Source organism: Vipera berus (assembly GCF_964194415.1).
Source record: "Vipera berus genome assembly, chromosome: 1".
Classification (NCBI taxonomy): domain Eukaryota; kingdom Metazoa; phylum Chordata; class Lepidosauria; order Squamata; family Viperidae; genus Vipera; species Vipera berus.
This window is the reverse complement of record NC_138202.1, coordinates 92,079,898-92,151,986: the sequence shown is the minus strand read 5'-3', so window position 1 is coordinate 92,151,986 and position 72,089 is coordinate 92,079,898. Positions and strand designations below refer to the sequence as shown.

Below are 72,089 nucleotides of genomic sequence, written 5' to 3'. Positions count from 1 at the left end.
GGAGAGGCATCACAAGCCAGACATAAGGGTAGCTGTTCGTTGAACAGTGCCACCGTAGCGTTGCTGGTCAGTAAGTTTTTTAGAAGTTTAAAGCTTTTTTCGTGCTGAGGTGACCAAATCCAGGGTTTGCCTTTGTCTAATAGCCTGTGGAGGGGTTCAGCGATGGAGGCTTTGTGAGGCAGGAAGGTATGGTAGAAATTAACTAAACCAAGAAAGGCTTGCAGTTCCTGTTTATTTTTGGGGGTGGGTGCTGTTTTGATGGCTTTTATTTTTGATTCAGTGGGTTGAATCCCCTTTGCGTCAATTTTAAACCCTAGGAACTCCGTTGAGGGCACCCCTATGGAGCATTTGTCTCTTCGTAATTTGAGGCCAGCCTTCCTGAACCTAAGGAGCACCTTTGTTAGTTTGTCCGCTAAGTCGCTTTCTGATTCCCCTGCAATTAGGATGTCGTCGAAATATGGGCAGACCCCAGGGATCCCTTTTAGTGTTTTTTCCATGATTTCTTGGAAGATCCCTGGGGCTGCAGAGATGCCGAATTGAAGGCAGTTAATTTTAAATGCTCCCTTGTGCGTGACAATTGTCTGTGCTAAGGCGGTGTCAGGGGTGACAGGCAGCTGTAAATACGCCTGCGCCAAGTCTAACTTAGCGAAAATGGCGCCTGACTTAATGGCCGCGAGGATGTCTTTGACAGCCGGGACCGGGTAGGCATGGGCATTTAATGCGCGGCTTAGGGTCGCCTTATAATCAGCACATAATCTGATTTGGCCATTGGGCTTAATTGGGGTCACTATGGGTGTTTCCCATTCGGCCCCTTCCACTGGTTCCAAGACCCCTAAGTTAATTAGCCGATCTAGTTCATTTTCTATTTTTTCTCTCAAGGCGAAGGGAACTCTTCTAGCCTTGATTCTGACAGGCATTACATTCGGGTTCAGTTTTAATGATACTGGGGGTCCTGTGTATTTTCCTAGTGAGCTGTCAAAAACGTCCGCGAATTGAAGGCAGACGGATTCTAAGTTTGACAGCTGAGTGGCGTTGATGCCTGTCAGCGCTATCCCTAGTGCCTCGAACCAGTCCAGCCCTAGCAGGCTGGTCCTGTTTTCCTGGGTAACTAGTATAGTAAGGGGTCCCTTAAATTGCTTAAACTCCGTTGGGACAGAGGCCTTCCCCCGGAGTTTAATGGGCGTTTTTTGAAAATCCGCTAGGCAGAGTTTAGTGGGTTGTAGGGCAGGCCGTTTTCGGCTGCGGTTACAAATGTCCCTGTAAGTTTGCCAAGAAATGAGAGAGACGGAGGACCCAGAGTCCACTTCCATCTCACAGGGAATTCCGTGAATTAGGACGTCCACCTTGACTTTGGGCTTAAGGGTCCTGTGGACCGTGCGCTCCCTCACTTTTCCCTTCACATTTTGTACTAGGGGTTTGGATTTATGCCTGTCCCTGGGTGTGGGTTGGTTCGTACCTGCAGACGTCACCTCCAATTCATGTAGATTTTCTCGACTCCGGCTACAGCACACGGCTTTGAGGTGACCTGTTTTTCCGCATCCATGGCACTTGGCACTGCGGAACCGGCACGATGCTCTCGGGTGGCTTCCGCCGCAGCTGGCACATTTAGCCCTGTTCGGCTGGTAGCTGGTGCTCTTGTGGTTGTTGGAAGGGCCCCCTCGGTTGTTGCGTTGCAGCCTGAGTCTCTCGAATCGCCGCTGCACGGCATCGATGTCCATGGAGATGTCGTCATCTTCTGGACCGCTGAAAGCGCCGTCCTCCTGGTGCACAGACCCACTGGGCCCGCTATCAGGGGAACGTTGGTTGTCACCGTGGCTGTCTTCGTAGGCGATGACTTCCATCGCCACTTCAGCCAGCGTCAGAGCGGGTTTGGCGATCAGCTTCCTCCTCAGCTGCTCATCTTTAAGCCCTATGACAATTTAGTCCCGGATTCAGTCCTCTAAATCGGGGAACCGACATCGCCGCGCGGCGTGTCTGACCCGGGTTATAAAGTCATTAGCGGGCTCGTCAGGAAGCTGTACTCGTCGGGCGAAATTTACCCTCCAGAAAAGCTCTGACTTCGTGGGCATGAAGTGTTTACTCAGCCCCTCGGTGAGTTCAGCGTAGGAGATTGTTGCGATGGGTTCTGGACTGAAGAGCCCCACAGCGGTGTCGTAGACGGCGGGCCCGCTGAGCCAGAGGAGGGCGGCTGCCTTCGCCCAGTCGTCCGTTATCTTCTTCACCACCAGTTACCCTTCTACCTGGCCTAGATGAGATTCCCAGCATTCTGGGTGGCTAGTGTTGAACTCGCGAATGTGGCCATGGTTCGTCATGCTGTCTGTCTTGGTCGCGGGTGCTGCTGCTTGCATTGTGTGGAAGCTAGGCTTCCAAGTGACTTCAGCAAGTGACTAGCTCAGGCTAAGGGAAAAAATCTCTTCTCCCCTTAGGCGGTGACTTCAGCTATGCAAGCAGGCATCCCATCCTCGTCGCCAGTGCTTTAAAGAGAGCAGGCGAGACAGCAAAGTTAAGTAAACTTAACTTTATTAAGAACCAGGCAAGGGACAGAAGAACAACGCTCCTATTTATACTAGCAGCTGTAACGTATTGTCCAATCAGGGCTGAGCCGGTTTCCCGCGCTGTCTGCTTCGCCAATCCGAGCCGGCTGATTTTGACAGCTCGGAGCTGTCATCGGTAGCGCGTGCTGTTGCCAGGTGATTCTGACAGCCGAGAGCTGTCAGACGGTGTGCGCCTGCGTAGTTCTGTCCGGCAGCTTTTGACAGCTGTCAAAAGCTGCCGCGGCTTTTACCTCAGCCCTGTACTCTATTATTATTATGTTAACGTTAATAACATGTAAATACATAACACTCTCCATGCACACTTTTCTCCCTCCTTCTCTATCCTGGCCAATTTTATTTTAACTGAATTTTAAATTTAAATGTTAAATTTAAGATCACTACTTATTATTTTAATGTTTTATAATGCATTTTAACTGAATGATTGTGAACTGCCTGGAATCACCTCTGACAAAATGGGTGGCACATAAGTTTAATAATGTAAGGGTCAGCAGCTGCCCAAAGAATTTGAGGTTCGAAGAAGGCACATCAGGAGACTCAAGCGGAGGCTTCCAAACAGAACTTTATTTGGCCCAGTGAAGTTGTTGGGTGGAACACTGTCTGAAACACTGGCAGCTGCATTCAGAAGTGCCACATAGTGGTCAGTTAGGTACTTCTATTTATATGCAGGTAACAATCAATCACAAGGTGACACTTGTTGGCACACAGAATATCAACCAATCATCTTTCATTACTTTCCCGCTCTTTCCCCTGTCTCTGGGTCTGTGTATGTGATCTTCCTGCCTTCACAAAATGGTGTCCCTAATGCAAGTACAGTGTACAGAAGCAAAATGGCGGTCATAACAAGAATACCCTATTGTACAATCCCGCTAATAGTAAATAAATAAAATCCCGAATATAGACGTTTAATATACTTGTACTGTAAGCGCCGCATTGCTTATACAGAACATCACTTTCAACAATTTTTGTTTTGTTTGACCTCCCTCAGTAATATTTTTTCTCTCTGTGGACAACAGAGCAAAGATTAAAGTCAGATGATAACAGATAAAGGATTTTCCTCTATTGTTTCAAGTTATTTATGAGGGTTTCTATTGCCCTAAATTAGTTTACTGAAATCTGATAATGAAGAAAAGAAGGGGGGAGGGAATAAAGGCACATACTTGAAAGACCAAAGCCAATTCAGCATCAGTAGTTAAGTCCTGTTGTCTTCTACCTCTGTTCTCTGACTCCAAATAAATTCAGCAGTAACTCAGCTTTAAGGCAAATATCCAAAATGGTTTGTTTATGTTGCCCTGTATCCATGTTATGTTCCATTGGAAAGTAGAAACAACTTATCCTTTGAATCTAGCTAGTCTTTCTTGTAAGATTCAGTTTGGATAATGTTATTGTCAGACCTGTTCAGCCAGTTCATATTTCACTGCCTGCTGAACAATGAAATGATATATTCTAAGAACTGTGCATTCCTATTTGATAACCATGAAGTATTTCCATTGTGGGCCTAAAGCTGCAACAAAAATTCACATCACATCAAGCTGCAAAATTTGCAATATTTGGTTGCTTTTACAAATAAATGTTCTTATTAGTATTATTTAAAAAATAATTTTATGAAAAGTAGACAGACATGCTTGCCAATGGAAAGAAAGAAATCCCAGAACAACAGCTTCATTAGAAATAACCCAAATGCTATGAACGTTTTGAGTTCTGTAGACATCTTCATCAGGAAATGTGGTAATTAAGATACATGAAAAGAATGAATCAGAGCATTTAAAAAGATTAGGTCAGATGTTATGCACAGGAGGCCTATAGTTAAGAGTCTGCAAACACAGATTGCAAATATTGTTACCCACTGTGGGTCTAGGATCATGGTCGATTCCATAGTACCTGGAGGTTATTTTCCCTTTGGGGTAATGTTCTTTAACACTTTAGTTTAAGATATCCCATTATTTATAAATTGGAACATGGTGGCTTGTATAGTTAGGAAGTTGGGTTGGAGGTTAGCAAGCAGCGTTTGAGGCGGGGTGAGCTCCCATCCTTTGCTCCAGCTCCTGCCAGGGACATGAAAGGAGCCCTCAGCTGGGCATCCCCTGGGCAACAGTGAAGTCACCTGCTACTCCTTTCAACCTAGAAATGCCTGGGTATTTCTGACACAAGTGTGATTTATAAATTAGTCTGAGAAAATCCTAGTATTATGCAATTTGTATTATCTGTGCTAGATGGGCTCGTTATTTGACTTTGCTCCTTTTCCCATTTGTACCAAACGAAGACATAACTATGTCTTGGCAACATCTTATTCTCCTTATGATACAGCCTTTCTTAATCCCAATTTAGAAGTGAAACAGGCTTAAGTCAGACTTATGGTAATAAAGTAGTATTCTGTTATGGACTATACAAATAACCTTGAGAAACAGGATGAACAACCACAACCAAGTCAATGTTCCGATAAAAGAAATTTGAATCCAAGGCAGAAATGTGATTTGAAAAAAGGGTTTTGGGCTTGACTCTCCCTATTTCTCCTTCCCTGGGAAAAGATGGTGAGGCACATTGAGATTTCCAAGATCCTGTTACTGTAACCTTATAATAAAAGTAGTATTAGCATTCGTAACTTTGGTTTCCTAGTTTGGTCTACCTTGAAGGGCTAACACATTCTCCCCCCCCCCCAATCTGCAGATAGTCTCAATCAATTCAACTCAATCATTATTTCACAAATAAGTCAGATATAACTAAAATGACTGCAATAGAAGCACCAGAGGCAGCAGAACAAAGGAGACAGTGATAAGTGGGTAATTGTGATGGAATGTGGTGAGGAGGTGGATTCCCGGAGCTGGGGTGGGGGTGTGCATTTGAGACGAGTAAGAGGCAACTCAGCCTACATATTGTTTGTGAGAGACAGAGTATGAAGACAGCCCCTCCTTACTAGTTCACAGATTAGATTGTAGATGCTGATAGTAGAGTGCTCAGTCTGACAAGATTTTGTCTATGGGTGTGTAACAATAAACAACTCAGTTTGGAAAAATTACATGTTATTCTTGGTTTGGGGCCTGACAGTAATACTTCAACTCAGCAGTGGAGAAAGATTCTTCACATAAGATATCTACTTCTGTCCCCATGTTTTGCAGTCAGTTCAGACACTTTTTATAAGCCATGTCATCATCCTTTGGGCTACCGTCTTTGTTGCCATCTTATGGAAGCATGTCAGCTATGGCAGCCTCAGCCTTAGGAAAAAGTTTGGTGGTTCCCACCATTTTAACCTTCCCAAAGGACCTGGCTTTTCTTCCAAATGCCATAGGGATAGGGTGAGATTGGCAGGATAAACCTTTTGTGAGCTGCATGGGAAAGTTCGGCTGTGATGCCAGATGTTTTTCTGTTTTAATGTTGTTCTTTTATTGAAGACAGATATTGCTTTATTTTTGAGTTGAGAGCCACCTAAAGTTTTATTCAAGATGCATAACAATGTAAATGTTACAAATACATACATAGATACATACATGCATGCATACATAAATACTTTCTAGAAACATACAGTAAGAAAGGCAGCTTGTGGTTGGTAGAATTACATTTGGCTTTCAGTTTGAGCCACAGCCATTCCTCAATCTAAAGAGAAGTGTTGCTCTTACAAGTCTTCCAGGTTTTTCCATTGCTGGTGATGTGATTGCCCAATGCAAGAAGAGAGAATTTTGGGAAAGGAATGCTGTGGTGTACGGAAGCTCAATTTAGCAATTCTCTCAGCTATGAATGGCACAGTTTTATTTGTATATTTAATCTGGAAGCCTTATATTAGAGGATTAATTAATTTTTAGAAGCATTTTATCATCTTATGGGCTTTACAGTTCAAATACAGTCTTGAGGATTTAAAGATTGCAGTGGTAATGCTACAGATACAGTAGGTCCACAGAAAAAGAACCATGTACTAACTTCACAGAACTTATTTCTCCTTAAGAATGCTTAAATATGTTCCTGAATTATTTGGCACAATTATCAGATCTTACAAATATTGTGACAATAATATACAGCGAATACTCAAAAAGATGAAAGAGACAAATGTGTTGATCCTAAGCATAACACTTTGAAATATATCTTACTGTTGCTTAATATTCTGTGTGGGTGACTTAGAGGGTGGGTTACCCTGTTTGATCACAGTTTACACTAGCTGTTGCTGCCAAATGAAATATTTTGCACGCATGTTTTTAGAGCTAATATCTATTTAGTTATACTTTATTTTTACAATAATAATAGCAATTGAAACAGTATGTTGGTATGGGAAAATGAGAAAGAGAGATACCGAGAGAGAGAGAGAGAGAGAGAGAGAGAGAGAGAGAGAGAGAGAGAGAGAGAGAGAGAGAGAGAGAGAGAGAGAGAGAGAGAGAGAGAGAGAGAGAGGGAGGGAGGGAGAGAGAATAAACACATTTTCACTTGTTTTTTTGGTATTGCATGCTTTGGTTCTGAAACTAAATCAACTTCTAAAAATAAGGTAAAAGAAGCTATAATTAGGCTGTGCAGTGCTGTAATTGACATGGTTGCTTTAATAGGTTAAGAGATGCTGTAGTTACATTCCCATGTGTTCTAAAGCAATTTTTTATAATAAATCTAAAATACCCCTAGTAATAACTTACTTGAAGCCTATTTTGGCTTATTTTTGCTTTTCCCATCCTTGGAATCAACTTCCAGAATTCTTAGAATGGCCACACTGCCTGCAGATTTCTGTTGAGATCCATATGTCCAGAGTATACTCAGGGTGTCTTGGATACCTTGGACAAGATATAGGAGGGAATTATTGATTTCAACCTGTTTTAGAATAGTAACATGCACCTTGAATTGGCAATGAGACAACATGGTTGGATTGCTTCTTAAAAGATATTGATTAATCAGATGTTGTGGTCAGGATTTAAAAAGCATTGAAGGAAAATGTCTGCTTGATGGAGAATTCCAAGTGAATTACAGCTAAGGATTTGGTTTTATGGCTGGAGTGTAGAGATGTGAAACTAAGACTGCCATTCTGAGGGAATCTTGTGGGAAAAGATCTGCGGCTGTACTGGGGACCCACTATGCTTACTAGTAGGCAGCAGTGTCCAACATGAAAGGAGATCTAGACATTAAATCATGATAAAATCTGAACGCAACAGAAATGGGTGAAAGCTGGAGAAGACTACTTAATATATCTGCCTTGCTGATGTAACATTTGGCAAGGGAAAAGTTTAGGTAAATCTTGCCTGAAGAAAAAGCCATTAAAAATTATTTTCTGGCAAGATTTGTGATAATGGGAGTGCTAATCACGTATATACAAATTAACAGAAGATAACTGATTCTAATCTATTTATTTGCCACCTATCTGGCTGTGGGGCTACTCTAGGGAGCTTACAACAATAAAAAGAAATGAAGAAAGTATAAACCAAAAAGAGGTAAGATAATAGAATAAAAGAACACTGTGAGAATACATCAATATGATAACCAAAAAGATGGACAGGTGAAGAGTAGAGAACAAGGAAGGGAGGTGGAATCTGTCATCAATCCAGCATCCACATCCAGTATGGAACTCCCCCATTTGGTTCCCAGGCCAGCCAGTAGAGGCAGGTCTTCAGGCTCTTGCTAAAGGATAGGAAAAAGGAGATAGATCTTACCCTGGAGGAAGATGTTCCAAAGGGCGGGTGCTGGAGCAGAGGAAGTTCTTCTTTTGGACTTCCAGTTTGCACAACAGCAAACGGGATGCAGGAAGGCAGAGCTCTGCCTTCTGCACCAGATTTCACCCTGCTGGGGGTCCTAAAGTTACCCTAAAGAGGCGATGAAGAAGGAGGGGTGCCTTGTTGATCATGGAGAGATGGCGGTCTCTCTGTTTGAGCCAAGGAAAGCCCTCTAAACCATCAGGAGAAAGACAGCCAGCAATTAGCTGCTGACAACCAAAGAACAAAAGCGTTAATTAGCACACTGTAAACAGCATGTTTGGACTGGGTGAGAATATTGATCCTATCTTTACCATTTTACAACTGAATTTCCTGGGAAAGGCTCCCAAGAAACTTAAAACCTCTGGATGTGAATGGAAGCGGCATTTTAAATTTTTCATAGGGGACAGAAATACACAATACTGAAGTGAAAGTAATACAAAACTACAGTTTTGATAAATCTGAGAACTAAGATAAATTGTTAAGATTTTCTCTTTGGAAAAAAAATATTGAAATGAAATATAAGAAATCAACTCTTTGTTTTAAGAGTGGAAAATGAACTTTGAATGACATCTAGTGGTGGATTTGAGTACAGCACTATAACTAGCTCCTTCGCTGCTTGGTGAATTTCAGCTTAAGGGAGAACAGCTGGCAATAAAGGAAAATATGTTGGCATATTTATCATCCTGACCTTCTTGGACTATAAATACCTACTGGGCTTGGACTTTTAATCTCAAGAGCTACTGTGAGAGAAAGAAAAATTTGACTTTTGAATATGTCTGGCTGCAGGTAGGTTGAACATTCTGAACACTTGGAACATTGTGGATTACAACCTTGCCTGACTGATAATTTTCAGAATACTTGAGACAAAGGATTACTATAAAATATTGCTATTAAGACTGGATTATAAAGTTTATATATAAAGACCAGAAAACTAGAGAAAACTTTGTTCCACTCTTACTGAGACTGGTGATACTAGAGGATTTCTAGGAAATGCCTCAAGAAAAAACAAATACTTATCAGAAGGAAATACTTTCTATCCTACAGCAAATTCATCAAACAATTGTTACACACAAAGATGACATAAAAAGAAATCATAATGAGACTAAAAATAACCTAAATGATATAAAGGACCAAATCTCCAAATTGAAGCTACAACTGGAAAGCTCCCAGACAATGACTACAAATTATGAACAAATAAACCAGAAACCAGAGGGTGAAGCAGAAGAAATAGACCTAGAGATGGAGGAGATATGAGAAGGGAAATATGGACTACCGTACACAAATAAAATACTCCAGGACCTACCTATAACAATTAAAATACAAAAGACCCTTTAATCCTTTCTCCAAAATACACCTGATGACAAGGAAGAAGATTCTAGAAAATGGAACATAGAGTGGGAAGGGGAAATGTCTAGGGAATGTAGATGGGTGGAGTCCCCCCCCTAAATACTCTACCTAAATTGTCTTTCTCATGCCAAGCAGCTTTCACAAAAATAGAAAGAAGGTTCTTGAGTGATTTAATTGCCCTGATCTCGAAAGCTGCTTGGCAAAGAAAGAAAGCGAGAGTTAGACTTAGAAAACAGAGGATTTGATCTATCAGAGGGGGCACTATCTGTTTAACATACTTGAATGAATGAACCTTTATTTGAATGAACCTTTTTGTCAAAGTACATCCATGTATACATTGAGATTAGCTGAGCCTCCCTTCGTGCCTCCACCCCCAAGTTACAGTGACACAAACCCTCCATCTTATTACACCATGTGAGCTAATTGCACAACACACCGGCTTCGCAAGTCCATCATGCATAAAGTTTATAAAATTATATCCCGTTCAAAAGCCTAACAGCCTATGGATAAAAGCTGTTCTTCAGCCTGTTGGTATGGCTGGCTATACTCCTATATCTCCTACCCGATGGTAGGAGAGTAAAGAGATACTGTCCAGGGTGTGAGTCATCCCTGAGAATTTTCCTCACTCTTCCAAGGCAGCGAGCCCTGGCGATGTCATCCAGTGGTGTCAGGGGACAGCCCACAATGTCTTGTGCTGTGCTCACCACCCTCTGTAATGCTAATAATAATGCTAATAATAATGCTAATAATAATAATGCTATTAATAATGCTATTAATAATGCTAATAATGCTAATGCTAATGCTAATGCTAATGCTAATGCTAATGCTAATGCTAATAATAATAATAATAATAATAATAATAATAATAATAATAATAATAATAATAATAATAATAATAATAATAATAATAATTTGGAAGGGACCTTGGAGGTCATCTAGTCCAATGCCCTGCTCAGGCAGGAAACCCTATACCATTTCATGCAAATGGCTGTCCAGTCTCTTCTTAAAAGCTTCCAGTGTTGGAGCATTCACCACTTCTGGAGGCAGGTTGTTCCACTGGTTAATTGTTCTAACTGTCAGGAAGTTTCTCCTTAGTTCTAGGTTGCTTCTCTCTGACTAGTTTCCATCTGTTGCTTCTTGTCCTGCTTTCAGGTGCTTTAGAGAATAGCTTGACTCCCTCTTCTTTGTGGCAGCCCCTGAGATATTGGAACACTGCTATCATGTCACCCCTCACCCTTCTCTTCATTAAACTACACATACCCAATTCCAGCAACCGTTCCCTATATGTTTTAGCCTCCAGTCCCCCAATCATCTTTGTTGCTCTTCTCTGTACTCTTTCTAGAGTCTCGACATCTTTTTTACATCGTGGTGACCAAAACTGGATGCAGTATTCCAGGTGTGGCCTTACCACAGCCTAGCACTGTGTTGGCTTTTTTGGCAGCTGCAGCACACTGCTGGCTCATATTTAAGTGATTGTCCACTAGGACTCTGAGATCTCTCTCACAGTTACTACTGTTGAGCAAGGTACCACCTATACTATACATGTGCATTTGATTTTTCCTGCCTAAATGTAGAACCTTACATTTTTTACAATTGAATTTCATTTTGTTAAATAGTGCCCAGTGTTCGAGTCTGTCCAGATCCTCCTGTATCTTAAGCCTATCTTCTGGTGTATTGGCTATTCCTGCCAGCTTGGTGTCGTCTGCAAATTTGATGAGTTCCCCATCTATCCCCTCATCCAAATCTTTGCTGAAGATGTTGAATAGCACTGGGCCCAGAACAGAGCCCTGGGGCACCCCACTACACACTTACTTCCATGTAATGCAGTTCCATTGAGGACCACACGCTGAGTACAGCCTGTCAGCCAGCTATGAATCTATCTGGTGGTGATGCTATCTAACCCACATTTTTCTATCTTATCAAGTAGTAGGTTGTGATATACTTTATCAAATGCCTTACTGAAGTCCAAGTAAATTATATCCACAGCATTCCTCTGGTCCACTAGTTTTGTTACTTGGTCAAAGAATGCAATAAGATTTGTCTGGCATGATCTGTTTTTGACAAACCCATGTTGGCTTTTAGTAATGACTTTTTTTGCCTCTAGGTGTTCGCTGATTTGTTGTTTGATTATCTTTTCCAGAATCTTCCCAGGTATTGAGGTCAGGCTGATAGGTCTGTAGTTTCCTGGATCTATTTTTTTCCCTTTTTGAATATGGGAACTAAATCAGCTCTCTTTCCAGTCCTCTGGCAGTTCCCCAGTGCTCCAGGATCTTTGAAAAATATAGTTCAGTGGTTCTGAGATCACGTCTGCCAGTTCCTTGAGAACCTTGGGGTGTAATCCATTTGGTCCTGTATGAGAGGACGCTCTCTGTAGTAGATGGGTAAAAGAGGGTCATTAGCCGTTGTTCTACCCTGTTCTTCCGCAAGACCCTGAGAAAGTGAAGTCTCTGTTGGGCCTTTCTGGCCACCTGGGTTGTATTAACTTTCCAGGTAAGATCTAGAATATGATTAAAAGAACAGATGACCCTTAGGCATAACTAGATTTGTATAATGGTAGATATGATTTAGAATTAAAATAGCATTTTTTCCCCTTTTTTGATACAGGAAATTTGAAAATAAAAGGAGGATTGGTATGAATAATTTTTTTTAGCTATATAAATGTAATTAATATTGTGAAAATCATAACTGACAAAGACACTTTAAATACTGATGGGAAATCAAACTTTAATAAGAGCACGAAAAACAGGATTTTGACTTATGAATTGATATTATTGTTACTTCTACAATATTAGTAAAATATGATGAAGATGTCTACATCTAATTTTGTATACATCAATAGCATTAAAAATTGTAATTGTTTAATGAGGGGAAAAGGGGAAAAATATGAGGAAGAAAGGAAGATCAAGGAAAAAATACTGGATTGTGCAGGACTGAACAGATTTATATTGAAGAAATTAATGTTCAATATGTGAGCCCAGACATGTTGTTTACTAAGCTTTAAAGATTGTATTTTTAAAAAATTAATAAAACGTATTAAAAAAAGAAAAAAGAAAGTTCTTCTTTTGGATCCCAATAGTCAGAGCTCTTTGACTGATGGGATCCGAAGTAGGTCCTCTCTGCTAGCACAAGTAGAATGGGCTTGTTTTAGTGGGACAAGGCTATTCATCAGGTAGCTTGGACATATGCCATTAAGGACTTTAAAGGTCATAACCATCACCTTGAACTGCATTTTGATATGCATCCTAGCTGTAAAACTGCTTCTTTTTAAAGACACATTAGTGGTACTAAACCTTCCCTGCCTCTGCCATACCTCTCATCCACATAACATACTCTCTCACAATCTCCTATCTGGATTCCCCCTTTTTCAGAGAAAAACTTGGGTTCCAAGAGTAAAACTTTAAAAAGCCAGATCTTTGTGTTTATTATTATACAGATCAAATGTCAACAATCTGAAAAGAATTGAACATGCTATTAGCTATATTGAGGGGGGGGGGGAAATCCCCGATAGTGATCTTAAAATAAAAGTTCATTTTTCATCTAAGAGAACAATATGAACTGTCTTTTGCTCTTACCTTTGCTAACACCTATTTAACTGAGATGAGAAAGGGGAAAATATTTTTAGTTTCTATTTTAAAATGCAGGATTTTATATATGAACAAAATTAATATTCTTAAATGATACCATGCATAACTATTCAGTATGCACATAACCTGCAATGAGCAGATAGCTTCACAGCATATAAGTAAGTGTATTAATGCCCCCCAGTGGTAAAAAAAATATTCCTTTCATATTGCCAAGACCAGTGTGGAGGTGTAGATGTTTAAGAGGACTAATTTTGCCCACCCATTGACTACAGTCCAGAGGCACTTGTGTTTTGTGCAACTGAAGTGTACGTAGACTGAAGACAGTTTGGCTTGGTATAAGCAATGCTAATGAGAAGTCAGGAAATATGACTTTTTAAAAATTGAGGGCAAATTAATCTGGAAATAACAAAGAAGCTGGAGCCGTGGTGGCACAGTGGTTAGAATGCAGTATTGCAGACTAACCCTGCCCACAGCCAGGAGTTTGATTCTGACTGGGCTCAAGGTTGACTCAGGCTTCCATCCTTCAGAAGTCAATAAAATGAGGATCCAGATTGTTGGGGGCAATATGCTGATTCTGTAAACCACTTAGAGAAGGCTGTAAAGCACTATGGTCTAAGTCAGACATATCAAACTCGTGATGACACGTGATGTCACATGATGTATCAGAGCTTTTTCTCCATTGCTGGCAACGGGGTGGGTGCGGTTTCCTGATGACGCATCTGGTCCACGGGCCAGGAGTTTGACACCCCTGGTCTAAGTGCTCTTGCTGAGTTTCAGTGTCAATATTTATATACTGTATGTATTTTTTGTGGCTCTTAGGTGACTTTTTATTGGCAGGCTATTACTCAGGATGGTTAGCTGATGAAAGCTTTCTATTATTTTGGTGTAATAGAACATGGGTCTGTAAAAATAAAGTTCTGTGCAGGTTATCCAAGATGCATCCAAGATAAATGGGCATAGGATTGTAGTCTAAAACAGGCAGGCTACCTGGCCCACCAACAAATGTTGTTGACTGCAACTTCCATTAATACATGACTACAGTAATGGAAAGAGGGACAGGGTGGCTCAGTGGGTTAGGATGCTGAGCTTGTCGATCAGAAGGTCGGCAGTTTGGCGGGTCGAATCCCAAGTGCCGCGTAACAGAGTGAGTGCCTGTTACTTGTCCCAGCTTCTGCCAACCTAGCAGTTCTAAAGCACGTAAAAATGCAAGTAGAAAAATAGGGACCACTACGGTGGGAAGGTAACAGTGTTCTGTGCGCCTTTGGCATCTAGTCATGTTGGCCACGTCCTTGGACAAGCGCTGGCTCTTCAGCTTTGAAATGGAGATGAGCACCGGCCCCTAGAGTTGGAAACGACTAGCACACATGTGCGGGGGAACCTTTACCTTTACCTTACAGTAATGGATGTTGAAAATTGTTGAACACAGAAATGGTACCAGACTTTTTTTACTAATGGAGTATGTGTTTCGAGGCAAAAATGTCTGCCTCATAATAAAGATGAATATTAGAAGTTTAAACCATTGCTGTAATGAAGTAACATTTTTGAGTCTTACCAGTAGTACTATTAGGAAAATTAAATTGCACTCATGGTCTTCTCTTAGGTACATTTGAATTCTAGTTATTGTTGCCCCTTACATTTTCAACATTCAAGGAACCTAACAGGACTAATAGATTTTCAAGCTCATACCAGATAAACCAGCACAACTAAGCCTTAGTCAATTCCATGGGATTAGCACAGTCCAACTCCCAGTAGACTTAAATTACAGATTCTTAGGATAATTTTAACAACAACCTTGCTAAGAGTCCTTCAGCCCCTCCTTACATAGGAGGGATCAAGTCACCTGAAATAGGGTCACTGTTTCAGATTTCTTATTGCATGCACAGACATCTATCTGTGCATGTAATAAGAGTGGAGAAATAAGTAATTTTCACTGCCTATATTGCAACAGTGGTTGTTCCTGTTCTCGGATTCTTCATCTTCCTATAGTAGCCCTTGAGGCATCTCTTATGCTGCTTCATGTCCCAGAGTTTGTCTGAAAATCAGGGAGTTCTCCAGGATTCACATGCACAGAGTCTACCCAGGGACAATCTAATCCAGGATTACCATCACCTGCTCATTCACATCAGTAATGTAGGCCTTGAGACATGCCCTAAATTCCCTCTGGAAGTCCATCAGGTCTATCAGGCATCAAGAATGGATCACTCAAATAGACCCCTTATTTTTGTGGCTTCATCCCTCAATTGGGGACAAATGTCAAACAACTGTGTTGCAAACAGCCCCTTTGTTCCCTGCAGTGTTGTGTTTTTGAGCTGGAACATCATAATAGCATAGGCTCATTCTTGTCTCAAAGAGTAGAGAACATCATATGTACATAATGAATGGATCTTGATTTAATTAGAATTGAAAACATGGACTCTTCATATAAACAAGCTGCTTTTTTTCTGGTTACACATGCAATCAGCAAGTAAACAAACTTGCAGATGAATGGTTTACTCTAATTATTTTCATGCTGCCTTAACAGCAAATCATCTGGAGTGGGAGCCCAGGTCAATAGTATATTCTGGCTTGGTAGAAAGCAGCACTGAGATGGTTCCTTCCCTATTGCTCTTTATTCTATGGTAGACCCTTATCATTCACATTTTGCACAGGAAGTCCTCAAACAAAGCACAGTAGCACATTTTTATTATGGAACATAATCCTCATAGTAGTAAGGTTTTTTTGTCAGCTGAGTGCAATCATTTGTTCATATAAAAGATCTCTGGATATAGAACTTTCCTGGCAAACCCTGCTAGTTCATTTTTAACTCAGATGATAGCTTATTTACTCTATCTTGTCATGGCTGAGCTCACGAGCAGGGCAAAGATTGCTGGAACACATAAACATGCTTTTCCAGTTGATATACACTTTGAAATTAAATACATTTCTTCAGTCAAGCAAATACAATCTTTGGATGGAAGGTGATATTCTGCCCAGAAATTCTCTTTCTGTCCTATGGATGTAAATGTTGATATAGGAGAAATCAGACCTCCACAATTTCTATGTGATGCATTCATGGCATCAGCAAACTCTTTGGTGAAGTACTAATGAACAACAGTCATGGGTTGAGCAAAAACACCTCTGGGGATCTACATACACTTCAGGTTGCTTCACTCCCAATTAATTTCTATTCTCCCACTTATATTGTTCCATATTCTTCAGAAATGACTTTTATCATGGAATGTTGGGCTCTTCCTTATTGCTATATTCTGCACCATCTAGAACAGGGGTGTAAAACTGCCGGCCTGTTGGCCGGATGCGTCATGCTAAAACCGCGCCCACCCCAGCTCTAGCAACTTGGAAAAAGTCACAATACGTCACGACACATCACGTGACGTGGCGAGTTTGACACCCCTGATCTAGAACATGAGGTTGAACCTAATGTCTTTGCAACATTCACTATTTTTTTTTAAAAAAAACCTCTTCTTCTTCCTATTGTGTTCTTGATTTGTATTCACCTTCAATGTACTTGAAGGACAATGTACAGTATATAAAGTAGTTGGAAGCATAGAAATCAGTTTGCAGAAAAGGTAATCAAGGCTATCAAATAATAATAATAATAATAATAATAATAATAATAATAATAATAATAATAATAATAATAATAATAATAATAATAATACACAATGTATTTCCATTAAAAAAGATGTATTAAATCTACAAAATGTGAGATTATAAGAAATAGATTAGCTTTAAAGGTGCTCCAAGTTTCTTCATAGTTTTAATTAAGTAGCAAATTAATTAGACAGTAACTTGCTAAATATAATGAGCAAATAAGCATTGCTAATCATTTTTCACCATTCTGCCAAATAACTAAGGTAATTTTAAATTCAGAAATCTATAAAAAGTATTAAATTCCCTTTCTCTTGGCTGTTTCAAAACTCACTTTCCTTCAAATATGGAAGAGTGCCAGAAATGATCAAATTACAATGTGATTAGAATTTAAATGATCAAACTATAGTAATGAAATGAATTGTCCACCTATTTACTAAAATAGGTGAAGTTTCCAGTGTATCATAAAGACTTCTATGATTTACAGCAGAGGTCCCCAACTATTTGGGCACCAGGGACCAGCTAAGTGGCGAGAGGTTTTTCCGCAGACCAGAGGAGGTGTGGTTTTGTGTGCTGCCTGCATCCTGCAGATAGGGCTTTCCTTGTTTGTGTGGACCAGTTGCTGGCATGCTGTGGCCTGGTACTGGTTCACTGACTGGGGGTTTGGGACCCCTGATTTACAGCTTTAACAAAAGTATAGTAAGAACTCATCCTGATTCCTGAAATATATAATGTTTGGGGATATTTTCACATTGAATGAAAGTAGTTTTAGGAGACTGTTGAAAACAACCTATTCCAATCAACTGGCTTCAGCATCCCAGACACAGGGCTGTCAAAGCATATCTGTCCTTAGTTGGAAAAAGCTAAAAGTTTAGGGCAACATGATTGGCTTGTGAAGATTAACTCCCATCCGAATGACATCTTGCTCTTCAGAAGGGGATTTTGACATGCCACCCTATAAAGCAAAGGATCTGAATTCCTAACCTTAGGTCTTGTTAATTTGGATAAGGCATTGATTTTGCAAGCCCATTCTATCACCTACGTTGCATCATATCCTTTGATAGAAATTGAAACTCAGATCCCCAAGAGATAAAATGACTGATTCACAGTCACATGTCATAAAAGAAAGCATGTTCAGGATACAAAAGCAAGTACAGATGCAATACATCTTTCCTGAACATTTTTGGTAACAATAATAGTATTGGCACTAAAGATTAAACCCTTTTTAACCTATTATTGCAGAACTGGGGGGACCACTGGGCTTTCTGTTATTGCTTACCTAACAATAATGGATGGTTCTAGTTATAGTTCAATGACATTTGGAGAGCCAGTTTCCCTATCTCTGAGTTAATGTGATGCTTAGCTGGAATCCTACCCCATAGTGAACAGTGTGGGAGTGATAACATCTGTCAGTTGCATTATTGTTAAGCTGAGCTCTAAAAGCACAAAGAATTAAAAATATTCGACTCCAAGGCTTGAACAAATGCAGAAGTTTTGGTATTTTACAAAAATGGCTAAATGTTTTGTTTTCATATTGAAAAATACTGCTTTGGCAATTGGCAATAGCAAGCAGACTATCCATTTGCCTACTTTCTATCACATTTGGTGGCCAGAGCCGTATTAAATATTGACTTTTCAGACTTCAGTTTAACATCTTGTTCTTCTCACAAAGCTCAAATATTGTTAGGTAGGGTAAAAGGGTAATTTCTGTTGACCTTTTTAGTTGAATATCCATGTTTTTAAAGAGCAATGGTCAATACTTCTTTTGTGTGTGCAAACGATGTTGTTTGTTGACACAGTGTTAGCATTGGTATGAGAGGAGAGACTGGTGGCCAGTATTGACATAGTTTCATTGGCAAGAAAAATACCAACCCATAGATAGCATTTCACAAGAAAATAGCATTAACAGTAGGTCTATTTAGGACAATCACATATGTGACAACATTCACAACCCCCTGTAAAAGAATGTCATTGAATTATGTGCACAATGATTGAATATAAAAGCAGAGGGAGAGATGAAGCCCAGTATTTATGTTACTTTTCTGAAACAAATAAACAAAAAAAAGAGGATTAACATACTCAGATCGTAGATGCCCTTCCCCCCACTTTTTAAAAAATTGGGATAGCTCATTATGGGTTGGTTTGTTTTCTTTTTTTTGCATCAAGACTGATTTGTGTCAAATGGATGAGGTAGCCGTTTGATACACATCACAACTTCTTTGAGGCTCAACTGGGAGATTGGGTTTGCTCTTTCTTCCTTCTTTCACCTGATATTCAAAGAGGGAAGGGAAAGGAGTCCATGGGAATCTTTATCCTATGGAATCAAATTTAAAATTGTAATTATCGGAATTCATAGTTAAACTGGAATCTACACTGAATGGAATGTTCTGCTTCTTTTACAAGGGGATACTATGTGTATCCCAGGTCCTGCTTGTTAGTAAGCAATCTCTAGATCATATTACCCAGTGATCAGTATCATGAAATCACTATGGTCTAACAAGGGATCAAAGTCTTTTGTAGGAACAAAATAATGGAACAGAAATAGGGAAAAGATAAACAATCCTTCTGCAACCTGAGTGCCCTCTAAATATTTAGGCCTTGGCTCCTCGAATTTTCAGCAGCAGCTTTCACACATCTGAGAGACATATAAGCTGAGAAAGACTGGAGTAAACCAACACAATTCTCTGCTCCCTTTTTTCCCCCCAGAAGGATGGGTGGTAGGGTTAGGGAGAGAACCAAAAAGTTTTGTCAACTAAAATCTCTTTTCTAGCCTGGGACATCTGCTTTTTTAATCATATGAAGTGATAATATGTTGCCATGAAATCTAAGTTGAAATGTTTAGGGCTATTATATTTGGGTGGGGAAAAAATCTGCTGACATCCGATTCCCAAATCTGGTAGTTATAGAATTATTTCGGCCAATTAAAGTTATTCAAATATGTGCCTTAACAAGCCACTAGATGGAAACCCTACTTCACTACTTTACTATTTAGGAGCCAGAACAGCAACCATAAATGTGGGGTTTCATTGATGACAAATTATTTGAAGTATAAATCAAGACTTTCATTTTCTTTGGCCAGTCTCCAGCGGATAAATTATGCAAAGAAATGTTTCTGAATGCCATTGTCAATTGTTTGTATTGAAATAAATAAGGGAATGTTAGAATAAGTGGTTGCTAAACATCTCATAACAAAATGACTCTGAGTGGTAAATAAATTACTTGATCACAAATAAACTAATCACATCTACTAGTTTTCTTGTCTTGCATTTTTTTTTAGTATCAAGGGTAAAAAGATAAAAAGAGCTGAGCGTACACATATTGGTTTCAACCATCCTTCCTGCTGTTGTTTATAAAAAGAAAAGCAGGGTCCTGAAAATGAACAATTGGCTACAAGGATGGTATTTTGGGGAAAAATTTGGATTCCTGGATCATAATTCATATTACTTTTAGAAAAGATTGCTAGGCAGGTGTAGGAGGTACCTCAAAAGGGCAGGGTAAATGTGCTTAGCAAAAGCCTTGTTAACCTTAACAGGAGACCTTTTAATTAAACCAGAAGACAGAGGGAGACAGAAGCACCAAATCAGGTAAAGAACTGATGGCATTCAGAATAGGGCTCCAGGTAATAATTAAGGAGGTGTATGGCAAAATTATAGATTTTATATGTAACTGAATACAAAAGCAGAAACTGAAGAGGATAGTCAAGCTTCAAATTATCCAGCTCAGTGTGGATCAGTTAATTTGCACAAGCATGTGCAAACCTTCCAGCTGATTGTGATGGGAGGCAGATGACTGAAGCTGTCAATGTGGGAATAAATATACTATGTTATAAAATTTAGTAACTAAGAAAATCTTGTCAGTTGTCTGAACATTCCATACTGCTATATTCCACATTAAAATAGAAATGCTACTTACAGATCCCTAACTTAATAGTCATTTAGTTCAGTCTTGCAGTTTACAAAATCAGAAGCATATACTTCATTTATAAATTGTAAGGGCATTTAATTACTGGGGTAGATTCTTCTTCCTACCTGATCCACAATTTGTCAAGTGGTGTCTCCTGGAGAAAATGAATTTGTCCATGCCTTCTTGCAGCAGCTGGATTACTTTTTTATCCAATTGTATGCATACCTTTGGTTTTTCTCTGGAATTCTGTTCAAATTTAAATTATGCAAACAATAATCTAGTTTTTGAAAACAGGGTGCTGAATGTCTGAAATTTGTTTAAATTATTCCACTATAAAATTACCCTTTGGTACAGTTCACTACGGTGGGAAGGTAACAGCGTTCCGTGCGCTTTTGGTGTCTAGTCATGCCGGCCACATGACCACGGAGACATCCTCGGACAAGCGCTGGCTCTTCGGCTTTGAAACGGAGATGAGCACCGGCCCCTAGAGTTGGAAACGACTAGCACACATGTGCGGGGAAACCTTTACCTTTACCTTTACACAGTTCATAAAACCAAAAATTAACGTGAACATTTTCTGAGGTGGACCCAGCTAGAGAGGGCTGATTTCTCAATATCACATTTAATATGTGCTTCTACCCTTGCTCCAAGGAATTTATATAAGATTTTACCCATTATTTTTGTATTGCCTTATTTCTCTTTCAGCACCTGGAAACTTCAGGTTCCCCTCTTGGTAAGCAAATGATTTTGGTCTGATACATATAAAATTCAATACCTAATGAATTTAGATTAGAAGACAATGCTACAGAAATTAGCAAGCTTTGCATGGGCTGCTGCTAAACAGAAAAAAATACTTTATCAATATCAATAATACTGTATTTGCTATAATAATACTGTTTTAATGTTTTTACTCATTTTGTACATTTTATTTTTTCATTAATATTTTGAGCAGGTTTTATCTTATTTGTTACATCCAATGGTCAAAACAATAACTTGAATTCAATTGGGAAAATAAATGACGGTTCAATAAAGAGTTAGACCTTCCCATCGCAACTGTTTGTTGCAAGTCAAGAGAAAAAAAAAAGCACCATAAAAATTAATCATAGCAACAGTATCCACTGGAGATTCTTTACTACTATCTAAGATCTACTCTTGGGTATAGGAAATTCATCTTAGTTCCTTTAAGTCACTTTTGAAAAATAGTCAAGGCACTATTCCATTTCACATGACGGCTATCATTAGAAAGAACCAAACTTAAAGTAATTCATAAGTTGTGCTAAACTCAGTATGTTGTACACAGTGGTTTGATTCTTCTAAGAATTTGTTGCCATTCTATGTTATAAAATTTCAGGAGCTGAAAAAAGCATAATTTAATTTCATTATAATTTCCATGATATGCATTTTTGTATGAATATATTCATTTAGTTAAGACTTTATTATGTTTAAAGTTTCCCCAGCTTGATTCACATGAGTTTTAACTTCTTATTTACAAAATAAAATGTGTTGGTGTACATAAGAAAAAAAGATGTCCCCACAGGTTTTACCCTGTAGTTGCCCATCTCCTTTTCTTAAGCCAGAGAGACAGCATTGTCTGGAGACGTTTCTGTGGTCATGTGACCAGCATGACATCATGCCACAGCAGTGTGTACAGTGAAACACTGAACACTGCTATCTTCCTGGAAGGTTATATGTATTACTTATTCATCTACTTGAACGTGCATGCTTTCAACCTGCTCATTTGGCAGAAGCTGGGACAAGTGATGGTAGCTCACTCCATCTCACAGCACTGGGGTCTCGAACAGCTGAGCTGTAGATCTTTAACAGTCTAAGATGCAGTGTCCTAACTACTGAGCCACTGAATCCCATGTTGGTGTTCATAAGGCACACAAATGTAAGGACAACATATTGCAAATTCAAAAACTGAAAAAAAATCCTTGTTTTTGTTAATTATTATTTTGTTTTGTGCCTATGAGCCAGCTTATATCCATTTGTGAAAAACCACAGACATGCCCAGGAGAAAATATCAGACAGACCGTTAACTTTGAAGGCTATGAAAAGAAAATAACCTGATTTTCAGAGGAGTAATAGCAATGGACTTCATCATTCATAGAGAACTTCCCATTCCACCTCTAATTTCTTTGCTTTCCTCAGTGCTAAACCAGATGCCTCCAAAAGGTTTTCAACACTCCATGCTATTCTTGGTTTTTGTTGGTCTATTCTGCAATATTCTTTGGAAAACTTGGAAGTTGCCCAGACTCTAATTAGCAACAAAGGGCAAACTATGTGTTCTCACAGTACAAATAGTCCTCAATTTATGATTGTAATTGAGTCCAGAACTATGCTCGTAAGTTGTGCCAGTTGTCAAGTGGGTCATCACGACCAACTGAATTTTACATTTTATGTGATGGTCCTTAAGCAAATCACCCGGATTGCTAAATGGATCCATCACAGTTGTTAAACAAATGCCACAGTCATTAAGCGAACCAACTGTCCGCAATGGGTAATTTTCACTGGAAACTGGAGGTAAACACCAGTTTCTGGCAAAAAAACATTGTAAATTGTGGTCACGATTGCATGATGTTGCAAATGGCTGTAAATGTGGGCAGGTTGCTGAGCACCCAAAATATAATCATGGGGGCGACAGCCAGGTGGTCATACTTTTTTGTCATAACTCTGACATCAGTCTTAAGTGGAGGACTACCTGTAAGAATTCATGTTATTCCTTGTTTAAGAGATGATCTATATATTCAACAGGACAGATAACACCTAGTTTATTCAGGAATGCCCAGAATAAACAGGAAATATATCAGGTTCATTTTCCTTTATGGAAAAACCATCCAATCCCAGCAAAGATTAAGAGTTCTCATTAGTCCAAGCTTCAAAGGTATTGTCTCCTCAGAACATTCTTTTGTAAGATTCGGAGCCTTGACATTATTACATCCCAGTCTGCGTAGGCTCCTTCAAGATGACGGGATATTTCTGCTCCTGCCTGGTAACTCTGCCGACCATGAAGTAAACGCCAATTATCAAATACTACTATGTCACCTAGAAAGAAGGCAAAGAATTATTTTAAAATAAAATCTGTGGTAAATACATCTATACTAATTAGAGATATGATGGAGCAGAAAGGCTTACTGATAACAATATTTGGAACTACTGAAGCCAGTAATTCTTTACATACAGCTTAATTTCTGATAATTGCACTGGTATGCAGTTTTCCTGGCGATTAAAAAATAAAATAAAAATAAAAGTAGTTTGTCACTGCTTTCTTCTGAGATTTTTTTTTCTGACTTCTCAGTGTAGCCTATAGCAGGGGTCTCCAACCCCCAGTCCGTGGACCGGCACTGGTCCGTGGCATGCCAGAAACCAGGCCGTGCAAACAAGCAAAGCCCCATCCACGAGATGCAGACAGCACACAAAACCACGCTCCCTCTGGTCTGAGGAAAAACCTTTCTCCACGGAACTGGTCCCTGGTGCCCCAAAGGTTGGGGGCCACTGTCCTGTAGCATTCAAGTTCTCTCATGACCACTTACTGAAGTACTACTGTAGGAGCGTAGTGGCTTGAGTGGTTGGGCTGCTGGGCAGGAGGTTAGCAAGCCCGTGTTCCAAGAGCTGACGTGGGGTGGGGTTGAGCTCTCCTCCTTCACTCCAGCTCCTCCCTGGGAGATGAAAAGAGCCTCCAACTGGGCATTCCCAGGGCAACAGTGATGTCACCAGTTAATCCTTTCAACCTGGAAGTGCCTTGGCACTTCTGACCCAAGGGCAACAAAACCTGAAATACTAATTATTTCCAGCCAAAGTAGGCTTGGCACTGCCAAATGCACTTAATATGCAAATATTAGGAGAAATCTGTTTCAGGTGCATTTGTATATAAGAGCGTCCATCTCTTTGTCTCTACTATCATTTCAGAATGCATTTCAAGAAAAATGAGCACTGCATGTGATAGGTAGGCAAAAAGAAAAGGTTTATATCTCAAATTACTTCCTCTGACCATTCCCTTCCCTGGCTCTCCTCAGAAAGCTGGAGAGGATTGGCAACAAAAGCAAATAAGTCCCAAAGATGCTTTTTCCAGAATGCTACTGGACTTTCTTGGTTTTTTTTCTTTCAAAATGTTTGGCTTCTCATCCAAGAAGTTTCTTTAGTTCTTTGGGACATCCATGACCGGAATGATTGAAAATCTGCATAGATCAGACATGTCAAACAAAAGGCCCGGGAGCCGGATCCGGCCCGCGAAGTGGTTTCATGTGGCCCGCGAAGCCATCCTGGAAACAGTGAGGGAACGGCCCCCACTGCCTTGGCCCTGGCCCAGAGACCCTCCTTCTGCCAGAGACCCTCAGATCTGTCCCACTCCTGCCCAGGCCCCCATAGGCACCCTTGATGCGAACGATGTAGAGCTGGCCATGCCCACCCAGTAGGCCATACGCACTCTAGCCACGCGCACCCAGTAGGCCACGCCCACCCTGGCCATACCCACCCGGCCCCTTGAGGGCAACCGCAATGCTGATGCGGCCCTCAATGAAATTGAGTTTGACACTCCTGCTATAAATAAAGCAAATAAGGAAATTTATTATTCTTGCTAATAAAAAAATGAGTGAAATGGGATAGAAATTTATAAAAAAGAACAATATCTTTTGCCTGGAACCACCCTTGTATCTGAAAAAAAATACCCTTAATAGTTGGGGAATTTTCTGAAGGAGTTTTTGTATTATTTCCTCCTATTTCTACTGAAAGAGACTTTTAAATCAATTGGAAAAAAACCGATTACCATTTCATTCAGGCCTACCTGGCTTCATTTTGTATGAATATTTATAATCCGTGCTATTTAGGAGATCAACATAGTCCTTGAGAGCAGCATAAAATGGCTTTACTTTTTCAGCAGGTGTGTCAAATATTGTATCTCTGGTTGCATTGTTAAAATTGATACGAACCACTTGGCCCTTTTCATCTATACTGTTGAGAAATGAGAGAACAATTCAGATTATCCTCAACAGTTTTATGTAACACCATTCTTCATTCACTGTTCTTATAAATGGGTTAGTATTATAAACCTTACAATGAATAAACTATGAAACTTACAATGAATTAACTGCTATATGGTAAATAATTGAGAATCTGACTGGTTCAGTTTACTAAAGCAATTAAATTTCCTTATAAATTTGAGATTAAAGTTAAAAATGAAAGCAAAAATGGACAGATTTAGTTCATCCTGGCAGAGACAAGTGTTTTGCTTTTAAATTTTGAGGCTTCATTATGGTTTATACAACTATATGTTTGGTGTGGCATTGGATTGCTGTCACCTCTTTTAATACTAAAAGTGTCTCAACTGTAAAAAAAATCCTTATAAAATTAATGTAGGAGAAATTAAACCATTTGCCCATTATAAAGCTTCCATCTATATCTATATACAAACACATACACATCTCCCCACATCCTCCCCTTCCCTCCTCCTCCTCCTCCTCTCTCTTATGAACAGCACATACATTTTTAAAAAGCTGATTTGTATTCCTATCCACAAGGTGGCAGGAATAGCCTTAACACTTTTTATTTTGTTCAATAAAATTGACTGCCCAGAGTTTCACCAGTGAGATAGATGACCATATAAATATGCTAAATAAATAATGCAAAAAGATACTTTTGCTTGCAATTCAGGAATAAGCATCTAGACAGCATCAGAAAAAAAGTTACCATATCATTCAATGTCACCTACTCTATAATTCTTTGTTTGGATTGCACAGCAAAATCACAGTAATCAACTCCAATGTCTGTGAAATCTACAAATGTAGAGGTCAAGATTTTAAAGGCATAAGGATTTTGCTCCTTAAACCTATTGGCTACATGAAATCCATCCACAACTTCACTCTCCCCTCCAGTAGAAGTTTGTTTTATACAATGCAGAAACTGAATCTGAAAAAAATTAATATCAGGTTATTATTATAAATTCAACATTATGCTCTACATTTATATTTTATATCATAAATTCAACATTATGCTCTACATTTATGTTTTATATCATCAATGTCTTTAGACATGTCATATAACATGACATGGTTTCTTTAAAAATCACAAACTAGAAACATACAGAGACTATAAAGAATGTTTGCAAAACTTTTTGTTAAACTATGTTTTAAAAAATTCTTACAAGCATTTCAAAGTAATATCTTGGTGTGATTCTTGGCATAAATTAGAATATGAACTTCCTTTTCTTTCCCATTTGAAAATGTCCCCTTGATTGCCATACCATATGTACTTTTACAACCTCTAAATGAATTTTCAACATAACTCCCAAATCTGAAAAAAATGACATCTATTTAATAGCACACAATCTGCTTAATTCATCAAAAGTACGATACCACAGATTGTTTGAAGGCCTTGAGTAAAAATTTCCTACAGCAACACACAGACCACATTAATCTCCCCATCTTTGCAAATACAGCAAGAATGGCAGAAATATGGGCAGCATTAGAAGTTCAGTAGGTTATTAAAATAATGAACAGAAATACATATACATATTCTCCACTGGATTTTCTCCCATGAATCCATCTGAGAAATCCTAAGCATTTCTCTGCACTGTACATTTATTACACCAACAGATGCATTGTGAGCTGAATATAATTTAGTACATGGTTGATTTAAAGTGATTATGTAGAAAATAACTTGGAATCAGTGTAAACCTCACCAGAATTGGTATTCACAAAGGCCAATTTGCCTCATTTGGAGCTGTTTATAAATTTAAATAGAATGATTACATTAAATTAGGGCTCTGACTGCTACATGTGGTAGTGGAATCCTCTTCAGATCTCACTGTTTTCTATTAGGGGACTTAAACGATGTTAACTTTGCATTACTTTAGAATCTTCTCAATGCAATGTTGCAGAGCTCTATCTTTTTTCACTCTTATATGACATATGAATAACTTTGTCAGTTAAAATTCAGGATATGTGACATAAATAACACAACAGGTAACACAATATTACCTTATGACTTATGACTATGACTATGGTGAACTGCAAAATATTGCAGCTGTTTTATGTAAAATGTCTGAATGAGTACAAGGTTTCTTATCTCAGGAGTAACAAATAATACACTTTATGAACTGGCAGAAACAAAGATTTATCTGGAAGTAAAATCTGGTACTAAGTGCTATTGTATCATCAGTGCTATTTAAAATTTATCTGAAGCTATTTGTACCGAAATTTTCAGAATTTATTGAATGTACAGAATAACAGAGTTGGAAGGGACCTTGGAGGTCTTCTAGTCCAATCCCCTCCTCAGGCAGTAAACCCTATACCATTTCAGACAAATGGTTCTCCAATCTCTTCTTAAAAATCTCCAGTGTTGGAGCACTCACAGCTTCTGGAGGCAGGTTGTTCCACTGATTAATTGTTCTAACAGTCAGGAAATTTCTCCTTAGTTCTAGGTTGCTTTCTCTCTTTGGTTAGTTTCCATCCATTGCTTCTTGCCTTACCTTCAGGTGCTTTGGAGGATAGCTTGACTCCCTCTTCTTTGTGGCAACCCCCAAGATATTGGAACACTGCTATCATGTCACCCCGTCCCTCTTTTCATTAAACTGGACATACCCAATTCTAGCAACCGTTCTTTATATGTTTTAGCCACTAGTCCCCTAATCATCTTTGTTGCTCTTCTATGTACTCTTTCTAGAGTCTCAACATCTTTTTTACATTGTGATGACCAAAACTAGATGCAGTATCCCAAATGTGGCCTTACCGTGGTATTAACACTTCACATGATCTTGATTCTATGTTAATTTAGCCTGAATCTCCCCTCTTCACTACAGGCATAGCTAGTTCCTATTATTATCTGCCTTTCATAAATCATTTGCCTGTTTTTGGACTTGGAAACCTTGACTATTAGGTTTCCTGCAATGAGCATCTAAAAATTGGATTATTATGATGTGCTTTGTGAACTTGGGAATAGTTCAGAGCTGCAATTAGTTCAGAAAACACTAGGAAGATGATTAAGCATGTCTGAGTGTGTTAGTGAGCCAGCTTCAAGATGATAGTGTTAATTCACAAAGCTCTAAACAATCTGGAATCAGATTAACTCAAATAATACCATTATTTATATAAACATTCAGGAGCTTCAGGAGAGGATCTACTGTTCATGACACAGTTGTAAGCTGAGTCCTAGGGGAAGTTCTGCCACAGATGCCAATGTTAGTGTTTTAAATTTTCTTTAAAAAACACTTCTTTTTATGTTGGTCCTCTCTGAATAAAACTCAGGGGCTCCCAGTTTCTACTCTGGTGCCTTTAACCATTATGCCAAACTGGCTCTCGTACAATATAATATATGGCTTAAGATAATTAAATATTTCTATTACGATGCTATTTATTTTCTTGCTGTCTTGCTTTTTATGTTTCTCTTACCCCTGGTGGAAATTGTAGAACAGGGTAATCGGTATGAAAACTTAGCTTCTCAGTTGTGTATGCCACGTTGTTGGCATCCATTTTGTCTTGCACTTGCCAAGTAGGCCTTGATAATGAACAAGAAATGAAAAACAAAAGTATAATAATTCGCCTGTAAAAATCTAGATACACATTATACAGATCCAAAACCCGAATAATCCTAAAATTAATATCAACATTAAATTATTAATGTCTCACTGTTTTTATCATTTTGTTAATAGCATTTATTAAACTTTAAAAATGCAGGTAATAATTGTTTGAGATGGGGAGGATCAGTGCTTTTTTTGTAAAAGAAAAAGGTACCGGAACTCACACATGTCAGACAACCTGCCTTGCCTACCCTACAAGGTTCCATCCAAAAAAGGTGCCGGAACTCTATTCTGAGCGTTCTATGAGAAAAAAAGCCCTGGGGAGGATAATGATCGTGCTCACAGGTGACAGGGAAGAGAGGAATGTGGGCTTTGAATTTCTTCTTCTTCTTCACCCTGCAAAACTGCTCTTTCCTTTAGGAGAAAAGCAACTAATAACACATCTGGAAAGGAATGTTCAAGTCTGAAATTCCCTTTCCTGAAAAATAATATGCCCAGCTTTTATTTGTATTCATCCATGTAAACAATTAACTGGCAATGCTTTGCACCAGCTAATGACTATAACAGTCTATTTGTCTTTCTTTTCTGAACTCAGAAGGAGATTCCAACCTTGAATTGGTATGCTAAAGGATGCCAATGGACAGATAATAGCCAATTCTAAGAAGATCCAAGAAAGACGAACGGAATATATTGAAATACTGTACAGTACATATGTCAATATCCAATATACTTTAGAACATACTTCCTATTTACAAGAAATTCTAAAAGATGAAGCAGATTAACAACCCAGTCATTACCAAATCAGAAGGCTACAGGCCACAAAAACATGACAAGCACAAAAAAAGAATAAAGGTTTCTACGAAAATATGCCAGTAAATTTGGAGAATGATACTGCAGCCAACAAACTGGAATATAGTAAGGTGATGTAACTACTATGCAATATCCTTAATGCAAACTACTGTGCAATACCCTTAATGTCACATGCTAGTAAAATAATGTTTAGGATGGTGCAATACAGACTACAGCTCTGCGTGGACATGGGTATGTTCAAATGTTTAGAAAAGGTTTAGAACAAGAGATATTACAGCTGATGCATGCTACATAATTGCAAAGTCAAAGAAGACCAAAAAAATAAGTCGGTATGTGTGTTACTCTAATTATAAGAAAGGTCCCTGATTGTGTCAGTCACATCATGTTGTTGAATGTGCTAGGAATCCCACAACATTCCATTGTCTTCATATGAATCCTTTATATAAGTGAGGAAGGTAAAATATGAAGAGAACAATCTAGCTCCAGGTTAGCAAAGGAACGAGAAAGGCTGTATACTCTGAGAAACGCTGACAATAAGAATTTGACATACATCCACTCCTAGTTTACATTTTTTTTTATTATTATTATTATTATTATTATTATTATTATTATTATTATTTTATTATTATTATTATTATTATGGATAATTTTTGATTTGGTAGGCTACAATTTTCAATGACATTCATAGTAATTATATTAATTAATTTTTGTCCCTTTCATTTATAGCCTCTTCTATATTTTACATCAATCGTATTCAAAAGCTCCTTAAATTTCTATTTATTGTAAATACAATGGTAATAAATGATAATAGAAAATCATGTTCCAACCAATTTGCACATTAACCACCAAATATTATGATGAGCTGAGCTTGCTAACTTGGAGTTAGCACTGTTTAGGGAAGTACTGCACTGCAGAGAAAAACAACTCAGAAAGAGGTAACTAGTTTAAGCAATCTCTCTGCCCTGCCAGTACCTTAATTGTTATCTGCTTACAGATATATAAAGTTCATACTGTACATTATTCCATAATTCTGTAATGATTCTTTACTGAATTAGTACAATTCACCAGTTTTACATGCCCTGTTAAGCCACAAATCTTACCGTATTTTCCGGCGTATAAGACGACTTTTTAACCCATGAAAACCTTCTCAAAAGTCGGGGGTCGTCTTATACGCCGGGTGTTAGGGTTAGGGGCGGTTTTATTGTCCGATGTTACAGGAAAAACCAGAGACAACACCCCTCCACACATACACACACACAGGCAACCTCGTGTAGCGGGCCCGACACTACACAGGGGGTCTCATTCCAAAAACAAGCCCTGCTTCACCTACTCACCCCCCTCCCCACTACACACGGCTCGCTCCATGACCCGGCGCTCCGACAAACAAGGGAGGAGGTCGCCCGTAATCAGCAAGCCCGACTATCAGCTGATCGTCGGTTCCTGGCTCTGCAAACCCGACAACCAGCTGCTTCATGGCGTTTGCACGCGCCTGCATCGCAGGGCTTTGCTGAGGACCCCGCAGGCACTCAGGAGGACAGCCCAGTCTGCCTTGCCGTACAGGGAGCCTGGGCACTACAAAACATGCTAGCTGTTCCCTTGCCTGCCGACGGACCTGTGCCGGGACTGCATGCTATAGCCTGCGCGCTGGAGGCAAGAGCTGGCTGTTTTCCGTCGGTGTCAGATGGACCGGAGCCAGGGACTGCTGAACGGCAGCCCTGGGACGTGTGGACGAGCCTGCTGGAGCCAGATACAGATGGGGGGGCAGTTGGTTGGAGAGGGATAGGCACACACTGGGAGCACGTTAGCGTTTTCACCCGGGTTGGGGTAGAGGGGGTTTGGAGAAGAGTCACCCAGGATACTAACAGCAGCAAGGTTTACAACGCTGACGTTGTCGAGAGTCGGAAGCATGTGGAGGTTAAAGAAACGCAGGCAGGCTCTGGATGCCGGAAGTGTACTTTGTACATTGCTAAGCACATTGATTTGTGCTTTAGATTGTAAGCTGCCCTGAGTCTTCGGAGAAGGGCAGGATATAAATGGGATTTTTTTTAAAAAAATTGCGTCTTGGAGACAGGGAGGGCTGGGCAGGCAGGGAGGGAGAGAGAGCTGACCCACCCAATCCAAGCAGACTTTGTATGCAGTGGGGTAGTCTTATAGGGTGAGTATAGCCCAAACCCTATAATTTAACAGGAAAAGTAGGGGGTCGTCTTATACGCCCAGTCGTCTTATACGCCGGAAAATACGGTAGTTTGTACAACATGTAAGCCCAGAAAATTTATTGATCAACATTTGTCTGGACAAACCATTTGTCGGAAATGGTATAGGGTTTCCTGCCAGAGCAGGGAGTTGGACTAGAAGACCTCCAAGGTCCCTTCCAACTCTTATTATTATTATTATTATTATTATTATTATTATTATTATTATTATTATTATTATTTAGTAGGCTACAATGATCAATGTCATTCATAGCAATTATAAAGCAAACGTGTTTGCACTGATTAATTTTTGTCCCTTTCATTTATAGCCTCTTCTATATTTTACATCTATCTTATTCAAATGCTCCTTAAATTTCTTTGGTATTTGCCCCTCTTTTAGATAGGAATGTTACTCAGATGACAGCTATAAACTTAACATGGCATAATTGTTTAAAACATTTTCAAAGACAAATAAATTCCTTCCAAAAAGATAATTTAAAAAATCCATTAAATTCATAATCCATCATATTTAAAGAAATACATTAACAGCTAGAATCTTTCTTGCTTACTAATTAATGTTTGGATGTAAAAGGGATTCTGGTATGTCTATTAAGAAACATCCTCACAAATGGAAGAAATTGGTTTTGAATACAACAAACTATTGCGCTCAGTTAGATACAGAAAAGTTTTTGCACATATTGATAAATGCTTGTGTCTTTTGTTCCTTAAAACTATTAGTTTAGTTTATTAGTTTTATTTAATTTGTATACCACCCTTCTCCCTAGGGACTCAGGGCGGTTCACAGGGCATATATAAATAACAATACAAAAGTTAAAAAAGATTAAACCAATGCCCAGTTAAAAAACAATAATACAATACTAAGAACAACAATTTAAAACCCATATTCCCCCATCAGGCCAGACCAGCTAATTCAAATAAGTGGGTCTTCAGGCCGCGACGGAAGGTTCGGAGGTCTGATGACATCCGGAGCTCCACCGGCAGTTGATTCCATAATGCCGGAGCGCCCACAGAGAAGGCCCTCCCCCTGGGGGCCACCAGTCGGCATTCCCTGACCGGAGGCACCCTGAGGAGGCCCTCTCTGTGGGAACGCACAGGGCGGAGGGGAGTTGACGCCGGCAGCAGGTGGTCCCTGAGGTAACCCGGACCCATGCCATGTAAGGACTTAAAGATCATAACCAAGACCTTGAACCTCACCCGGAAGACAACTGGTAACCAATGCAGCTCGCGGAGCAAAGGTGTAACATGGGAGTACCAGGAAACTCCCAAGACAACTCTCGCGGCCGCATTCTGTACCAGTTGGAGCCTCCGAGTGGTCTTCAAGGGAAGCCCCATGTAGAGAGCATTACAGTAGTCAAGGCGAGAGGTCACGAGCGCATGAGTGACCGTACACAGGGCGTACACTAGCTATCTTCTTCTTCACAAAGCAGCATTTCTGAAATTTCAGATAAAGAGAGTATGAAACTTGTCAAGTCTGAAATGCTGTAACCTGAAAGTATTGCTGTGTAATGAGTACTACTGCAGTCACATAAATCAGTGTGTCTTCCACAAACATCCTTTGTGGAATGATTCCACTGCAAGTTCAATGAAGTGAAAGAATGAGAACATAACTGCCCACAACTTGACTCATGCACATAGATACAAAATCACACCAAAAGTAGAATGATACAATTTCACCTTCAGTGCTAGCAAGACAATTGCATGTTGAAACCATGACGCTTCTTTTCAATAGCAACATCTGTCTGTCTGCCTGCCAACAGAGACATGTAAACAGAAATCATGAACCAAGGACACTGGCCATGTTGCATAGAGAGATTTACTGTACGTTACAACAGAATTGGTGTTAGGGAGCTAGCACTATTTGCCTTCTCCAATGGGTCAGTTGGAGGTTACACTGATAGCTCAAATCTCAGTGATCTGAGACAGTTAAAATTAAATACCATGTGAGTGTGCTCCAAATTCTCTGAAGGACCCAGGAGCAGAAACAACACAATATAAAGCTACTGTATAAACATGACAGTGACTTTTCAGTAAGTAAATAAGAGGAGAGAAGGGAACTTCTTTTGCTTCGTTTACCTCCTTCTTCAGACTGCAAGAAAGCTGTAATTTTCTTAAGACAGAAAAGTTTTAGAAAGCCACATCATGGTTTAATATTAACCAGAACTGCCCATTTAGTGTTTCACTTTCTACTCCATTTTCACCTGAATACTTTGCTTTGATCCAACATAGAAATGAACTGCTTGGAACAGCTTGTTCTTTATTATCGCTCATATCTCAGAGTGGGCTGAAAAAAACCTCTGCAACTATCCTAGGTTTCCCAAACGCTTTCTAATAGCTAGGAAATAACTGGAGCATCATAAAATATTCTGAATGAATCTATTTGTTCCCCACGCAACTACAAATTATCTGTTTTCCTTTTGTGTCAGTGCAAAAAATAACAAAAATTGCTAGAATGGAGACACAGAGTGAAAAAGAAAAAGAACCCCAAGAAATCTGAACTAAGGGATGAAGCAATGCTAGTTGAAGAACAAGGAAATAGCAGGAATTGACGGAAGACAAAAAAAGAGCTTTAACAGCAGGAAAGTTTGGAACCCAATTAGAAAACCAGACAATGAGCAGGCAAAATGGAAGAGCACTAAAATGCAGCAGCCAATCAAGTAGCAACCAAAGTACTCCTAAATGGCAAACTTCCAAATAAATTTTAAGAGAGAGAGAGAGAGAGAGAGAGAGAGAGAGAGAGAGAGAGAGCGCCAAAGGAACATCAAGAGGAGGAGCATTTTAAAGATGTTTTTATAATGACACAGTTATAAAATAAAATTAAAATATGAAATCTGGTGAAGCTATTGGCCTTGATGTTCAAACTGAGCAGATAAAACTTTTTGGACTGGGCATTAGACAGATCAAACACCTAATAAGATAAGATAACCTTGTCATTTTTTACTGCGATCACACTGGCACACATTAAAAATGAAATTCTGTTATTTGCTCTCAAAAGAAAGTATATATCTACCCATACACATACATAACATACCTATACACATGCTATACACACACACACACACACACACACACACACATCCATATCTATCTATCTATCTATCTATCTATCTATCTATCTATCTATCTATCTATCTATCTATCTATCTACCTACCTATCATCTATCTATCTATCTATCTCCATATCCATATTAATCACTGTCCATTTTGAATACATAGGGGAAAGAGGAAACTTGAGAGTTCACAAAGTTGATGCTATATGGAACAAAACTGTGACTGAATCTGGATGTTCTGCTTCAGATACCACGAAGCCCTTGTTCCCAGAAGGAACAAGGAAAGCAGGTTGTGAAGAGGATGTGTACCTTATGCAAGTAGCCACGTATTACAGCATACTAAAACCAGAGATATATCTTTTACATCTAAAAAGGTTCCAGCCAGTATGCCGCAGTTAAAAACTATACAAGCATGCAATCTTCAACTAAGTTTTATCCGTAACAGAAGAATGACTCAAGGTTGGACAGGATTTGGCCGGGAAAGTCATCCGTGGTCCAAATGCTGAACCTCATCACACTGAAGATGGTACGAGAGACACTAAATCACAGCATGGTGTTTATGCAATCCTCAGAGGCTTAAGACATTGCCATGGTACAGAAATACTAAAAATTCTCAGTAGCTTCCTCTTCTAAAGGAAATGAACGTGTGTAATTACTATACAACTGAAACTTCCACTCCACCAAAGGATGAGATGAGCAGCGTGATATAATTTTTTGTGTGTTTAAAAAAAGTTCACCATCCCCCTTCCTGAACCTTTAAATTTTAGCCCTTTTCACATCATTTTATTTTATGCTGTTGCACACAGACTTCATTCAGTGCATTTTGTTCCTCTTGTCTTCCCCAGCCCCTTGGCTAATCCTCTGCCAAACATTGCCTGGTTAATTTATCACATATTCACTATCCATTACAGTCAACTGGCAGAAATGATTTTTCCAAACCACTGCTTTGCTATTTTTAACTTGGAACAAACTCTTCTATTTAACAAATATTAACTTGCTTTTTGTGGGAACTTCAGTCTAGCTAAACTTGGTTGGTCATAGTCAATTAACTCAACCCCAAGTAATTAAACTATTTGTAATCGGGTTTCCCCCCCCCCCTCTTTCTATCTTTGTGGGTGAGTGGGTGGTGTGTATGAATGAGAAAGAGAGACAGACAGAAAGACAGAATAGAATTATAAAATAAATATTTTTCTCCACATGCAAGGGTGATATATCATAGGAAGATACAGTAAAAACTATCTCCTTCTTTCCTTCCTTCCTTCCTTCCTTCCTTCCTTCCTTCCTTCCTTCCTTCCTTAGTTTTATTTGTCTAACTTAATTTTTTTTAAGTTAGTAGTCTTGGAATTATTCTGAAATCATCAGAAAAAGAGAGTCTATTTCAAAGTGGCCTGTAATTTGGAAATGCAACATGAGATGGCACATCCAGTGCCAATGATTTTCTGCTGGAACATAATGACATCTTCTACTTTTGAGAATATTTTTCTGCACAGACTCCAGAAATGGCTTTGATTTCCAATTTTTATTGTTCCAATAGAAGTGAATATCTGTAGCTCAGGTTTTAATTGTGGAATTCTTGGTGCTCAGAGATCATCAATTGCTCCACAATTTTACAGTTTATAACAAACCATTTCTGCCTAAGGGATGAAGATATAGTCATTTTCCTTCAATTATTCACAACTACTTTTCCTTTCCATTAATAACTACATGACAAATGAGAGATAAAACTCTACGTTATTAATTCTCAGCATTAGAGTAAATTTGGATGTACATATTCTTCCAGCCCCCAAGATACAAACAATCCTCTTATGAATAGGTTATGTTCTAAGATGCTGTTCGTAAGTTCATTTTGTTCATAAGTTCAACCAAGCATATTTTTTAAAAATGCACAGTTCTTACCTTACATAACTTAAGTCACATTTCTTCTCCACCTGATCAACTGCAGACTAACCTTAACCCTCACGCCCTCTAAGCACCAGCAAATGACTCGACTTCCTCCCAACCGCTGCTTGTAGGGTATGGCTGAGGGTGCATCTTCCCAACCAGTGGAGGGAGATCAGCTCTGGGTCCAGAAATCCTTTACTGCATTGATCCACTGAAGCTTTGGCCACCAGCTCTAGGGGCTGGCCAGTTATTTCATGGGGACTGTCACTGGGGAAATGCCATTGGCAAGACAATCAGGTGCTGCCATCCTGTGTCACCCATGGCCAGAGGACTAAAGTATATACTGGTTGGTCTTGACGCTATGAACAGCTTGCCGGCCACCCTTCGCTGTGCCATTCTCCATGGGAATAAGGGGGAGGGGTGAGTTTGATCGAGGTTCTCAGTGACAAGAGGCCCCTGGGCCCAGGTCCCTTTGACCATTTTCTTGTGCAGCCATGTTTTCCCACCATAAGCCTTTTTGTCTGCATGGTGGCTTGACTCCCCCCCTCTTTTCTATGCAATTGCGTTTTTTCCTAGGTCAACATTCGAGTGGAGCAAACTTCTCCCCATCCTGGTGACTTTTTCCCATCCCAGGGGGCTTGAACCCTCTTTTAGACTCTGGTTGGTCAAGGCATTCTGCCAGCCCTGCACTTTGGGAATGGGCCACAGCCAGCCTTCTTGACAGTAGACTTGTGGGGTGCCATAAACTAAGCCTTTGATGCCTCCTTCTACCTTCAAGGACCTTCTAGACTGGAATTACAAAAGTTTGTAATTTGAAAGTTCATAAGTAGGGAACTGTCTGTACTAGTCATTTCCCACCATGGATTATCAACCTCTATCAACCTGGGTAAAAGGGGCAAAGCCAATGCTGCATATCCAAATGGAGTCTGCATATCACCTTGCGTAAAATCATGGTTGGGGGTGTGTGTATAATTGTTTTTGTGTTCTAATCTGAAAGGAATGTAAATCTTTTAGCCAAGGTTTGGAATGTGTATATGTAATCCCTTTTTCCTGTTTGTTTTTAATAGTTTCAGACAGAGGGAAAAGAAGTAAAGAAATTTTGGTTTCTAACAAGAATAACTGATATTATCTAAAACAAAAGAGGGGAAAATATTAATAATTCTTATTGGCTGAAAGCCTTTGAATATACTGGATTTTGTGGCTTTTAAGCAGATCATTAAATGTACTTAAATGAGGCATTGGAAATACTGAGGATCTCCTAGCCTGTATAAAGATTCCCTAAATAATTTTCATGCTGTCCTTTCCTTGCAATGGGAAAGTCTTCTATAGACATGCAGATTTTGGAGGCAATACTAAAATGGCAAACAGACACAGCTAATGTTTTTTAAATCAATAGAAAAAGCTACTATTATTTGGATTAAAAAAGAGCCAGATAACCACTTGGTTTCACTAAACAGTTTTCTCTTTGCTGCATCTCCTAGTAATCTAATAGTGGCTAAGGTGCTGGCTTATAAACTAGTAGACAGTGAATTCTGGGCCTCCCTTAGGCATGACAATCAGCTGGGTAACTTTGGTTCGGCCACTCTCTCTTAGCCCAATCTACCACACAGGATTGTTGTAGGAATATTAAGGGGCAGGAGTATTACGTCTGTTTGTCACTTTAAGTTATGTAGAAGAAAAGATAGAATAAAAATCTAATAATGATAATCTGGATTATGGCAGTCAGATATGATAATCCTACCAACAAAAATCAAAGTTTCAAGCTTGCCTAACTTCCCAGTTGTAGAATTTGGAAAAAAAGACAATCATTTTAATATTCTAAGCCACCCAGAGTTACCACGTGGTAAGATGAGTGGCTAATAAATTTAAGGAAACAAATAAAATTTTAAATGACAGTACAATTCACACAAAACATTCTCCTCATTTCTACAAGAATCTTTCTGCTGAGAGAATTAAATATGCTCGTAATAAAAAGTGTTCCTGCATAAACCTATTTCTCAACGAACTGGAAAATATGTTTCTACTGCACATTTGAATTGAACAGTCACGTTTCTGAAGGATATTAGCAACATTTAAAATGAAGCTTCCCCTAACCCATATTAACCATAGCAACAAACTCTGAACAGATGCCTAAAGGCTGTTTTAAGACTAACAAGAGAAATAAACTGAAACATAGGACGGGCAAGGTAGCAATAAGATACCATGGCTGGGAAATCGATGACCCTGAACAGAGGCATATAATCAGTTTTACATGAAGTTAGATTTCTGAAGTCTAATATCATTATTGCAGGTGGAGAGCTTAAATGATGGATTTAATGCCTTCAGTGGAAATACAAATTTTATTTATAATCCATAGTGTCTCTTATCACCACTGGCTAGTGCAGTGGTAGGCAACCTTGGCTCTTTTATGACTCGTGGACTTCAACTCCCAGAATTCCTGAGCCAGCCTGGCTCAGGAATTCTGGGAGTTGAAGTCCACGAGTCATAAAAGAGCCAAGGTTGCCTACTCCTGGGCTAGTGTGCCAATACGCACATATTGGGAGTAGGGAGAGCTTACCATAATTATAGTACATTTCTTTTTAATTATATCCGGGATACAAAATGGGAAAATGAAAAGTGTGTTAATCTATGGTACTTAATGACCTCCAAATCCCTTCAATTATGACTCTCATTAACTGGGTCTAGCCGGGCAAATAATCAAAGATTTTGGGATTTATGGGAAGCTGGTTCTAAAACTTTTTACTGTTAATTATGGCACTACGGGCTAAAATTTTTACATTTATCTATGCCAAAAACTGGTTCATCTGAAATGTAAATCCCATGAATTACTTAACATCATGTGCAGCAGCCTGCAAATTCTATGTGGCTGACAAAACCCTTTTTGTATCATTCCTGAATCTCCCAAAATTATATTGCTAAATTTCAATGGCCAAGAAAAAGAGGTATAATTTCCTGCTAAAACAAGATAAAAATACACTGTAAGCTTGCTTGTAGGCTTAATACACCAAAATCCAATTAACAAATGGAAATAAACATTTAAAAATAAAAATATAACAACTTACCCATAAAATGTGAGGCGAAGGAATCCAATGCGCTGCCCGAGCTTCAGAATTTCTCCCTGTTTAACAGCAGCTCCAGTTAGTAGCACAATTCCCACCTTTTTAAGGGTAACCAACCACTTGTATGCACTTTCGTCACTGTGCAATACCTCTTCAAAGTCCATAATAGGGAGCTCAAGATCAGAACCCCAATACTGGCGCTCTGCATAAGAAATATATAAATCAATTATTATGAATTATTTGTATTATTATTACAGAGAATTCCATTTTATTCTATGTTGATCAGACTTCAACTTGGGTTTCGTGTTCAGTTTTAGGTATCATACTATAAATTCCGAGAAGATCAAGGGGGAAGAATCAGTCATATGAAGGGTGACTGAAGTAATTTGATAATATGTACACTTGACCAGAGGAGAGTGAATGGAGAACTTCTAAATCCTAAAATGTTGTTAGAAAGATTTAAGACATATTTTCCATCATGCCGTAGAATGGGACGCAAAATAACGGATTCCAGTTATAGAAAGGCAGATTATAGGTCAATATTAAAAAAAATTCTAGCAGATAGTGGAAGGAATTAGTCAGAGAACCAGGCTGATATGTAGTAAGACCTTCACTGTGGATGAATAGCCACCAATCTGATGTGCATAACTGAGCTATAGAAACACAGAAAGCTGACAGCAGGAAAAGACATTGTGGTCCATCAAATCTGCCCTTTTGAGTTGTTTGTTTTCTTCTTAATTTATGTATTTATTATTTTAATTATTATTTTTATCTTTTTTTAAAGTTTGTCAGATGAGACCTGGGTAAGCTTAGAGGGAGATTGCCCTGCTCGCAGTTATGTCCACCTGGCTCTTGAGTCTAACACTAGCTGTGCCTCCAGGGAGAGGGTGGAATGAATGCCAGTGGTCATTAAGGAGGTCTCATGGACATTTAGAGATGCTGTTTTGAATGCAAGATTCTCTGGCTGAAGCTCAGCTGTCAGGAGCACTTGGAATTGTTGCTGTTATACCAGCTTCCCTGCTGTGTAGTAACATCTCTGCCTGAATTGATAAATTTCATCCCCAAGTTGGTATGGAAATCCCAAGGCTTGTTGTTTTGGGGGACTTTACCTTTGGGGTGATACGTCCACTCAAGAGGCTTTGCTGAAACCGAGACTTCCGGTGGCGACGCGACGCCGAAGACAGCCGTATTCGGGCTGCCCGCTCCGCAGCTGTGTTTTTCCATCGTAAACAGCGCCGATCAGCTGTTTAGATGGATTTGAAGCCCCCTCCTCGGGAGAAGAGGAGGGGGTGAGGCCCCAGGTAGGGGTTGAGCTCTCTGGGGCCGCCTGAGCTGAGAGTTTGGGCGGCTGAAGGATTGAGCCCCCCCGAAGCCTGGGTTGCTCCGAGCTGCGCAGCGCCCCTGCTCCGGGATTTATGGAGCAGAGCCAGGCGTTAGCAACCACCCCTGCCAAAAGGAAATACCTTTGATTATCAAGATGCAGGCAGAGCGGTACAGGAGGTCAAGGTGATGTGGACTCTTATCTTTACTCTCTAGCTCAATGGATTTTATAGCTTCAAAGTGAAAGTGCGCAATAAGTGAAAGTGGGGGAAGATGGCGGCTAAAACTTCTAAAGCTCTTCGGAGTGCGGGGTCTTCCCTGGTGCAACAGACCTCATTGCAAGCTTTGCTTCCTCCTGCACCTCCTCCGGCATTGACGCTTAAGGATTTACAAGATGCTCTTGGAAAGCATTCACAATTGATGTCTGACATGATGGATGAAAAGCTGAAAAAGTTGGAGGAGAAACTGGAGAAGAAGATGGAAGAGAAGTTTAGAGCAATGAGGGTGGACATGTTGTCTATGATTGAATCTGTAGCTGAATGTGTGCAACAGCTGGATGAAAAAGTGAAGGATCTCAGTCAAAAGAACTCTATATTAGAAGCAAAAGTATCAGAAAATGAAAATATAAGGGATAAAATGGACGGAGAATTGAGCCTTGCTCAGTATCAACAGATGCAGTATGCTATTAGAATCAGGGGTTTAAAGGAGAACTGTAAAGAAGATTTAAAGCAGCTGATTTCTGAGGCTCTGGAAGGGGTATTGGGCCAGCCAGCATCTGAAATTGAGGGAAATATGGACAAACTTTTTTGTGTAAATTCATGGATTGCAAGACAAAGGAAGTTACCCAGAGATGTGGTGGTCTATTTTACAAAGAGAGTAATTAGAGATGAAGTTATTCAAGCTGCCTATGATACTAAACTGGTAGTGGCTGAGCAAGAAGTCTTGGTTTTAAAAGAGATTCCTCCGAAGATTTTAAGGAGAAGGAAAGATTTTGCATTTTTAGTACAGGAACTTAAGAAATGTGATATTAAGTTTAGATGGGAGATTCCAGTTGGACTGGTGGTGACGCATGAAGGTAAAAGACATCGTCTGGTTACTGTGGCCCAGGCACGTGATTTTTATAGCAATGTGTTAAAAGCAACCCCCCTATCATTTTTGGAAGCTGTTAAGGGATACGGCGAGGGAAAGCTTCAAGATGTTGCAGACAGACAGATAGAGGACAATGGTGTTGGAGGGGATCAAGATACAGTTTCATTGGATGTTGCAGGAGGCCAGAGGAAGACGCGTGCCGCCTTAAGAAGAGCGAGACGAGAGCAAGAGCAAGACCAGCAGATAGTTATGGAATCTCCAAAGTGTATTTACAGTGAAGATGTGGGAGGGGCGCGGTCCAAAGAAGTTTTGGGGGTCATGACAGACGTGCTCCAAAAGTTTTGGGGCGTTAAGATTGCTGATTAAATTTTTAAATTAGTATCTTAATGGATTAAATTTATCATAGAGGAGAAAGAAAGTTTTTTTTTAATATGTAACACAATTTAAGATGGATGTTATTTGCTTGTTAGAAAAGTATATTAGGGTTATGGACTAAAAGTGTGTGTTGAACTAAGAATGGGTATGCAAGCTCCTAATTAACAATAAGTTGTCTTACAGACTGCTTAACCCTTTTTTTCCTCTTTTTATTTGAACTCAAGGATGACCTGGAACTGCGAGACATTTGGTGTGATACATGCAAGAATTATTTTTGATTATGGTTTAGTTTGGTTGGAGATTATTAAGGTTAATAGATAGGCGCTTTTGGCGCGTAACTGAGAATTTGTTTATTTTTTTTCTTTGAAATTAATATGAATAAGGACTGGGATTAAGAAAATCTATTCTGAGTAAAGCTTTTTTTGTTTTTCTCTTTTTCTTTTTTACTTTATTTGTAATATTAATATTGTTTGTATTCATTTTACATGAGCTAGAGGGAGATAGAACTAATAGTTTATTGCTGATAACATAGGGGTGCTTATGTTTGTTTTTTGATTTTATACCCTGTATTTAGCTCTGGGAAGTGGGGGGGGGAGGAGGGAATGGGGGGAAGGGATAGGGAGGGTTGGGTGGGGGTGGGGGAGGGGGGGATTAAAGTTAAAATGTATTGTAAAACTTTTTAAATAAAAAAAAGAGGCTTTGCTGAAACCAACTTGTACTGCATCATTTTCATCCCATTTTCAACCTGGCCTTTTAGAGAAGGTTGAAAAAGTGATTAGGCTGGATTAAAGAGGACCCTGGTAGAAACTGATATATCTCAACCCCTCCCAGTTAGATTTCAGACTTGGATATAGTAGTGAGAAGCTCAAGTTGTTCTTGTTAATAACTACTCAATTTGATGGATCCAGAACAAGAGTGCAACAATAATTTGTTGTTTTCAATAACATTGAACATGGCACCCTTCTGGTCTACCCACAGGGTTTAGGAATGGAGACACAATGTTCAGTGTTTCACTTACTATCTCTATGGTTGGCTTCACTTGGTTTGATAGGAGGAAAGAAGTAAAGTCCAAAGCCTCTAGTATGGGGCATAATTCTCTCTTCTGTTTAAAATTTACCATCAGGTGAGGACATTCATTGATTTGTGGTCATATATAATCAATATATGGAGAATACTTAAGATTCCAGACTATCGAGGCAACGGTGGAGATTGTTGGAAGGAACAGTTCAAGCACATCCCTGACAAAATCTAGCAATAATTGGGTTTTGGATGCCATAGAGATGGGAATTATTCATCTTTAATCCTGCCCCCTTCAGAACTAGTGCACAATTTGGGGGTCTCCATGAACTCGTAGTTACTGTAGAAGGTGGGCGTTTGGTTATTAAGGTCTTCATTTAAGTCCAACCTGTATGCCAATTATGACTTTATCTGGACTGGGAGGCCTTTCAGATCAGCACTCACACATTGGTCATCTCACATATGTATGATGGCAATGTGCTCTAGTTGGGGGTACCCTTGAAAACTACATGGAAGCTGCAACTAATACAGAATGCAGTGGCATAGGTAATTAGGGGCATGTCATGTCATGCTCATTTAACACATGAACTGCACTGGTTTTCAATAGATTCTGGGTGCAATTCAAGAATTGCTTATTACCTGTCAAGTTCTTCATAGCACAGGGCCTGGATAGCTGTTTTATGCAGTTTCTGCTCAGATGAAATAATCAGAAACAGTAGACATGCGCTTGTCTCCTCCAAGAAACAGTCATCTAATGGGACCTAAGAAATGTGGTTTTTTTTTGTCACAGAACCTGCCTTCTTCAATACCCCCCTCCCCCACTGAGTTTTATCTCGTGTGCACTCCGTGTTTAAAACAGCCTTGAAAACTTGGGTTCCCCCCAAGCCTTGGATTAGAGTGTTTGGCGGGTCCTGTGTATTTTTCCATTTGGAATGGTTGTTTTTGCAGACATTTGGAAATAGTCATTAGAGAATTGGACTGCTTTATAAATGGAATGGAAGATTAATAAAATAAATACAATAGGAATAGCAATTCTTTAGTAGCACTCAATTAGAAATAATAAAGCAAATTAAGGCAGGCTGAAAGCAGCGGGGTAACATTGCAAGATTATTATGGAACAAGTCCCGTACTGAATGTTAGTGGTGAACAGACATAAAAAGAACTGGCATTACTGAACAAAACAGTTCAACATTAACTCTTTATGTAGAACTAGCTGATTTCAGAAGAACAGCACCTCAACAGTGGTAAACTATTCTAATGTGCAAAGAATCTAGCCTACATGAAAGATATCATGTGACTTGTCTGTAGTGACAGTGGTGGAACAGCCTCCCTACTGAAATTTAGAGGGCTCTTACGCTTTTGGCCTTCCAGGAAGCCATGAAGACCTGGTTCTTCACCCAGGAAGTGAATTGAGACCAGCATATACACAGCCAATGTGAGGTCGTTATGGTGTCTTGGATAGTGTAATGAGATTTAATTTTTTGAGGAGGGATTATACTTGTATTGTTTAGTATATTTATATTAGTTTGGTTGTTGTTAGCTGCTCAAGGTTATATTGTGAAGATGGGTGGCCCTTTAATGCTTTTGAAATAAATAAATGACTCTTTAAAATGGCTACCGTTCTATTTCCCAAATACCTAGAAAAGTTGTAAAGTTCCTCATCAGGAACTCTCACAATGTGGTTGTAGCCTTTTGCAACCTCTCATGAAATGACACAGCTGGGGGAATTCTGTCTGCCAAAAGGAAAAGCTTTTCTCATTGTTAAAAATACAGAAAAGGGCTAAATTTCAAAAGTAACATTTGGGAAATTTCTCAGGACAGCAGTTGCTCTTTTAAACTGTGTATATAAAGTTGCAAGATGTAAATAACTACAAACGTTTAAAGAAAATCTGAAAAACTCTTTGCATTTACAAACAACCTAAAGTATTGCCTAACTGAACTAATTATTGCAATTAAAAAAAGAAAAATTCCTTTTGTTGTTCGTTACACAGGTAATATCAAATCATTCCTATCTTGGAAATTTTTTGGTTCAGGCATGAATGTTATAAGTATCCTTTTAGGAACCTCTAGGTTTAGAAACAGTCTTTCTGGAATATCACTTTGGGGCAAGGAGGGTTAAAAAATGTGGGTCTGTTGCTGTTTTCACGACCTTCCCCAGGCTGTTGGATTAAACCAGATTTATTTATCTGATGGAATGGTTGTGTGCTTTCCCAGGAACAATAAAATACCCAATATTTACTTTTAGCAATGGCTGTGATAGTACTTTACTATTGAAAAAGTAACTACTGCTGGATCATGAAAGACAAGAAATGCATCTATCTATAATAAAAAGGCAGTTGCATAAAGCATGTCAGGATCTGGAGCCAGGAGAAACATATGCTACATCTGTGTGCTCGTGCAGTATGTGTACATGCAGATCTTTAAAAAGATGACGTGATTTCCTTGGAATTTTTCTCTTTTAGAAAGCACTCTATAATAATGGACAGCCAAGGGATTTAGCTAGGTATTCTTTGCCAGTTTCTTTTACTGCTGTCAGTTAGATTTTGACAAGAGAACATCTTTTGTGGGGATCCTTTGGGGGAGAAACCGATGCCAAAACAGACATGGTGGAGGAAAGCATATTTGTGGTTGTCATGTTTGCTCAGTTTATGAAGAGTGAGATATTGTGCGTGGACTGATTTTTAAGTTAAGATGGTAACTCTCTTTCCCTCTGTTGCTTCTTCAACCTCTTCCACTCTGTGTCTGATGGGAGGGAAAGGGGGAAATGGGAATACCTCAAATGATAGGAGGATTTAGTTCCTTTGCATGGGAACTCCCCTTCTCCATTTTATGTGTGAAGAAGACAAACAGATAAATAAACTAGCACAATCATCAACAAGGTGTTTAGTTTGGCCACAGTAAACCATAGGCTAATCTTTCAAGAAAAAGAAGCCCAAATGAAATTATTTTATTTATTTTATTTTATTTTAATTCCATTTATATCCCGCCCTTCTCCGAAGACTCAGGGCGGCTTACAAGCTTAGCAGTAGCCTTCATTCTATGTATATGCCTGCTTATTAGGGCTTTCACACACACACCCAAGTGGCATTATTACAAAGTCAGCTTAATTGCCCCCAACAATCTGGGTCCTCATTTTACCTACCTCGGAAGGATGGAAGGCTGAGTCAACCTTGAGCCTGGTGGGACGCGAACCTGCACTAATTGCAGGCAGCTGGTGTTACGTAAGGAGGCATTAGCCCACTGCTCCACCAAGGCTCCACCAATTAGAAATGAAAACCTGATTATAATGGGCTGAAGGAAGAGGTAGGAAAAGAACGACATATGAGGTGTACGTAATGAAATACAGCCATCTTCCCCCGCTTCATGCCCTCTTGGATTTTAACTTACAAAATTTACAGCTAGCAAAATTGTTGTTTACTCTGGCTGAGGATTCTGGAGCAGTAATGTAGCACATCTGGAGGAAACATGGTGGGGAAAAGAAGCAATAGAGAGGCAGAAATCTTGAGAGGTGGAACCTTTTGCTCCAGGTATACCAACTCATAAATCAAAGAAAAATGTGGAAGTTTTTAATGAAAACACCTAATTAAATTACCAGCTAGCTTTCCCCTTCTGTGAGGGAATACAATGCAATGTATAGTAGCAATGTACATATTTTCATACAGGTCATATTGGCTCAGTCACTGGCATCTGGCATTTAAAGGTAGAGATTTTACATTTCTCCTCCAGGCTGTATAAAAGCTAATCTGAACTGTGGTAACAGACACACATAGGGAAATTACTTTTTTAAAAAAAATGCAAATAAAATAAGCTTAAAAACCAATAGCATGGATATTTTAACAGCAATTAATTGGGTATTGTGGGGAAAGGGAGAATTTCCAGCAATTATTGGTTCAACTACAACAAGCTGGGATCAAACATTTCTGTTTACTATGACAAATGATTTACAAACATTTCAGTACTGCCGAAAAGGAACAGTAGGGCATGATCTGTCCCTTTTTACAGATGTTTTTCTAGTTCCTGTACCCGTTTCTCTCTCAGCTTCTAAAAAAGTTTTCAATATCTTTGTAGGTTTTAATCCTTATTAGAGTCCTTTATTGACATGGACTGAAAGCTCTTTATAAATATGCCAGACACCACACTATTTTTTAGGAATAAGTAGCTAAAGTCAATTGACCGTAGATATTAAAAAGAGATAAAAGATCTGTTTTGCCATTTCTTATACTTGGTCTAAATTTTCTTGTTGTACACAAATTACAGATATTTGACAACACTGTCATTTTGGAATCAATGTCGATCTTTCTAGGTTGGAAGCTACATTTTTAATCTGGAAAAATGATATTTTTTTATTCTATTGTTTGCTATATTCTATGTTTGCTGTTATCTGCTATACATAGCTTTTCTGTACAGGTAGTCCCTTGTTTACCGACAAACAAGTAGAACCAGCAACTCTGCCATTAAGCTAAATGGTTGCTAAATGAAGCCTCGGTTGTGCTTATCATTTACATCAGCTTTTCTTTGTTTTACAAACCTGTGAAGGTCATAAATGCAAGACTGGTTACAAAGTTACTTGGTCATCACCATCGTAACTGCAAACAGTTGCCAAAAGAGGCAGTCCCTAAACAAGGACGAACTTAATTTGTAGGGAGAAACAGTTCTGCAGGATTGGAAATGTTACAAACTGAAAAGGTGTTAAATGAATTATAGAATCCATAGAAAGGCTGTGATTTGCAACTTCAACATCTCAATCCCTTATCTATCTTCGTTGTGGTTTAACTGTAAAGATTGTGATAATAGTCTTATTAAATAAATATTTTTGCCCAATTACTAAAGATATTTTCCTGGGAAAATGTGACAAATACCATTAAAAAGCCAATAAAGGACGACTTTTTTTTAAAAAAAAAAAGACTCAGCAACTACCTACAACAGTCCTAAACTGCATCATCTTTACGTATTAAAGTACATAATACCTTGTTTAGGAGAGAAAATAAACGTGAGAAACTGGTGGTCTCTAACAGAATGCTCTCTGGCTCTCGTGATTGCAACTTAGAAACAATATATGAATCTATGGATGTGGCAATAGATAGTGATGATGTCATACTTTGAGTGGCTTACTAAGAATACAGTGTAGGATGTTGGTCTTCGGCCCTTTCTTAATCCTTTACAGAGTTACTCAATTTATGATATCTTGGACAGTATAATGGCCTCTTTCCCAGTTTGCAGGCTATGATTCCTTATATAAGATTATTTAACAGCTTACAAAAATTATACTTTCATTGTGGAAACTGTTGGACTCCTGAGCTAAGAGTTTGTCATGCCAGTCCATTGTGATGTTTATTACACTGAAACGTACCAATGGAAATTAGTTCAAATTAGATTATTTATCTGGAAGCGCATAACTTATTTTTTCAGTTTACAAAGTTTCTCAAAGCAAAGAATAGGAATAAAAAGACACGATATAAAATTTCAATAATAAACCATTACAACTGGTACAGCAACTCTTTTCTAACAGCAGAGAAGAAGAATCCCCCCTGAAAGATAGCTCAAATAAACATCCATTAAATTTAAAATAAAAATATTTTAGCAACATATTTAAATGGATCAAGTTCCTCAACTATTAAATCTCAGTTCTTAATAAATTCAACAGATCCAATCCAAACTTGAAACTGTTGTTAATTGTTACTGATCATTTGATCATTTATTGAGTTGGCATATGGAACATACAACTGTGATTTAAAATGCTCATAGGAACAGAGAAAGGGAGAAGGAGAGAGAGAGAGAGAGAGAGAGAGAGAGAGAGAGAGAGAGAGAGAGAGAGAGAGAGAGAGAGAGATGCTTACATTGCTTTTTAAAAACAAATCTTCCTTTTTTAATACTTATTGAATTGTACAGATCATGCACCTTGGTCTCAAAGTTATTTTTTCATTACTGTCATCAGTTCAAATGATCACTGTACAAGGCAGCCAATAAGCAAGGATTTACCTGTACATATCTAAAATCTGTTAATGTTATCAAATAGGAATTAAACTGCCTGATTAACTATGATTCAAGACAAACATAGAGCATACACAAGGTCCTATATATTAATTTTGCTTCTTGATGGCTAGTTATATAGAGAAAAGTGTATCAATCTTCAGAAAAGATTGATACACTTGTCTATTTAAAGTAGGAAAGAAAGCAGAGGAATCCATGGGTGCATGACAGGGAAGCTCCTAGGCTGAATTTCTAAGAGTGGGATAATCCTACTCATATACTGTATCAGTGGGGAGATATAAATAAAGCCACCGTGCAGAATTGGCTTGATATCTTCATTGAGCAATGAACTTGGAATCAGTGTGAACCCAGAAGATATAAAACATATTGAACACTTATATTGCTTAAGGTTTATTACTATGACTCCAATTATTATTGTTTCCCATAGTGACTGCATTGTTTTGTTGGAATCACATGTTCACTACACTCTTCTTTCAGGATGCACCTTGTTTCTACTTCTTAACCACACTCAGTATAATTTCCACTTTGCTGCTGTATTTACTAAGAAATGTGAAAAAGACAGGCTGCTTCAGCTCTGCACTGAAAAAATGGGTTTATCTGTCAAAACAATTTGAAGGCAACTTTAGTAGCTTAGAAATCAGAAGGAAATTCAGTAGAATCCGTTCATGGCTTTCAAACCAACTGTCATTACTATTGAAAAACAGATCTACGATAGGGGGAACAGACTCTTTAGAACAGCGCCCCCCCAACCTTTTTGGCAAATTTTCTACGAACCGGGGAAGGATGGTTTCGGTTTTGCTCGCTCGGCCATTTAGCTCCAGCTGTGCGGCCCGGTTCCTAACAGGCCACAGATTAGTACCAGCCCACAGCCTGGTAGTTGGGGGCTCTTGTTCTAGAAGACTCATCAGAAGCGCTAGCACTTTTCATGTTGCCCAAGATTATGTCTTTCATTACATTAACTAATTCTATCAAAGTTTTCCCCCCTCTGAAGTATATCTGCCATTACTGGCTGAATAACACATAAAATGCAACAAACAGAAAGTCCCTTGTTAACCAATTGTGAGGTGGTTTCGGGGTGTTTTTTTTTTATTGGATTCAGTCATGAGATTCTTTAACCATTAGTCTGAAGTTGCCCAGGACAGCATCAGATGGCTCAGTCCACTGATTGTGCATTTCAGTTGTAAAGTAGAAGCAAGCAAATAGAGTATTTAAGTCTCTGAACGTCTATTCCTTCCACTTCAGACCTTAAAGCATGTAACTTTTTGAGTACTTCAGAATTAGAAAAAAACCCTATTAATATTTGAAAGTAGCAACATAGATTTGTAGTAAGGTACATTGAAAAATATGCCATCACCTGCTTCCCATTTATGATTGCACAGACACAATAGATCTTACATGTTTTAAAGGATGCATTTGTGCAGAGGTCCACCATTGTAGCTCCACAAACAAACAGAAAAGCTGTTTCTCTCCAACTTTGTAGAACTGTCTCTTTGATTTTTCCCCTTTTAGCCAATGTATGGAAGGAATGACCACAAAAGCTGGCTGGCTTGACAGAGAATTTTTAACAAGTAGGGTAACTGACAACATCTGTATCCTTTCAGTGCAATTTTTAAAAGTCTTTAAAACTGATTCTAGAGAGTTCTTTTAACTAAAACATACAACATCCAGTTAAACAGAACTGAATCTATAAAAAAGCCTGCTAACAATATTGTTCCTCAACTCAACCTACATCATCCCAAATTTGCTTTAATACAGAGGAGGATCAGAAGGAATAGGAATTCCCACTATTCATGTAAATATCAGCTCTTAAAATGCATCTTTCCTACAGAATATGAAAAATACCCACATAAAATAGTTATAACAGTTGTATTTTCTTTGTTCCCCAGAATCTGGTGGAGAATTAAATAGAAAGCAATATTCCCAACATGGCTATGGACAGTGCTTTTTTTGTAAAAGAAAAAGGTGCCGGAACTCACACATGTCATACAACCCACCTTGCCTACCCTACAAGGTTCCATCCAAAAAAGGTGGTGGAACTCCGTTCTGAGCGTTCTATGAGAAAAAAAGCCCTGGCTATGGATATTGATATTGTTGTATATTGAGAAATAAGAAACGGGGTACACATTTGTGTGAAAGCAGGTTGTTGCTATTGCTGTCTTACTTTCTGTTACTCCCCTCTGGGAAGAGGTTTCAAAGTATTTCTAGCAGGACTACCCGATTCTGTAATAGCTTTGCTCCCTATACCATCCATCTGGTAAACTCGCAAGATTCGTTTTTCTTGCCATACATATTTATACACAACCCAAACTAGACTGTTGTTTCTCTGTGTCATATAATATATGAGTATATGCATAATTCTGTATTTATTTTTGTCATATTTATGTAGTGTATATCAGAGGTGGTGACTCTTGAGAGCTGTATGCAACGAAATTTCATTTTAATGTATGCTGATTAGTGTACATTCAAAGTGACAATAAAGTTATTCTTCTTCTATTCTATTCTACTTAAGGCCAGATCCTATAGACATCTTCTAAAAGCCTTTCCCATCTACTGGATTACTGATGTGAGAATGAGAAGGATCAAGGGACAAATAATTTGTGGTCATCAGCATTTTATTTATATAACTTTTCTTCACCAGGACTTATATACTGCCCCTATAAGACTCTGGATGACTTATATTAGAGATCTGGCATGCAAAGATAAGGATATAGTAGAGTCTAATTATATTTCATTAATAATTGTGACTTCCTGAATTCCTGCTACATATAGTCCTTGTATTATGACCATAATTGAGCCTGGAACTATGGTTTTTAAATCATGCTGGGCATTAAGCAGGTCATCCTGTGACCAACCCAATTTTACATTTTTTTGTAGTTGTCATTAAGAAAGTCCACGGTCATTAAGTAAATCCATTGTCCACAATGGACTCTTTTTTCCCCAAACACCAGAAGTAAACACAAGTTTTTGGCAAAAAAAGTGATAAATTGTACTCACATAAGTACAGGACATTGCAAATGGCTGTAAATGCAGGCTTGATTGCCAAGTAACCAAAATGCAATCACATGACAGTGGGGTATGTACAGTGTAAGCACCTTTTGGAGAGTTTGTCTTAACTATGAACAGTCACTAAGTGACTGGTAGTAAATCTAGGACTATTTCATTGGTGGGATTCAGCCGGTTCGCAAAAGTTCAGCAGAACTGGTAACTAAATTTTGTTGAGTTCGGAGAACCGGCTGAATACACACTGCTTCCAAAGGTCCGTTCTAGGCCTCGGAGGCCTGGAGAAGGACTCTCAGGCCTAGAATGGCCCATCGGAAGTACGTGGATGCCACTTCCAGAAGTTTGTTCTAGGACTCGGAGGCCTGAAGGAGGCCTCCCTGGCCTTGAATGGCCCGCTGGAAGTGCGTGGATGCCACTTCCAGAAGTCTGTTCTAGGACTTGGAGGCCCAGGCCTGCATCCACACAGAGAACCGGTTGTTCAGGTATTTGAATCCCACCACTGGACTACTTGTATTGATTTATGCTTAATTATGCTCTTAGTTTATGCTTAATTTTGACTAAGTGATAAACCCTTGATTATAGTTGGAAAACTTTATAATGAATAAAGGCAAATATATGTGTCCCAGGATAAAGTTGCAGGAAGGCTGGCTGCTAGAGAGAAGTTCCCTGAAGATGGGCTCCAGCACGAGTCCCAAAGCATGGAAGAAAAAAAAAACTCTGGTCTGGTGACCAGCCCAGATTTGATCCTGCAGAAAACTTTATTTACAATATTATATATTATGAAATGCTTATATGTTGGTTTATAAACTGTATTATCTAAATTGGTGTATAGCATTTAGTTGCCTGATTTCATAATATATAATATAAAAATTAAGGCAAGTAAAAATATGTGTTCCTTTCATGTCTCTGTTAATTCATGAAACTAAATGCAGTGGGACAGAAGGGAAAGATCCCATTGCTCTCTAGTGACCAAGGGAGGGTAACTCTCTCCATCATGTGACAAACTAAATAATTCAAGCCTCTGTTAGACAAAAAAAATAATAATAATCTAAGGAAAATTCCAGAAATCAATTCATTCTATGAAGCCATTTCCTTTCCTGGAATTTGGTATAAAAACATTATGTTAATGGACAGGTTAACAGAGACCATTTATATTATTCAATTAAGGCATTTATGATTTTTTTTAACTGCTCTCAAGGGAAGAGCTGGGTTTCTGAATTGCAAAAGCCTCTAGCTAAGGAACAAAACAGCTCCTGTATTTCATATTCCCTTTCATTTCTCTCCCCCTCTTCTTTTGCATGCTCAGCAAAATAAGAAGGCAGAACTATCCTCAAGTAACAACATAACCTGTTGATTAACTGGAGGATAATGCTTTATAACTGTACCTATTTATATAGAATTGTATGCCCACAATATATATACACAAATCTCTGCAACACATCTTTCTGAGAAGAAGCGATACAAATGAAGGCTTCGCTCCTGTACTTTGAACTCAAGTAGTATAAAGTTTTTAACCAGCAATTTGAATTAGATCTGGGAACAATTTTTTCCCCAGAAAGCAGCTATTCGTAGGGTGATTTTACTGATTTTGTTGCAGTCAAGAAGATATATGGTTGGATGTATTATTGGGAGAAATAGCTGATTCCATTGAAAATACCCCCATATGTTTAGCTTTCTATTCATTACCCACAGTATATGGCACAGGAGAATAAGGGAAAAGTCTACATGTAAAACTGAGTTTCAAATCTTTGCTGCAAACCCATACAGTTAACTGCTGGCTACAGAGAGCATATTTTTCTCATTTCTGCTAAACTATGCCCTACCCAGAAATGGTCACCAAGAAAATATAGTAGCAAGCGATAGGATGAGTCTTTCTAATCCAGCTGGCAAGCTACTTTCAAGCTACTTTATACAGTAGAGAAATTCACTTGGTTCTTAAAAGGCAAGTGTTAGTGCGGGTTTTAACAAAAAGCAATATAAATACATATAGAAAAATAATAATGGCGTACTGGCATACCCATAATTCTGCACTATAGTACCGAGCTCTCCAATTCAAATAATCATGAGTGGCATTGTTATCATTAGCCCAACGGCTGCAACTCTAAAGCCTTTTCATAAACTGATGCAAAAGTTTGTAGTGAGTCAAAAATGAATATAATGAGTAGAATCACAGTATGCAATTAAATATAAACGTGTTTAATAAAAAACAACAACCCTCAAATCAGAACTATTTGAGAAATAGAGCACTGCACTTTGACCATCTAGGTAGCAGTATTTTTCATTGGCCATAAAATCAAAATTGGTTTTTCTTACTCAGTTTGTAAGTAATGTATTTATTGCTTTAAGATTATATCATCTACAATGATATAATCTAGGAGTTCTATTCCACTAAGAACTGCCAAAATACTGTTTTCATTCTCTTTCCTTCCTGAGGGGAAAGATGTTTTGTTCTTTTTGCCTGCTTCTCATTTTCTTTTCTTTCCTGGCCCAGCAGAATCCTTCTTTCCTTTGCATAATAGCAAAATCTTGCTGACTTGATGTCTTTCCGATCCTCATCTGGCAGAGAAACCCCTACAGTATGGCAGTGAGATCTAGTCCTTCTCAGCTGCCTCCTCCTTCCTTCCCTTAGGCAACCTCCTGGCCCATCTTCCCTAACCAAGCCTCATTTCTGACGGTCTTCTTACAGCTGCTTCAGAAGCAGGGTCTGCCATGGTAAAGGATTCTCATAGGGTAGCACTGCCTGGCCCGATAGACTTTGAAGTGCCAACTGCACAGTCCAGTTAACTCAACCCTGCTGAGTTAAGACTGGAGGAATTGTAAGAACACACATCACAACCTAGACCGTGCCTCTACGTAGTGTCTGGCACCAGGGCCTTCCTAGATAGGAACCTCAGTGCCTACAAAGTATTGTTGTAGGTCACAGAAAATGACGTGGAGAGCTGCATGTGGCCTATGGATCACGTTGGAAGACTCTTAATACATTAGCACAACAACATACATTCTTACCTGATAAAAATAATTCTTCTTGTGCTTTTGCTCTAGCCTGGTCAGAAAAACATCTCTTCTTCAACCATTCAGCCTCAAATTCACTGGTGTGGTCATCTGGCCATACAATATTTACCTTCTTCCATGAAATAGAAACAAACATCGAAAGGCATGCATTTGTATTGTGTGTAGCACAGTCTTCATTCAAAATTGTTTCATGGAGTTCACTTGGCCTTTGCAGAGAATGCAAGGCCAAGTGAATTCCATGCAAGTGAACGTCTGGTACCTTTGCAAAGAACAAAATTTAACAGGCAGACAACAACACGGTTACAAGATGAGAGATAACTGGCTTGGTAAAACACTTGTTAAAAAAGATTTTGGAACAGCAGTAGACTGCAGAAAATATTGGCCGGCAGAATGATGTGGTTGCAGAAAGGTAGATTGTAGGGTGCAACAACACAAATCTAATATCCAAATCAGAGGAAGTGTTGTCTGCTTTGGCCAAAACACCTTGAGTCACATGATTTTTTTATGGCTTTATTACATGGTTTTATTCTGTTGTATTACAATGGTTGTATTCATTTTATTACAAGTGCACATACACATAAACTCTTTTACCTTTTTCTGCTCTGATAGAGTGACATCCTTCACATTGATATTGATATCTAGATTTTCCAGAAGCAGTTTGCGTGCTTTAGCAGACTGTAGGAAACAGTCTGGGCACTGGCAATTGTCTCGTAGCCACACTGACGGGTAAAGGCTCTCGCTGCCATCTTCCCAATGAACACAGATAAACTGTTTTTTCTCTAAAGTTTCCACTTTCTGGATAGTTGTGCCAACATTGAGGGTCTGAACTGCCGGTGGTACTACTACCCTTGCTGAATGTAGCCAAGGCTTCCTGCTAAGTGAAAAATTCTTTTGATAACTCGGCTTGCCCTTTGGTGCTTGCAACAAAACTCGAGAAGAGTCTTTTGTCCTTAACAAATTTTTGGCAAGCGACATCCACATTTTGCTTTCATTTGCTTGGTCTTCCCTTCATCAATGCCTTCTCCTATGAAAGTTGTCTTCCACCAGTTCTGTAAGAAAAAAAATAATTGGAAGAGAAAAAAGTGTTATTTGAAGGAGTGTCTCTCTCTCTACTCTCAGTGATTCCCTACCCCCTACTGTCCACCCCCATCTAACAAAATCTCTCTGATTGTATTTCTGCATGTTAATTGCGTCTTGTTAAAATAAGGAATTATTTTTGAATACTGAGTACAAAGGTATTTGCCCCTAACTAGCTATTTTAGGTGTTTTCATTAATTTAATGAGAGAGAGGAATTGAATGCCCTATGGATAAAAAAGTGGAATATAAATTCAAATGATGAAAACACTGGAAGCTAGGCATCAAGCATCTGTAACAAAATTAAACACATCTGGTAAAGCTGTACACCGATTCTTTTCCTTGTCACTTCCCTATACATGCTAACCGTTGCCTAAGCTGCTTTGCTTGGTAAACTGAATTTTCTCTCTTCCCCATCCATACTTTCCGGTAGCTATGAATGCGGCACTGGCATCTCAATAAACAAAGCTTTTCTGAGAATGTAAAATTAATGGCCCATAGATCACTGAAAAGCTTCTTTGACCTGGTTTCCTCCATATGTGATGGGTTTCCATAATTAATACCTTTTGCTTAGGATTAAATTCCCTTCCCCCACAAAAACGCAATTGAGTGAAAGTCTCTGAACTTATACACAGAGTTTTATTCTGAAGAAAAACATCACTAATTTATGGTGGGAAAAACATGCATATGCTTGTGGGGTGGGAAAACTCAATAAATTATTGTGGTAGAACATGAAGATATGTGGAAAGACTAGTCACAATATACTTTTTAATAATAATATACACCACAGTAATGAGATCAAACATCTGGAAAGTATTTAATCGCTGTTGATTTTCTGTTATGTGCATGCAAAAAGATAATTCTTATACCTTTCTACGCTTATAGATGCACCCTTTCTTACCACACACGGGCAAGTAGAAACATGCACACAATTGGACTCACATCTCCACAATGGCCTTATAGTCAAAACATGCTGAAGGCAATGGCATTGTGTAATTAAGTGAAACAACCAGATAATCTGCTACATATGTTGTCTCCTTATTGTTCAGATTGAATATCTTCACTATTGCTGATGGGGTTTGTTGGGTGTCAGGGAACATGGGAGGGGGCAACTGAACTTCTGTTCAGTGCTATTTGTAACAGGAAGTGACCCTACTGAAACCAGAGCAACGCAGCACATGGAACAGTGATAATACAAGTATAGGTAAAGGTAAAGTTTCCCCCGCACATGCGTGCTAGTCGTTTCCGACTCTAGGGGCCGGTGCTCATCTCCGTTTCAAAGCCGAAGAGCCAGCGCTTGTCCGAGGACGTCTCCGTGGTCATGTGGCCGGCATGACTAGACGCCAAAGGCGCACGGAACGCTGTTACCTTCCCACCATAGTGGTCCCTATTTTTCTACTTGCATTTTTACGTGCTTTCGAACTGCTAGGTTGGCAGAAGCTGGGACGAGTAACAGGCGCTCACTCTGTTACGCGGCACTCGGGATTCGAACCGCCAAACTGCCGACCTTCTGATCGACAAGCTCAGCGTCCTAACCCACTGAGCCACCGCGTCCCTACAAGTATAACTGTAACTAAATGCACTTTTGTCCACTTATGGAAATAATACACTATAAGAGCCGTAGTGGAACAGTGGTTAGAATGCAGTATTGCAGGCTATTTCTGCTGACTGCCAGCAGTTTGATTCTCGCTGGCTCAAGGTTGACTTAGCCTTCCATCTTTCCCGAGGACCAGGATTGTTGGGAGCAATATGCTGATTTTGTAAACCGCTTAGAGAGGACTGTAAAACACTGTGAAGTGGTATATAAGTCTAAGTGCTATTGCTATTATTATTTGGTATATGCATGTATGGGCTTATATAAATTTAGCATTAAAATGAGGCAGGGAAAGCTCTTTCGTATCTTTTGCCCATCAACGTTCTGATAATTGAGTGGCAAGGTCAGGCCAAGAGTTTTTCAGGTGGCCTGCAAATCTGTCCTGTTGTGACCTATTCAATTATAAGCAGAGGGGGAACATGGATTTACAATATTAGTCTATTTTCTTTAGGAAAAAACTCACAGCTCAGAAAATCTACTTATTTTAGTTACCTGGATCATGTAGCACAGGGGTGTCAAACTCAATTTCATTGAGGGCCGCATCAGCATTGCGGTTGGCCTCAGGGGGCCGGTTGGGTGTGGCCAGGGTGGGCGTGGCCTACTGGGTGGACGTGGCTAGAGTGCATATGGCCTACTGGGTGGGCGTGGCCAGCTCTACATGGTTCGCATCAAGGGTGCCTATGGGGGCCTGGGCAGGAGTGGGACAGATCTGAGGGTCTCTGGCAGGAGGAGGGTCTCTGGGCCAGGGCCAAGGCAGTCGGGGCCGTTCCCTCACTGTTTCCAGGATGGCTTCGCGGGCCGCATGAAACCATTTTGCGGGCCACATCCGGCCCCCGGGCCTTGTGTTTGACATGTCTGATGTAGCAGCTCTTTTTAAGGTAGTAAAAATTATGAGATACATAATTCTTATTGACTTCATAATTACATAGCTTAGCAAATCTGTTGATTTCAACTGGTATTTAAAGTTTATCATAATCTTTGGAATAAGATAAAGTTAAAACGTACTTTGAGACAAGTTCAGTTCCTGATGTCTTCATAGTTTTCTTGGCGATCTTAAAGAAATAGATACGATATTTTCAATAATGTCCTGTAGGTGCATATTGGAATTTGCGAGGGTAGGGGAAAAATATATAGCTTTGAAAAAACTTTCTTGCAAAACACAGCAATGAAATTGATCTTTGTATATAAGATGTACATAATATAGATCGGGATCATTGTCTAAATCATGAACAACTTTATTACTAATAACTTATGGTCTTAAGTTACATATGCTTATGGCCTTTGTAGTTCTCTCTCTCTCCATCAACCCCCACTTTACTATTATTGATCCTTTTCACTTTTAGACACTTTGCATTTTCTTTTCAAGACTTTGGTTACCCATTATGTTAGTTTCAAACTAATGAAAATACTGCTTTCATTCCCTCCAAATCATATTGCTTTTAGACCAATCCCTCACTCTATTCAACAGAATTACCTACTATGCTTCATTTCTTTTCAGTGAAATAGGCTTCTCTATTTCAGCTTAAGGAGTTTACAGATCCCTTTAAATGTTTCCCTAATCTGAACAACAGATTAAGTTATGGTTAACTGTGTTGATGATACAGAAACATGTATTTGAAGAGTGGAAATCAAATCACCATGTACACAAGCACGATGTAAATGAGCAGAAACTTAAACATTAAGAGGCAATTTCTCTTTGCAGCAGCCAGCTGGTATGTGGATAGCTCTGTAATATGTAGCCAGCAGGTAAGCAAGGAAATATTCTATGTTATTCTTTCCCTGAGCTGCCTCCTTCATTCACACATACCTGGTTCTTCTACCCATCCCCCATCTTTTTTTTAGAGCTGCAAAACTTTCAAAGTTCTGGGATATGGTTTGAAATTTGGTGGCCAAACTCCTTAAAAAAGCAGGATGTGAAACTGGATGACTGGAATGGTGGAAAACAATTTCCTTGGCTCCAGATTTCATTGATACTGTGCTTTCTGTCACTTAAGCACCAATGGATACCAGCTGCAACTGCTGAGGACTTGGGACGTAAGCTTGAAATATGGATCCTTTCTCCCAAAGCAAATTCATATCTTGAACATAGAATTTAATACTAAGAAATCTGCTGGTTAAACTAAGCTAGATTTAAAGTTTCTTTTACTATAGGAAAATTTGATTTCGACAGCTTCTTAAAAAAATCTTGCTGGAATTGATTTATCAAACTTTATCTATAATGAAACCGTTTTATACTACCAGTCTAATACATTATGATTTCTCTGAATAAAACTGAATATTAATTGATTTCTTCTTAAATATTAATGATAGGCTAAATATCTTATTCAAAAGGAATAAACAGTGTTTAGTGCCATAAAGTGGACATAAAACATGTGTGTGTGTGTGTGTGTATGTATATATAAGGTAAAAGGTAAAGGTTCCCCCGCACATGCATGCTAGTCGTTTCCGACTCTAGGGGCCGGTGCTCATCTCCGTTTCAAAGCCGAAGAGCCAGCGCTTGTGCGAGGACGTCTCCGTGGTCATGTGGCCGGCATGACTAGATGCCAAAGGCGCACGGAACGCTGTTACCTTCCCACCATAGTGGTCCCTATTTTTCTACTTGCATTTTTACGTGCTTTCGAACTGCTAGGTTGGCAGAAGCTGGGACGAGTAACAGGTGCTCACTCTGTTATGCGGCACTCGGGATTCGAACCGCCAAACTGCCGACCTTCTGATCGACATGCTCAGCGTCCTAACCCACTGAGCCACCGCGTCACTGTATGTATATATATATATATATTAAAATAGTTGAGTTATTCAGTCTTTGGATTACACACATTTTTACTGGTCTCTGGGTAGTACTAGATCCTTAATAAAACTCATAAAACCATTTGCGCACAAATTTTCAACTCTCTACCATCTAGCCTTGTAACTTATTCAGATTCCTGACCTGTTGAGGAATGAGTCATATCAGCTTTTCAGGGCTGCTGAGATCTTACCTTCTCCCAAAGAAGTATTGACTACAGCCTGGGTCCAGCTTCCAGTCCTCTCCCTAGCAGCTTTCACAAGCCAAGTGAGGCAGGCTGTCCAATCCACAGATGCAGAACTGAAATCACAGAAAACTTTATCCACTTTCTTGAGATTCACAGACTCAAAACCCCAGATTGGTTTAGTGGATAAGGCAGGCTAGAAATCAGGAGACCAGTCTCGCCTTTGGGCCAATCATGCTCTCAGTCCAACTTATCTCACAGAGTTGTTGTTGTGGGGAAGTAGGAGGAAGGAGTATTAGGTGGGTTCGCTGCTTTGAGTTATTTAGAAAAATAGTAAGGGGCGGAAAAATTAAATACATGCACAAATAAATATTACCCCCCAGAAATGACAAAATGGGATCGGTGCCATGCCAATAGATGCCTCCATCCATAAATCTGTACTATCAATTTCCAAGTATTTACGGTCTATAATATTTTTTAAAGGTTCAGAGTGTTCAGTGGTCTATCATCATGTTAATTTCTCACAGTGTTAAATGAAATTTATGGTTTAGTCCTCTGCAGCAAGCCAAGTGAATTATCAGAACTCACATGGTGTAAAAAGATTGGGTCTCATCTCCAAGTTTATGATCCCTTTATAGTAAAATATTACATATCACATAAATATTACTCTAAGATACATACATTTACAAAAACAGAAATAACTCTATGCTGGTATACATTTTTTGGGTTGTGGCATAGGAAACTTGTTTCCAATTCTGCCTAATTATACCAAAGTTCAATTTAATGTACAATACCAAGTCATTTCTTTGAAACATATTACTATTATTTTTAAGTGGTGACTTTTTTGGCACAGAATCCAACCTTCAGGCATGTGCTTTTCCCACTGTTACTGTATTGTGAAGGCCAACAGGAGCAACAATTAATCAACTGTCACCAGTGAGGAACTTCATAATCCTGAATTTAACTACAAAATTTCAAGAAGTGTTTGAATGTTTAAATTTAATTTACTTTTTGATCTTGTAATGGGTCTCCAAATACAGTAGGCATCCCCCTGCACTCATCGCATGGCTGCATATTCACATGGGGGATTGCCCCATTTTTTCCACGGAGATGTTTATTGATTGAAATAAAATCAACTGCATTCACACTGCTGTTACATAAATTTCTGTTTTACGTAATTTTTTTTTTGCTTTGGATGCAGAGATAGACTTAGCCTATTAATATGCCTCACATATGACATACTTACTTAGACTAATCTAATAAACTAAACAGGTTCTTATAAAATCCTACCTTACAGAGGAAGAAGACTTATAATAGGCTTCTTTACACCCATCTATTTCCAGTATCATACAGTGGGCAATACTTCTCCTGGCCAGGACGGAAAAGGTGGTCACTCTCGTTCCCGATTGCCCGGCAGGCAAACCGCAGCTAAAATGGGAAGACCACCAACGTTTCTACAAGTTATAAGAGCTGCGGTGCAACTTCTTTACTTTCGAGAGACATCAGAAACGGGACAACCGGCAAAGGGCCCTGGCTCGTTCCTGCTTTGACAGCGCAGAGGGAAAGCGAGCCAGCGGACGCAGCCCACGAAAACTAGAATAGGGCTAAGGTCGGCTGTCGGGCTCGGCCACCCGTAAAAACTACAGCAGGAACTCCGAAGGGCACTCAGGGAAAGGAGACTCGCGCGCACGCTCAACTCAGCCTTTAGGGGACAGCGTAAACCTACGCACGCATTGCACCCTGGGAGATGGTGTAGGGTTGTTGGCTTTTTGCCACCGCTTATTGAAAATAATGCGTGCGGAACGGGAGGCAGAAAGATGTCCCCTCGGTATCAATGGAGCCAATGTTCCCTGCTCAGAACACCCTGGGAAAAGCGAGGCAGAAGGCTGCGCCCACAGGGCTCGCGTGTTCGGTTGATTACTAAGGAGATTCCCGAGAGATTCCGACCCACTGGAGCGAGTTAGACCTGCTCCTGTGCAAATGTGGGTGCAAACGTGCCTGACGGCAATAGACCTTCTAATAGGCGTACTCCCGCCTTGGAGGGCAGGTGGCATGAGGGCAAGCTGCTTGCTGCAGGTTGCTTGGGAAAATGGGGGAAGGAATGAAGGGAACGGGGAGAGCTAGTTCTCTCCGGCTTCCTTATCTCTCTGTCCGTACAGGGTGGCTCTGCTGCACAGGCTCTCAAGGCGGCTTTTGAAGCATGTTCTGCTTCATAGTATTGAGAGGGGGGGGGGATGAGCCAGGGAGAAGATGAAGAGCAGCGGCTGTTTTCTCTGGCCTGCCTCTTTACTTTTAAGAAGTAGTCAGAAATGACAGAACCTGCAGCAGAAAGTATGTGGGGGAGTATATGCCGCTCCTGATCGGGAGTTCTACTTCCAAGGGGTAGCAGAAAAGATAAGCCAGCAAGCTCTTAGCTCACAGGCCCTGCCGTTTCCAATGGGCTGCTCTTTATTTAAAAATAAACATAGTTAAAACTTTTTTTAACACACATTTAATGCATCTATCATAAGTTCTGAATCAGCCTTCCCCAGACTGGTGTCTTGAAAAATGGATTGAATTTTTAATTCTCTTAATTTTCCTTATCCTCAGCTACTACTGGAAGCAGTGTGAAGGTTATAAGAGTGGTCCAACTCATTTGGAAAGCACCAAGTTAATCATAGTTGTCAAGTCTTTCCAAGTATTGAAAATGATTATGTGACATCAAGTTGTTGTCAGTTCTTAGTCACCACTTAGATATATATTCTAAAATCTCAACTGTAATCATCAGTATTGGTTTTCTAATCAGTCCATAGCTGAGGATTTCAACAATCTATTCTTGGTGAACCATCTTAGCTTCCTTGAGTGCTATGAGAATTAATTCAAATGTCTAGACTAGAGGGTTCATTTTTGAAAATCAGTTGTTCAAAGATTTCATAACCCTATACTTAAACTGTGCTTTAATATGGTACCATTAAAGCAGGCAATGATCTCTTTAGGTAGAATCTTGGAACTGGATTCAGAAAGCTTATGTCATGATTCCATTTCATTTCCAAGTATAGTTCTGTTTGTAATATTTCTGCTGAACAAAAAGAGAAAAAGACAGTACCAGCAGATTTCCTTTTTCTTTCTTTAAAAACTTTGGCATCAATTGCTTCACAGTTCAGAAAATGTGGTTTGTGTTACCTAGTTTATTGTGGGTGCAAATGAAAGTAGCAATCCTTAAATTAACATTAGTTGCACATTTGTTCCAAAGAATAGTAACAATGGAACAAGCAGAGTATTTTTGACCGGAATTGTATAATATTCTGAAGGATTGTAGTAGGGGAAGAAGAATTCCGTTAAATGGCATGAAAGAATGGTGAGAATGAAGTGAATAAAGAAAAAGTAATTGGGTCTTTTAGAAGCCCAAGAATAAATTAGAAGGGTGACTGGTGAGTACAGTATCTAATTAGAAAAAGATCTCTTTGTTTCAAATGTGTGGCTTAAGCATATCTATTGTTCATATAAGACAAGAAAATAAATACAACAAGTCCACGGGTTAATAATTTAAGGACAACCCATAGTTAAGAATGGAGGTTATTGTAGCAAAATTCAACTTAAATACACAATGATTCAACTTAAATACAGAGTGATTCAAGTTCATCACACAATACTGCTTTTCAGTATTATGCAATTATATTGTTCTGGCTTACATACAAATTCAAACTTAAGGATAGACCTTGAGAATGGAACTTGTTCTTAAACTCCAGATTACCTGTACAGTTCTAAAAGCATGATTGTGTTGACCGTTTATGGTGAAAAATTGAGAGAATTAATGAAGGATACTAATGCAATTAAAGGTTATAAAAGCATTATTTTATAACAGCAAAAATGGATTTTGGGAGGAATGGCCATGAAAGAAATGGGAAGAATAAAAGAAATTAAAATAATCGCAGAATCACTCCAAGAAAGAGAATATGCAAGAATGGATACATATTAGAATACAGATTCTGATCTTGAATCTAGTCTACTCTAGAAGAGTACAGTATGGCAGCAGGTATAAATGATGTAACTTGATAAGTGTTAAAAAAATGGAGGTGTTTTGTTATGCAGTATCTCTGTGAGGACTACGCTATGCCTCATGATAGGAGAAATGATATTATTGTTCTATAATACAAGAGTAAAAAATACTATTATTTGTGAAATGTGCCTGTATTTAGCAGAATACTGATTGAAAGATAATAACAAAATTTGGGAAGTACAGGTTGATTTTATGTCTGGCAGACTGAATTATGTGCGGACTGAATTATCCTATTTATCAAATCACTGAGAAATAAATGAATGTGAGAAAGGAATTTTATTGCATACTTGTTGAGTTAGAAAAGGTGTAGGATAAAATGGATTTCATCATTTTTTAATTATTGAGTATTTGGTGCAAATATGGAATTGAATGCAATAAGAGTAGCTGAACTGCTGAATGTAATAAGAGTAATACAGTATATGATGGAAGTAAAGTATACATGAGAATAAATAGAATGCTTAACAATGCTTAAACATTGAGCAGATGTAAGATGTACCCCTTGATAAGTTAATGTACTTATTAATGTTTAATTTCAAAAATGACATTAGAAGTGTGTTGGTTGGGAATGTGGATATGTAAGTATTTTTGTGAGTAGAGGATTCTGTATTTTTGGCTAGAATCTGAAGGATTTACAATGATATTTTGGTGGTTTTATGATGTAATAAGCAGTGTAGACCTGAAACTTATCATGTCAAAAGATAAATCACAAAACAAATACCTAGAAGTGTGTATGGTTCTAAGAGGGGAAGACCAAGAACATTTGGTTGGATGAGGCTGATGAACTCCAGAAACAGACAGGAGTAATAAATGTAAAGAACAAAAGCAATGTATGAAGCATATCTGTTTTGGAATCAAGATTGATTTGCAAAAATAGAAACCGATGGACTGATGTAGCAAATGATGTTGGTTTAGGCATATTTCCCTTTTCTTATTGCATGCTTTTACTTATGGTTTCTTTCCCTTTTTCTGCTATTCTGCATAATTTTACAAAATGCAATAAAATGAAAGGTGGTGTGACCATAGTATTCTGAGAGTTAAAAATATTTCTGCAGCTTTTTGCACACAAGCTATGCATGAACAATACAGTCTGAAATGTTTGCTTGATTGGTACATCTGATGAAAAGGGTACTTGAGATCCAAGTGGAAAAGAACATTATCCAACTGAAATTAAATCTGCTCCCTTTTAGATTACATAATTGTTCAGAAGTATGACTCACTCCCTTCTATTTTCAAAATGCTTATAAAATAAGTATTTTAACTAGAAATATCTAGAGTAATATGTAATACAAATCTGGAATTCATTTCCTTTATAGTGTGTTACACATTTTTGTTGCTGTTACTATAGCATTTTACCGAAACATTTGATATTAAGTTAATTTACAGATTCCATCAAGCTCCCAGGTTGACCATCATTACCAACTAATTAAACTGAAGTATATCAAGTTATTATTATTTTATTCTGCATTTTACCTTGGGCAGTAATCCAAGACATCTTCAGCCATGTGTGTTTCTGAAGTTATTTACTATGCCTTTTTTTACTACCGTTTCCCAAAGAAAGTTAAGATGACATAGTTTCTTCTTGCAACTCCTTTGTATGTTCATAATAAAGTGGATAGTTAGGCTGAACAGGTTTTTGAAACTTGATTATCTACTAGAATATCTCCTTATATTCTAATGTCACTGAATCTTAAAAGGCATCCAGATGTGACTACTTCCCAGCATCTAGTTTTCATTCCGAATATTTTTACGCTATTTTTTTAAAAAAAGTGCTGCTGTATCTAGAAACCTCAGCTGTATCCAGTCAGTGAATGACTACATTATAATTCTTGCCTTATCACAATTGAGACCAAAGACATTATTAAGTGATGCTATTATTGAATCATAACCAATCCTTGTTTATTTGTGTTTTGCTGTTGAAGAGGATGTGTTCTTTTTTCATTTTCTTCTTAGCTTTTTATTGTCTCTTTTGAATGGTATGTAAATGTGGTTTATCCATGTACCTAGAGTGGTGGAGCGGCGGAGGACCTGGAGTGGTGGAGCGGCGGAGGACCTGGTTATTAGCAGAGTGGACTATTATGGCTTATTATATCTTTGCCTGTACGAACTATTGCCTATTGCCTACACATCATCCCCAAAGGACTCAGAGGACCCTGGGTATAAGCCACCATGAGAGGGTGGCTTGAACTTACATCTGCTGCCCCTAGAGGTGAGAGCTCTATGGGGCATGCTGTACCTAGAGTGTATGTTCCAGACCACCCCCGGGAGCAGGCTCCGCGACCGTCGTGAGAGGATGGTGGTCGGCCTGTCGTGGGGGTTCGCCCAGCTTGAGTGGCAGTGAAGCTGGGTGGAGGGTCTGGACACCCATTTATCCTCTGTTTTGGACCCTCCTTATTAATTATGGACTGCCTTTCACCTGGATTTGCTCCTTATGCCTTGTTTTCGTTATACTTTCACGGACTTGTTCGCCCTCAGGGGTGCCCCCCCCTTCCTGGGTGCGACCCGCCTTTCTAGCCACTTATAGTCTCGATGAAGGGCCTGATTGTTGGGACCCTGAGAGATGGCTGGGCACGGGTAGGGGCCTCCGATATAAATCTAATAAGAGGCCCCTGGTTAGTTTCTTATCTAAATTTTTGGGGGGGTTAGGGAGGGGGGTGGGAATTTCTTTTGGTCGTTTGGATATGGGGGGTAGTCCAACAACCGTTGTTCAGGCCAGGTCCGGGATTGATCGCGGGGGGGAGGAGCGGGGGTCGGTTGCCTCCGGGGCTCCAGGGCAGGTCATGGGACTACCTATTCCCACGACGTTAGGGAATGGCAGCAGGTGTAGGAACAGAGGGCCGTATCGATCTCAGGGAAGGCCTCTCCGCTGCTTGCAAGCGGTGAGGCACTCCGACCCTCTGTCTCCGCCCCGAGGTCCCGGGAGCGAGGATGTGCAGCCTCCTGAGCTCCGGTTGGTGTACTTGAATGCCAGGTCTGTTGTTAATAAAGCTCCTCTTGTCCGGGATCTGGTCGAGGGTGAGCAGGCGGACCTGGCTTGCATCACGGAGACCTGGTTGGGCCCAGAGGGCGGTATTCCTCTGGTCGATCTTTGCCCACCAGGTTTCCGGGTGCTACACTGGCCTCGGGCTCAGGGTAGGGGTGGGGGAGTGGCGGTTGTTATGAGGGAGACCTTGTGTCCGCAGGAAGCCACCGTTCCCCAGATAGTTGGGTGTGAGTCTCTCTTCCTGAGATGTGGCCCGGGTGCGCAGTTGGGCTTGCTGCTGGTGTACTTTTCGCCTAGTCACGCAGCAGCAGCCCTGCCTGAGCTTCTCGATATCCTCTCTGGGTTGGTGATTGAGTTTCCCAAACTTATAGTTTTGGGGGACTTTAATCCACCATCCCTGGGAGGATCATCTGAGCTAGCTTGGGAGTTCATGGCTTCCATGACGGCCATGGACCTGACGCAAGTAATTTCGGGACCGACTCATGTGGGAGGCCACACCCTTGACCTGATTTTCTTATCTGGACGGTGGTTAGATGATCTTGGTGGGGGCTCCCCAATTGTTACGCCCCTGTCATGGACCGATCATCATCTCCTGCGGCTGGTCTTCCGTTTTGCCACTCCCCACCGTGGGCGTCTGGAACCAACTAGATGGTACCGCCCCAGACGCTTAATGGACCCTGAGAGGTTCCAGGCAGCGCTGGGGTCCCCACCTGCCTCCTTCGCTCACAACTCGGCGGATGCCTTAGTGGAAGCCTGGGAAAGGGCTGCCACGGAGGCTCTTGACCGAGTTGTACCCTTGCGGCCCCTGACCCGATGCAGATCCCGTCGAGCTCCATGGTTTTCCGCGGAGCTTCGGGAGATGAAGCGTCGGAGACGGGGCCTAGAGAGCGGTTGGAGATCCAGCCGATCCGAATCCGACCGATTGCGACTAAGAACCTACATTAGGTCTTATCTCGCTGCGATAAGGGTGGCGAAGTCTAATCACTTTGCTACCCTTATCGCGTCCGCAGATAATCACCCGGCCGCCGTTTAGGGTGACTCGCTCCCTCCTTAATCAAGAGGTGAGGGAGGAACCCTTGCAGGGTCGTGCCGAGGAGTTTAACCAACATCTGTCAGACAAAATCGCTCGGATTCAGACCGGTTTGGACTGGGCAGAGCCTGACGATCAGGACACGGGCGGTCTTGTCGATATTACCTGGGAGGAGTTTGATTCTGTGACTCCGGAGGAAGTGGACAGGATTATGGGGAGGCTGAGCTCCACCACATGTTTATTGGACCCGTGCCCTTCCTGGCTGGTTTATGCAGCCCGGGAGAGGACACGAAGCTGGTTCCAGGCGGTTATATCTGCTTCTTTGAGTGAGGGTAGTTTCCCCGCCGTCTTGAAAGAGGCGGTGGTGAGGCCTCTCCTCAAGAAGCCTGCCTTGGACCCAGCTGTGTTGAACAACTTTCGTCCGGTCTCCAACCTTCGCTTTCTTGCGAAGGTTGTTGAGAGTGTGGTGGCGCATCAGCTCCCTCTGGTCCTGGATGAAGCGGATTATCTAGATCCGTACCAATCGGGTCTCAGGCCCGGGTACAGCACGGAGACGGCATTGGTTGTGCTGGTGAATGATCTCTGGAGGGCTCGGGACAGGGGATATTCCTCTGTCCTAGTCCTATTAGACCTCTCAGCGGCTTTCGATACCATCAACCATGGTATCTTGCTGCGGCGTCTCAGGGGATTGGGAGTGGGAGGCACGGTTTTGCAGTGGTTCTCCTCCTATCTCCTGGGACGTTCGCAGTCGGTGTTGACAGGGGGGCAGAGGTTGACCTCGAGGTCTCTCGTTTGTGGAGTTCCTCAGGGGTCGGTCCTCTCGCCTCTCCTGTTCAACATCTATATGAAACCGCTGGGTGAGATCATTCGTGGCTTTGGAGTTGGGTATCATCAGTACGCTGATGATACCCAGCTTTTCATTTCGACCCCAAACCACCCCAGTGATGCCCTCGACGTGATGTCCCGTTGCCTGGAGGCGGTTCGGGTCTGGATGGGGAGGAACAGACTTCAACTCAACCCCGACAAGACTGAGTGGCTTTGCATACTGGCATCCCGGGTTATTCAGGATATTCCATCTCTCTCTATGGGGGGTGAACTATTACCCCCCGTAGATAGGGCTCACAACTTGGGAGTCCTCCTAGATTCACGGCTCACTCTGGAAGACCACATAGTGGCTGTGACTAGGGGGGCCTTCGCCCAGGTTCGCCTGGTGCACCAGTTGCGGCCCTATCTAGACCGGGATGACTTATGTACGGTCACTCACACGCTCGTGACCTCTCGTCTAGACTACTGCAACGCTCTCTACATGGGGCTGCCCTTGAGGACCACTCGGAAGCTCCAACTGGTACAGAATGCAGCCGCGAGAGTTGTGTTGGGAGTCTCCCGATACTCCCGTTACACCTCTGCTCCGTGAGCTGCATTGGTTGCCAGTTGTCTTCCGGGTGAGATTCAAGGTACTGGTAATGGTGTTTAAGGCCCTACATGGCATGGGTCCGGAATACCTTAGGGAACACCTGCTGCCGGCATCAACTTCCCTCCGCCCTGTGCGTTCCCACAGAGAAGGCCTCCTCAGGGTGCCACCGATCAGAGAATGTCGATTGGTGGCCCCCAGGGGGAGGTCCTTCTCTGTGGGCGCCCCGGAGCTATGGAATCGGTTACCGGTTGAGCTCCGGATGACGCCTGACCTTCGCTCCTTCTGTCGCGATCTAAAGACATTTGAACAAGCCGGCCTGGCCTGATGGGGGATGGGTGGGGTTTTTTACTGTTATTTTAATATTTGTATTTACTCTTTTTAGTTGGGCATATATTTAATCCTTTTTAACTTTTGTATCTCTGTATTTTTTATTCTTGCCCTGTTCACCGCCCTGAGTCCTTCGGGAGAAGGGCGGTATATAAATAAAATTATTATTATTATTATTATTATTAATTATTATTATTATTATTATTATTATTATTATTATTATTATTCATAACTGATTTATCTGAATGCCAAGTTTCTGAAATTTCCTAGCATGGATTTAGCTTGGTCTAGGTTGCTTAAGTTTTCCTACCTGAAACTACGATTGAATCTATGTGTTGTAAGATTAAGGAGTTTTGTTTCTCTTTCAATCTGTGTATATATACAAACAATTATATATACACTTAGGCGTCCTTGAAAAGGCTAATTTTTTAAAATATATAGTAATGGAGCATTCAAAATAAGCATTTCAAAGAATAAAAATACTTTATTAATTTAATAACAAGAAGATGTAGTACAGTAAAGAATATGTACTTATGGCATCCTGTATAGAGACAATTACTGAAATACTATCACCTGATAAGCAGGATAATTCAGAATCAAACATGGATTGATTGGAAACAAATTAGAAGAGATAGCTGTTGTTTTACATTTGTAACTGGTAAAAATGGAATGCTTTTTGTTTCTCATAGCTCACTATTAGTTTT

At 39.8% G+C, this 72,089-nt stretch overlaps 1 protein-coding gene across 2 annotated transcripts; it reads right to left on the bottom strand.

The window, feature by feature from the left end:
• Positions 1-21,523: 21,523 nt before the first annotated feature.
• BBOX1 (gamma-butyrobetaine hydroxylase 1) lies at positions 21,524-63,259 on the bottom strand. 2 transcript variants are annotated; one of them, XM_081325571.1, is made up of 10 exons: positions 62,886-63,259; positions 61,605-61,711; positions 59,632-59,678; positions 56,549-57,006; positions 55,952-56,069; positions 40,157-40,355; positions 29,016-29,121; positions 26,339-26,535; positions 25,415-25,581; positions 21,524-23,676 (listed from the first exon to the last, which is right to left on the bottom strand). In XM_081325571.1, the coding sequence occupies exons 4-10, from the start codon at positions 56,936-56,938 to the stop codon at positions 23,510-23,512; spliced, it is 1,344 nt and encodes a 447-aa protein (XP_081181697.1). In that variant the 5' UTR covers positions 56,939-57,006; positions 59,632-59,678; positions 61,605-61,711; positions 62,886-63,259; the 3' UTR covers positions 21,524-23,509. The 2 variants fall into 2 exon arrangements, with proteins under 2 accessions (XP_081181697.1, XP_081181698.1); XM_081325572.1 differs by having other exon boundaries at positions 55,952-56,066.
• Positions 63,260-72,089: the final 8,830 nt, after the last annotated feature.

Coding starts and splice junctions, on each gene's coding strand:
- BBOX1 (XM_081325571.1), bottom strand. CDS start 56,938: ATGTGGATGTCGCTTGCCAAAAATTTGTTAAGGACAAAAGACTCTTCT. Junction 40,356..55,951: donor AGAAGAATTATTTTTATCAG/GTAAGAATGTAT, acceptor TTTCTTATGCAG/AGCGCCAGTATTGGGGTTCT. Junction 23,677..25,414: donor TTCATACAAAATGAAGCCAG/GTAGGCCTGAAT, acceptor CCTTCTTTCTAG/GTGACATAGTAGTATTTGAT.